The sequence below is a fragment of the Mytilus californianus genome, unplaced genomic scaffold (genome assembly GCF_021869535.1).
Source record: "Mytilus californianus isolate M0D057914Y unplaced genomic scaffold, xbMytCali1.0.p SCAF_1, whole genome shotgun sequence".
Classification (NCBI taxonomy): Eukaryota; Metazoa; Mollusca; class Bivalvia; order Mytilida; family Mytilidae; genus Mytilus; species Mytilus californianus.
Window position 1 is genome coordinate 61,923,483 of NW_026262581.1, and position 72,089 is coordinate 61,995,571.

At 33.6% G+C, this 72,089-nt stretch overlaps 2 protein-coding genes across 3 annotated transcripts; one reads left to right on the forward strand and one right to left on the reverse strand.

The window, feature by feature from the left end:
- The first annotated feature begins 11,806 nt into the window (after positions 1-11,806).
- Positions 11,807-16,438, forward strand: LOC127705864 (sterile alpha motif domain-containing protein 15-like). Its single transcript, XM_052210219.1, has 4 exons — positions 11,807-11,972; positions 13,709-13,807; positions 14,439-14,526; positions 15,270-16,438. The coding sequence occupies exons 1-4, from the start codon at positions 11,853-11,855 to the stop codon at positions 15,404-15,406; spliced, it is 444 nt and encodes a 147-aa protein (XP_052066179.1). The 5' UTR covers positions 11,807-11,852; the 3' UTR covers positions 15,407-16,438.
- A 2,409-nt stretch (positions 16,439-18,847) lies between these two features.
- On the reverse strand, positions 18,848-37,758 carry LOC127705698 (translation initiation factor eIF-2B subunit gamma-like). 2 transcript variants are annotated; one of them, XM_052210077.1, is made up of 12 exons: positions 37,559-37,758; positions 32,338-32,518; positions 30,749-30,903; positions 30,067-30,232; positions 29,257-29,362; positions 27,821-27,910; positions 26,139-26,257; positions 25,103-25,293; positions 23,748-23,831; positions 22,796-22,944; positions 20,261-20,364; positions 18,848-19,291 (listed from the first exon to the last, which is right to left on the reverse strand). In XM_052210077.1, exons 2-12 carry the CDS (start codon positions 32,483-32,485, stop codon positions 19,239-19,241), a joined length of 1,365 nt encoding a protein of 454 aa, XP_052066037.1. In that variant the 5' UTR covers positions 32,486-32,518; positions 37,559-37,758; the 3' UTR covers positions 18,848-19,238. The 2 variants fall into 2 exon arrangements, with proteins under 2 accessions (XP_052066037.1, XP_052066030.1); XM_052210070.1 differs by having other exon boundaries at positions 37,648-37,757.
- Positions 37,759-72,089: the final 34,331 nt, after the last annotated feature.

The following is a 72,089-nucleotide window of genomic DNA, read 5'->3' on the forward strand; positions in this document are numbered from 1 at the left end:
TCCACTCGATTAATGGGTTTGGACCAAGCCTTTGGGGTGCCATCGGGGAGTAGTCGCTTGCTAAGTTTAGTCCCTGGCCCGGTGAAGTTGTGTCCGGGGAGATGCATTTCCATGGGTAATCGGTTGATTAGTTTGTTCATGAACCGGTTGTAGCAACAAACTGAGACTTCTTGGCACCGCACACCTTGCAGTTGCCAAACTTCCTCCGTCGCCCGTTGATGGTATTTGTTTCACCAGGGTTAACTGTGTCCGTCTTCCTACGACATTTCACGCAGAAGATCATCGTTATTTTATTTAAATAAATGAACGTCGAAGACATTTCCTACAGTGCCAACGCTCCCAAGAGGAGCAATCACTACCTCCTACCGCAGCGGTCGATCAGAGGGTTGATCATTGGGAAGTCGGACTGTGGTAAAACAACGCTGTTGAACAACCTACTCCTGCGCGATGGATGGCTCGACTACGATCGATTGTACGTCTTCGGAAAATGGCTTCACCAGCCCATCTACCAGCTGTTGCAGCAAGCGCTGGGAAAAGGCTTCCCTAAGGAAGATATCCGAGACCTCCTACAGTGTAAGAGCAATTCACCCTACTCGTTGATCGATGTGGTCGACGCCTTACCACCACCACGACACCCGAGTGGTATCGACACTTTTTTCTTCGAGCAAGGGAGCGATGTACCAGACGCCCGGGAACTTGATCCCAGCCGAAAAAACCTCATGGTGTTCGACGACTTGATGCTGAGCAAACAGAACACGTGTGAAGACTACTACGTGCGCGGTCGCCACAACAACGTCGATTGTTTCTACCTATGTCAGAACTACTTCAAACTACCCCGACAATCGATCCGAGAAAATGCAAACTTCCTCTGCCCCTTCCAGCAGGACGCAAAGAATCTCGACCATATTCGGCGCGATTACTGCAACGATCTTACCAAGGAACAATTTGACGCTCTGTGTAAGCATTGCTGGTCCCAACCTTATGGATTTGTAACCATCGATCTTACAAGCCCCAAGTCAGCAGGGAAATACCGATGCAAATTAGAAGAGTTCTATGAGGTATAAAATAAAAAAAATGGATCACTTGCAGGAATTTTTCCTGAAGAATCAACGGGACTTGGATCGGGAGTTTGAGAATGCTCCCAAGCCCTCACGACCACCCCCTGAATGCAAGCACGAGTGGGACTCGGTCGATATGACAAGTATGTGTTGGAAATGCGGTCACACGATCATCCGCCCGATCGATAGCAGTAGAGGTGATTTCGACGCATGGAACTCTGGCCGTCTGTATGGTAAGGTGCAGCGTCCCCCACAACCCCAATGCCCTGCCAAGACGATTCGAGGCCACCAGTGCACAAACCCATGCCAACCGCGTAAAGACCTCTGCCTAAGACACTTGAATCTTTCGAAGAAAAGGGATCCGTATCAGCTGTGTAATACCTTCATGTGCAATTTATCGCGTAAAGACCTTTGCCTAAGACACTTGAATCTTTCGAAGAAAAGGGATCCGTATCAGCTGTGTAATACCTTCATGTGCAATTTATCGCGTATGGACGTTCGAACCAACGCTTCGGGGCGTTCACACCAACGCTTAAGGGCGTTCACACCAACGCTTCGGGGCGTTCACACCAACGCTTCGGGGCGTTCGAACCAACGCTTAGGGGCGTTCGATCCAACGCTATGGGGCGTTCGAACCAACGCTTAGGGGCGTTCGACAGCGTTCGATCTTATAAATAAATGACTTTTATCAAGATTACCGACCCTAAGCAGCGTGAGGCACTTGCTAGGGAGTTGCAAGACACCAAGCGGAAGATTCAAGCCAGTAATATGCAGCATCGTCTCGACAAGATTGGACTCAGCCGAGACCTTTCCAGGGTGTTCAAGCCTGTGGTTGAGGCTCAGCGGGAAGCAGCTTCAAAAATCACTAAAACAATCGAAGATTTACCTCCAGCAGTGCCAGCCCTCCCTCCTCCACCGCCCGAGTTTGCCGACCCACTACCCATCGCACCACCTACAGACACCGTCCTCGGACCTCGAGCACAGCAGTATTTGCAGCTCAGTATGACTCCTTCCGCCGACCACACCTTTGGATTGCGATCTGAAAACGATGGTATCTTCATCGGAAGCTCACCAGTTACTTTTGACGATGATGATATTTTCGTAGATGGTGTGAGGTACAAAGGAACCCTTGGCCTCTGGGAACTCATGGTGAATAAGAAACCAGAATCGTTTGAGCCCGACGACCTTCACGACTATGCAGAGATCCTGAAAAGTTCCGGTGCCATGTATCAAGGCAATTCCACCCTCTCGAGAACCCCGAAGGCGAATAAGAGTTACAAGTGGAAGGAAATCGTATCCCACATCTACAAAAAGGATAAGTTTGGCAGTGGGCTGCAAACCGTGTTTCTTCCTTCCAACTTCAAGCAGCTTCTCGATCGCTTGGAACTGTGTGCTGCAGCATACCGAACAGGAAACAATGGTGTGCGCAACGAAATTGTGTCGATTATCGATGCTATGAAAAGGGGTAGACATATCAGCATCGAGGAATATAAGGCACTGCATCGTAGCATCCTATAAATAAATGTTGCAAATCAAGAAAGGTTACGCTCGAAAGTACGCCTACGGTGGTAAAGGACTGTTTGACACAATCGCCAGTTTGGCTGGACGCATGTTTACTTCCTCTGCCGCCCAAACCCTAGGAAGTAAGGCCGTGAGTGCTGCCACCAATGCGGCCTTGAAAGGTGTTGAAAAAGGGGCTTCCAAAGCCGTCGACCATGTGGTTGATAAAGTGACCCGCCCCAGGAAACGTATTAAAACCCCTCAACAGCCTAGTGTTCAACGCAAAAAGCCAGAGCAAGTTCGGTTAAACAATCTAATCTCCGGCTCTGGTATCAAAACCATCCACGACTTCGTCCAACGCTATAAATAAATACATTATGTCTAACATTCTTACAATCACCGAAGGGTTGACCTTCGACGAAAGTCTCCAGGAATATCAGGTTCGAGAATACGAACCACAAGCCGGTGCCCAGCTGAACAATCCCGGTGCTGAAATCCGAATCAACATCGAAACCCAGGATTTGTTCCTACACCCCGCCGAAAGTTATCTCGTGGTGGAAGGTCGACTTCTCAAGAATGATGACACAGCATATGCCGATGGCGATCTTGTGTCGCTCACCCATAATGGTATCATGTATCTCTTCAAGAGCATCAGTTACAGGCTTTCCGGTCAGCAGATCGAACATATTAACGACCCCGGCATTGCCACCACTATGCTTGGAATGTTAACCTACCCCGACGACTTCTCCAAATCGCAGGGTCTCAACCAACTGTGGTATAAGGATTCTTCCACCGATGCTGAGGCTGAGAACACTGGATTTGCAGCCCGCCATGGATACATTATCACCAAGCCCACCAACAAAGGATCGTTTTCGTTTGCCATCCCCCTAAAACATATTTTTGGATTCGCAGATGATTGCAACAAAATAGTGTACGGGTTCAGGCACGAACTCTCACTCGTTCGCGATTCAAATGCTAATGCCATTCTGAGAGCAGCTGCCGTCAACGATCCGGCAAAGATCGTCCTGAGTAAACTATCGTGGTTCGTCCCTCACATCAACCCCTCAGACGAAAATAAGATGCAACTGTACAAAACCATCCAGAGTAAATCCAAAATCCACTGTGGATTTCGCATGAGACAGTGTGATTCCATAGCCGTTCCCCAAGCCTCACAGTTTAACTGGCGTCTAGCTGCCAAGAGTGGTCGCGAAAAGCCTAGATATATCATCGTTGCCTTCCAAACTAACAGAAGTGGTGATCAAACCCATAATGCTGCCGTGTTCGATCACTGTCGATTGCGAAATATCCATGTCACCCTCAACGCTGAACGTTATCCAGCAGTCGACTATAATGCAGCTTTCAACGAAAATAGGATCGCCAGAGTGTTCAAAGAGGCCTCCGACTTCAGAAAGAAATTCCATAACATGGACAGTCTCCTCAGTAATGGTGGGATTAATCCCTCCGATTTCATCGACTTGTACCCCTTGTTTGTGATTGATGTGAGTCATCAGTCTGAGCGTCTCAAAGAATCCACGGTGGATATTCAGATCAGAGCCGAATTCGCCCGTAATGTTCCAGCCAACACCGAGGCGTTTGCACTTGTCATTTCCGACAGAATCCTACAGTTTGAATCCGATGGTCAAAAGATGAACGTTGTGTACTAAAAGTAAATGGATAAAATTCACCTACAACTCCTCTTTGCCAGTCACCCCGCCGAAGTCTATGCGATCGTAGTGAAGGCTAGTAAACAACTCAAGGAGCAGTATGACGGTATCGAAGAGTGGAAGCAAAAATATGTGACAATGGTCTACCATAAATAAATGGATAACACATTGTTGCAGCAAATTGCTAATAACACCGACCCCAAGCATGGGTTTTCCTTCATCGTCTCTGGAAACGATAGCCAAATCCTTACCCGGTTCAACCCCCCACTACAACTCAAGGAATCTAAGACCTACGAAATGGCATTAGTAAACCTCGAAACCTATAACTCCATCCCCAACATTCATACAGGTAACAATTCCTTCCGCTACTCCCCCGACGATGGTGCCAACTGGTTTCCCATCGCACTGAGCACAGGTTCCTATGACATCGAAGACATCAACAATGAGATCCAGCGGCGGCTACGGCTCAACAAACACAAAACGAAGATCATCATCGATGCCAACCGGGCAACCCTAAGAGCAACGCTGACCCTCGCCAGACACTATCAAGTAGACTTCAACGTTGTCAATAGCATCAACACCGTCTTGGGATTCGAGCGGCAGATTTACACATTCGATATGATCACAAACGGCTATACGGAAGGGGAACATATTGTAAATATCATCAGCATCAACAGCATTCTGGTGAATAGTGATATCATCCATGGAAGTTATGTGAATGGTACACAGCAGTCTACCATCTACAGCTTCTTTCCCGCAGACGGTCCTGGTATGAAGATCATTCAAACCCCAAAGAATCTAGTATACTTGCCGGTGACCTTGCGAACCATCAATCGCATGCAAACGTATCTCACCGATCAAGATGGTAGGCCCATCGATTTCAGGGGTGAACATCTCACCATCCGCTTTCATCTTCGTGAGGTATAAATAAATGACTTATCACGAACAAGGTTTGAACTTGACAAAAGGTCAAGCTGATAAACTACAACGGGCTGCCAAAAAAGGTTGTCCGGTCTCCATTCGTTTGTCCCACGCAAACCTGCAAGGTGAACACAAGATGTTGCTCACCACCCGCCAGGTTTAAAAGATCGCCAAGCTCCTACAAAAGGGTACTGGTGGTATGGTCCTAGAGTTGAGTGCGACCCAATTGAAGGAAAACATGCAGAAGGTGGGTGGCTTCCTACCAATGTTGGCGGGGCTGGCAATGAGGGCACTCCCCATGTTAGCAAAAACCATTCTACCCGCCTTGGGTGTTGGAGCCTTGAGTGGTCTTGGTGGTGTAGCCGTCAACAAGGCCTTAGGGTCTGGATTGTACCTGAAACGTGGTGGATGCGTTTGCACCGTGAAACCTAGTGGCAACGGTCTCTACCTCAAACCTTCAAACGCCCGGATCACCTATGGTGATGGACTCTACTTGAAGCGTGGTCAGCAATTCCACGACGGAGCTGGTCTAATCTTTGGTGCTAACAGCCCCTTCAAAAATATTCCCCTCCTCGGTATGCTCCTATAAATAAATGGATGATTTAGATTCTGGATACCGACAGACCAGAGTCGAATGTATGGAAGATCAACTCAACGCGGATATTCATAAGTATCAACGTACCTTAAACAACTATAAACGACTCGACAAAGTAGTGTCTATATTACAGGGTGCGTGTTCCGTAGCCAGTTTGATGTTGACCAGCTGCACCATGGGTTCAGCTTTGACCGGTATAGGTGCTATAGCCTCCCTTCCCCTAGGATCCCTAGCTTGCTTGAGTGCCACTGCCGTGATGGTACTCACACTGATCTCAAGGCGTATAATAAAAAAGAAGAAGAAACACCGCGACACCTTGCGATTGGTACAGTCCACAAAATCCTTGGTCGAACAACGTATCAGTACTGCTTTGGCTGACGATGAACAGATCGATAATGCTGAGTTTGGGAAGATCGTTACCTGCCTCAAGAACTACTACAATGAGAAAGATCAGCTGCGACAACCCCTATCCAGTTTCAGTGAGGAGCTTTCGAAGTGTGCTTCCTCATCCCCAAAAAAGGCTTTCCAATGGGTAAAAGTCTCACGCCGTAATACTACTTTCACGCTATAAAACGTCTCACGCCGTAATACTACTTTCCCGCTATAAAAAGTCTCACGCTGTAATACTATTTTCCCGCCGTAAAAGTCTCACGCCGTTATACTCTTTTCCCGCTATAAAAAGTCTCACGCTGTAATACTATTTTCCCGCCGTAAAAGTCTCACGCCGTTATACTCTTTTCCCGCTATAAAAAGTCTCACGCCGTTATACTCTTTTCCCGCCGTAAAAGTCTCACGCCGTAATACTCTTTTCCCGCTATAAAAAGTCTCACGCCGTAATACTCTTTTGCCGCCATAAAAAGTCTCACGCCGTTATACTCTTTTCCCGCCGTAAAAGTCTCACGCCGTAATACTACTTTCCCGCCATAAAAAGTCTCACACCGTAATACTATTTTCACGCTGTAAAAAAAAAACCTGTGATACAAGATTTAGACTCTTTTTTAATAATGTGGGTGGTCCTTAAAAGGACCGAGATATTCATGTATTGATTTAATCAAAAGTCACCATTCAAGTTCAATACATATTTCATGTAACATGTCGAGATGTTTGAAAATGTCTCTTACTGGTAAGTTACATTTCAATATTTTCTGATGTAGATCAGCAATCTGGTAAAATTTGACCAGTTTATAAATATAACTAGCAGAATACACAAGTTCGTGCTTTGCGAAGTAGGGACACAACTCATCCTTATGTAGCTTCAATTTTTGTTTCAAAACAAAAATAGTTTCTCCTTGTCCGAACGTATAGAACAGTACATTTCGTCTTGTGTGATCGATTTTCTTCTGTAGATTTTTAATTCTAGTGATAAAGTCCTTTTCATTTCGCAAATCAGGCGGTAATTCTGTTAAATCATCATCTTCTTGTTCTTGGTAACTTTCCATCAATTTTCGTTTGAACATTTCCCTTTCTTCCTGCTTCGTTCGTTTCTGTGCATTTTTTTTCCTCTCTTTTTCACATTTCGATATTTTCGCTGATTGCTCAGCAAAGCGCTCAAGTTTTGTCCAGTACTCGTTCAATTCCTGATCGCTAGGATAAGCGTTGCATACGTAGTTTCTGAAATCATCCATGATTGTACAAAATACCTTCCAGTCTTCTTCGTTCATTTCTGTATAATCCAAACAAAACAACGTCACAAAGGCAGTTAGCAACACTGCAAAACGATAACGTCTTAAAGCCCGCGTAAAAAGGACTATTGACGTACTGGCTATACAATAAGGGCATTACTAAAATCTTGTGCGTATCAAATGCGCATGCGCCGTAAAAAACGTCACACATCATTCCGTTACACTTCACTCCACACATCGTTTCACGATGTGCTCCATTCCGCTTCACTTCATGATGTGCTCCGTTTCAAGCATAAAAAAAAAACTTTTCCAATCCGGCAGAAATGTCGGATCGGAAAATTTTTTTGTACCCCACCCGGCCCATTATTTTTTTTTTTGACTTAATTTCTCACAAGGTCGTAAGAGAAGTACTCCTGCTTGGTCTTTTTGCTGACTTTAAAGCCTGTACTTCTCACGAAGGCTCCTACCATGGGTCCCGTCTCTCTGTTCAGTCCACTGCAGGCCCACACCCTATTCGTTTCTCCTTCTCTGTTTTTCAAGGTGAGGATCTTACTCTTTCCAAACTTACCATCTACTTCCACCACTTCCAGGATTTTATAGATCACACCGGTTGAGAGTTCCTTCCATTTCAGGGTTTCCAGGCTCTGATCCTTTGCCTTTTCCTCGAAAACATTATCGTTCATAAAATCGTTGTCTACGATTTGTGGACTTCTGAGTTCCTCCATCTTTTGTACGAAAGCCATATTTTGTTTCTACCCTAGGATTACATCCTTCTAAGGTGTTTGGGTTTTGTGCTAAACTGAAAGACATTCTTGTATTTACCCTATGCTCAATAGGGATGCCGTCCGTTTGCATTTGGCCGTCGGGGCTGGGGGTCCTATGCAGGATTTCCCCTTGAAAATGCGATTGCGGCAGAATCGGCCTTTTCATACTACTTATCTTAATTGACCAGAATTGTCAGTTTTCCAAACGAAGGTTGGGTGGTCTCTCTGGGAACTTCGGCTTCCTCCACCAATATAAACTCACCGCCACGAAATAAGTTGAAAGTGGCGGTAAATATAAATCAATCAACAAATTAATCAATCAATCATCCATACCGGTATAATTATGGCCTCTAAATCTATATCTTTATTCTCATAAAGTCAATGTATGACATCAGTACAGAGATAACAATAATAACTTTACAATATATACAAAACAAGAGAGAGAGGTTTCAAAAGTCTTTAGTCAGGAGGTATAAAAAATTTAAGATATATTTCTAATTCTCTTTCCAGATCTTCTGGTATAGTTCTGTTAAGTCCTGTAATATTTTTACTCACTAAGAATTTTTTTAGTCAATCAAAAGTAAAGAAAATAGAAAAGGTGATAAGTTTACTCCTTGTCGAACACCATTGTCACAAGCAAGCAAAGTATTTCGAATTATAATTACTAGAAGATGCCAGCGAAAGCGCGGAACAATTGGGCAAGTGTTGAAACAAAGAGTGTGGACACAGTAATAAGGTGGACACAGTAAGGATTTGGACACGTTTAATGCATTTAATTCTTTTTCTTTAAAGAGACGAAAACGAGGAACATAATGCAAAAGACGGGCATCACCCCATTCATCTCTGTTGGAAAATAAAAATATCAAATACCCTAATTGAAAAAGTGTGGCAAAGTGTGATTTTCAGTGGGTTTTTTTTCCTTTTAACTAAATAACCGTATGAACTACGTAAAATCCTTTGACATTACCGAAAAGGATCAAAATGAGTACACAATGAAAAAATCCCATCTAATCGGATGAAAAATAAAATCCAAAACACTTCACCAGGAATCAACCCCTCTGTATCTCAGAAACCGTTGACGCCACTCCAAATCTGTTGTCATACTCAAGTTGCAGAATTTTATTAGCAATTAAAAAAAATCTCCATTAAAATAAGTTGAAAATAAACAATCTGTATATACAAATATGTGAACATTACCCAACCTGACCATTTCGCATTTCGCGGGCAGTACGTGGACTAAGCATGCGGTCTCCAAACTTGGATATTTTGGCTTTTTCTGTGGAAAAAAGATTGTTTCAAAGACAAATTAAGGAAGTACAAAACACTACATGTATACGTCAACTCATATCACAAATATTTCCGACTTTGTATGATTTTGTAGGAGTAACACTACATTATACATCTTACCATTTATATTATTCAATAACATTTTATAAAACAAACCATCTCGCCATATTATGCACGAGTAGATAATTTTATAGCTATTGTTGTGAAATATTTTTAAAACTGACTGTGAGTTCAATGGTGCATTTTGCAATGAATAGAAATAAGAAGATGTGGTATGAGAGCCAATGAGAAAACTCTCCATCCAAGTCATAATTTGTAAGAGTAAACAATCATAGGTCAAAGTACGACCTTCAATACGTAGCATTTGCTTAACCCAAATAGCAAGCTATAAAGAGCCTCAAAATTTGTTTTATCATATTTTCGCCACAGCCGCAAATTTCTCCAATTAGCTCCTGTATTAATTGATCTTAATCTCCCTCCGAAATGTTTGAAACGTTGATTTTGTTGAATTGCATTGTCTCATGTTTCCTATTAATTGCACTCTCGCTAGCGATAGACACATATTTGAGCTGGGTTTATAGTTTACAGAAGCAGATCGGAATCAGATATAACGTAGACAGTAAACATTCTAATCGTAATCATGTTCATTGACCATAACGACGATGAAAGCACATCATATAATGACGTTTCGACATCATATAATGAAGTAAACCAAACCACATCATATAAGATTACAAGCACATAATATAATGACACAACCACATCATATAAAGATATTTGCACATAATATAATGGTAACTGCACATCATATAATGATATGTACACATCATATAAGTATATCTGCACATCATATAAGTATATTTGCACATCATATACGGATCTTTGCACATAATATAAGTACATTTGCACATCATATAAGAATGTTTGTACATCATATAAGAATGTTTGCACATCATATAAGTACATTCGCACATCATATAAGTACATTTGCACATCATATAAGTATATTTGCACATCATATAAGTATATAAGCACATCATATAAGTATATATGCACATCATATAAGTATATATGCACATCATATAAGTATGTTTGCACATCATATAATGATGTTTGCACATCATATAATGATGTTTGCACATCATAAAAGGATGTTTGCACATCATATAAGGATGTTTGCACATCATATAAAGGTGTTTGCACATCATATAATGACAAGTGCACATCATATAAGGTAAATGCACATCATATAATGAAAATGGCCATAACAAGACAGTGTTGGCGTTCCATAGGCAACCTCTGATTTTCCCAAAGTCTGTTTGGTCATTTCTTAATATGTTGTCATTTGCTTCAACGATTTTGCCTAAGATGTTCCTGCAAAAGACTTTGAAAGGTACAGATTGGTTCTACCTCTTTGATGGTTCCCTTTTGGAATTATTGCTTTTTAAGGAACACCGATGGGGGTCTAAATTAATTTTGATTGCAAATAACTGCAAATGATCGGTCTATATTTTTACCAAACTTTTCATTTAAATCGGTTTGATAAAAATATGATTCTTTCTTATGGTAATATTTTTTTCGCTCGAAAACTGAAAATATTTTCATGGCTTCAGAATTGATAATCTGAAACAAATTGAGATCTACAAATCATTTCATTATTTGTCAATATTGTCATGTGTTTGCATTGTCAGTGAATGGTGCAGCGGGTTTTCATGAGCCTCTATTTTATATGCTCAATGCTGGTAACCTATAATTTTAAAATGTTTCGGTATTCTTCTAGAATAATTCGTGACAGTATTCTGATTTAACATTCTTGATTTGTATTTTATATTTACACAAGTATTTGTACTGTATAATAATCTCTATACAAACAGAGACATATAATACTATCCTTGTTTTCAGTAATCTCCATTGAATTTTTTAGTTTTATCCGATATAATTTTTATAGATTTTTGATTATACTATAATTGGTCCCAGGTTTTAATTTTTTTTATGTTAAAAATTAACATCGTATAAATACATATTTGTTTATGAAGATCGCTACAGACAGTAGCAATCGTACATTAATACCACAAAATAAAGTATTGGCCCTTTATTTTATTTGTAGATCTGCATGTGACCATAACGTTAGATGTCTATGCTGAGAGTCTATGCTGGGACTCACAAACCCCAATTCGGTCTGTTGCAAAACGTAACTATTTAATTTTGTCTTTCGGATACGTGTAAACTTATTTTGGAAAGAGACGTCTTCCGATGTAAATTGTTCAAAAACATGTAAAAATTATATTTATAATATATTTCCAGAGACATATAATACACAATGTACTATATGTCTCTGGTATTACTGAGTCTCAGTTTAAAAAAAAGAGTATCCTCATATGTGCTCTAAGAACGATAACCCCATATTGTCACGTGATTTATCCCATGGAGACGTTTACATCATGGCTGCCATGCAAAGTGCCGTTGAGGATTTGAAAGATGAAAAAGTACCTGCATGCTTATATTGGACTGTAGAACAAGTATCAGATTGGATAGAAGAATTGGGCTTCCCAAATTACAAAGTAAGCAAACTGATGTGACCATCAATGTCGTGTAACTCTTCATCAATGACAAATTATGATTGACAATGTAACCTAATAATAGTGCTTTTCTAGTTAACGTTAACGTTTGTGCTATGCTTTTATAGTCCTTATTTTACTTCAGGGGTCCCAACCCATATACAGCTATACTAAACTCTTACCCTACCCCATACCTGTATGTCAAATGTCATGTTTGTAATTGTGTATTTATTGTCATACACCTAATCGCTATTTATTCCATTCCGGAAAAGTTCTAAAATTACACAACTTTTTCATCCAGTTGACGCTATCTGGGACCCTGTTTAAACAATGCACCATGCATGATACTTTTTGATGAGACCTGTTTAAAACATCGTAAATACTTCAAACACAATATTTTTTTGACTATAATTTGAGTTTGGAAAAAGTGGATCATAATCTATCAAAGTTTCCTATTGATCGCTTTCTAAATTTTTCCCTCCCTCAGCTCGTTACTGATGACCTTTGTTTGCGGCCTGTTGACCCAAACAGGAAGTTGTCTAAATGACTGTTTTTTCCGGATTGGACTAAATAGCGATAAGGTGTATTGATACAGAGTAAAGACTTTATAATTAAAGACTTCCTTGACCAATACTTGGGATGGAGCTGTCTGATGTTTCTGAGCACCTACATGTACGCTTTAATAAATTCATAAAACAAAAAAAAAACTGATAATAATTTCATTTTTGTTTTCATGACATATTTTAGCTTTAGCCTTTAGGTTCATGAAATCTACTACATAAATACATGATCATATAAAATGCATTACATAAATTTTAAGATTTTTATATACTGATTTCCCAAATTTCTGGTTTTCTGTGTTTTAGCAGTTCTTTAAAATTAGACTAAAAATGCACCGCCTTTGTTTACCCTAACTACCGCAGTGCCAGACTACTTTTATTCCAGTGTTCTGGTTTTTTTTTTTATTGAAGCTTAAGTACATAAGTACAATTGTTTAATATATTTTCCCTGATTTGTTTGGTGTTTTCAGTTAAATTAATTAGTGTTCCAGTCTTGTTTATAGTGCACACTAGTATCCATTCTTACTTAAATACACAAGACGGCTACAAATAATATTTGGTATTGTTTTTCAAAAGGGGTTACATGTAACTCTGATTAAAAATATTATCTATAGATTTCTTACTTGGCCATAATAAAGAAAATTAACCAATGGTAAAGAAAGATAACTCCTGTTGATTTGATTCCAAGATGACTGATATACAAAAGACTTGTGATATATTTCAAGTTTCTGAGAAATAAAAAACCTAAAAGAAAGTCACTCTCTACTAAGTGTGTCTCATACATTGTACAAGAGAATTGTACTAGTGAAATATTTATACATACATGTAGGTGCATAGATTTCTTAGAAATGGACCTGTATACGCCAAAGGCTTACCGGTAACCAAAGTCACTGAAACATGTAGCATAGGGAATAAAGACCTAAATATTCATGAACAATGTTGTTCTTCACAAGAGTGGTGAAATATCATTGACATACATTGTATTACTATTTGTTTCAGAGAATTTTACCTGAACAAAAAGGTTAACTTAAAGTAAATGCCAAAACAAAATGTGCATGGCAGAGCATAAAAATTGAAAACAATTTGATGCTTATAAATTTTAGCTATCTTTTCTTTTATTATTGGATATGTCATGTTTGTATATTGCATATTTAATTATGCATCAATTATTATTTGCAGGAATGTTTTAAACAGAATATGATAAATGGACGGAAATTAATACTAATAGAAGCATCAGCCTTTCCTAATATCGGCATTACTGATTTTGAACATATAAAGGTAAACAGACTGGAAATATAGAATGCTGTGATAAACGATTATTGATCATCAATTTCAATAGTCAAATTTTGTGAACAAAAAATTTGTATATCTTAATATACATATACTGGTACTAAGTTTTTGTAATGTCATCTTTACTGGTACTTTGATTTTATAATGTCAAAACATAAATTGATGATATTTGAGATGAAATCCAGATTATCGATGGTTTTTCAAAAGAGAGGGTGTATCTCAGCTTCAATCTCATCATCCCATAATGAAATGTGGCCGAGAAATAGCCTCGAGTTTGAAAGACCATTGATAATCTGTTTATCGCTATTTTGCCTATGACGTCGTTGATGATTACATTGACAACAGCTCACGATCGTGTGCCCTTAATTTCTGACAATAATTTTCTATCTCAAGCGAGTAGCATGATATGAAAATTCATCACAATAAAAGATCAAAGGAAATATTATTAAGACTTTTATAAATATATAACTTCAGTTTTACATGAAAAAGATCAGCTGATTATTAGAACATCAGTATATACTTAAATAAATATACAATTTGGTACCTTTATGTGAAATATGTTTTCTTATATAAGTTAACTTGCATTATGGTAACAGTTTTCTAAAAATATCAATTTCAGATGATTGCCAAAAGTATAAGAGATTTATTAGAAATTGAAGAACCAGACTGGACACGTAGTATATCTCTACCTCCAAGAAGTGAATTAGGTAAGCCAACACAAACCAAGTGATTAGTATAGTTTTGTCTGCCATTAATGTCCCCAAGTATTGTAATATGTGTTACTTTTCTTGCCTTTGTAAACACCAAATCTTAAGTCCTCAGACTTGATCTATCTCAGAAAGAATATGTATGATTATGATGTACCATCGTTAATTTAATATAGTTTTAATAGCATCAATGCATGCAGTATATGTATAATGTTTAACACACATGCACCCCTTAGTCATGCTGCAGTTCAAATGTAAAGTTTCCAGAAAAGTAATAAAATTGAGAATGGAAATGGGGAATGTGTCAAAGAGACAACAACCCGACCATAGAGCAGACAAAAGGTTTGTTTACAAATCAAAAAGAGAATTTTTATTTATGATATGCTATTATATTCCAAAATTTATCTTGTGTGGGGATAGGAGGCACTCAGGGGTGTTTTCATTTTCCTTTTAATTTTGTAAGAATTATAATTAAAACGAATATTTTTATTTTATGAGTGGTCAGGGTCTTAAAAAAGTGCCTTCCATGTCCCACTGCATTTTATTCTGGAACTGCCCTTACTATATAGTATGCTGTTTTAGCAGCATCCATTCATTTCAGTTTTAGGTAGTCTGATTTCACCCTTAGTCCATGACATTGGATTTATACATTTTTAAAATGCTATACTTCCTGATTTGTATTGTTTAAACTATAAAGTCATTGATTTACTTAAAATAATTATAAAACTTTTCTATTTTTTTAGGAATGTACCTTGAGGTTAAAGGAAACAATGGAAAAAATAAAGACTCACTGACATTTAAGAATTTTTGCCTGAACAATAATGGTGCCAAATGGAGACCACCTTTAGCTAATCACTGCCTTATTCTTCCTAGTTATTAGAGCATGGAAATATTGACTGAGAAATTTATTTTAAAATTTATATGTTAAGCACATAAATGAATGCCCATTACACCGAAAATATACACAAGTGTTGGAATTTCCAATACACATGATACGAGTAGAAGGGTTTGACAAATTACTTGATATCAAATGGTCTTACCCATTGATTAAATATGCATTTTAGGGCTCTTTGAACCATCACAATGTTTTAGTGAACTCTTTCGAAAATTTGACCAAGAATACCTTAGATCCTGAAAGGAAAATAATGACGTTGACATCACTGGACTTGGTATGAGTATGAGAATTTTAAATTAATAAAGAGATGGTTGGTTCTCTATCACATTGTGTTACTATGGCAACACAATATGGTGTCACTTCTGCAATTGTTAAACCCCTTTTGTCACAACATATTGTGACAGTGGATTTTTCTGATTTCTGTAGAATAACAGTGTATCTGTTCATTTTTTTTATTTTCCTTCATTATTTTGATTGTTGAAAAGCTTATTGCCAACTGAAATATCACAAAAATGATACACTTTCATGTTGTAATGCTGATAGATAAGTGCCAAATATCATTTACTTTTAGGTGAGGGATAAATTATAGTTGTTTTCTTATACATATTAACTTTGGATGTTGGGTTCTCTTTTCATACATATGCGATTCTGATTATGTTTTTAGTATCTTATATTATATAAGATTTATTGTACAGTTTTAAGTTACAACTTTGATAATAATTTAAAGATTTTTGCATTTGAAAGTCCAATTTTTTATTTTTTTGTTTTCTTTCATATGCATAGAAATGTAAGCCTTTAATGTGGAAACTACTGAGTTGAGTTTAGAAATTTCTAATTGCCTTCTATGTAGCAATACAAGATGCATAAAAGTTGCTGCTTCAGTCTGATTTCGATACTTATATTTTTAGCTGCCAACTTGACCATACTCCTTTTATTTTTGTTACTTTGAATAATTGTTTGTACCTTTAAATTTTGAGATACTTTGTTTTATTTTCAATAAAAATATTTACAATTCTTTATTTGCACTTGTTTTTAAAAGATATTTCTCGCTGGTGTCCTGGACACTGTCACACAAAAGATATGTGAATTATATATGATTCTTGGATGCATGTATTTGAGAGAGCTATGTTCAATGTCAGATAACTTCACCTTTCTAAAATAAAATAAAACTTGCATAGATAACATTCACAGGACCTAAATTAATAATCATTTACCTTGATGAAAGGAAGTCTCTGGCAGTGCTCAACTAAAATATGCAATGAATATTTTGCTTTATCAAATGAAAATTTAGTGTTAAATTCCAGTTTTAATATTCAATAAGTTATATCCTCAGATGTACTTGATGACCTACAATTATGTAATTTGAAGCAAGGATCAATCTTCCAGGAGCATAACAGTTTAAATTAAGTTTTTTCTTCAATTATACTATAATAGCTACGATCAATTTATCACTCAGGTCATACAACAATCAAAGAAGTTTATTTGTGGTTTTCTGTGCCAACAATTTTCACCTGAATCTGCATATAACACTCAGATGCATAAACTGAATCAAAGTAAATGTTGTAAGTCTCTGTTAAATGTTTAATACTGAATACTGATGTAAAATTTAACCATAGACCAGTGAAAAGCTAAAGGCAAATCAAAAAGGCAGAAATTGTGTCATTTGAACTTCATAATGTGGCATATGGTAGGTTTCTCCTAGATGGATTCATCTGCATATCATGTTAGCGGCAACTTGCTACCTGAGAACCTACTTAAATGCTGAATATATTTAATAGGCAATAGAAACCATAGACACACTTTAACTTTCTTTTCACAGTTTAGCATATGAGTAAATTGGCAACTTTACTAAGCCCATGTGATAAGGTTAAATGTGCATGTATATGTTTACATATAGGAAAGTTTAATTTATTAAAACTTTTTAGACCAAAACTAGAAATGTGGGTGAACTCCAAAAAGGATACCCCATCTCTTTAAAATACTATTAATCAGTTTATTTATTATCTCCCCTTTAACATGTAAGACACGGATAATATTCTGTTATGCACATCCCCAAGATGCTAGCTTCACTTGTGAGTAACTATTACCACATATTGCGCTTGCAATATTGAAGTAAGTTAATTTGATTATCTCCCCTTAAACATGTGGGACTGGGATTATATTATATCAAGCACATCCTTAGGTAGTGTTCTACAACTGTGTAAAGTTTCATCGATATCTGTCCAGCCTTTTAGGAGAAGTTGCACTTATAACACATTGCAATATGGAAGGTAGTGAACTTTGATTATCTCCCCTTTAATTTGTAGGACCATGATTATATTCCTTTATGCACATTATCAGGTAGTGTTGTATAACTGTGTAAAGTGTCATCAATATCTGTCTAGCCGTTAAGGAGGAGTTGCTATTACAAGGCACATTGATAGACAGACAAACAGAAAGGACAGGTTTATTCCTTTACACCCCTTTTTGCAGGGGGTATAAAATAAAATAAGTAAAACTGTGAGCTACTGCTCACTGATGATACCCCTGCCGTAATATTTCGGTAGACAGGAAGTTGTTGAGTGATTAACCTGAAAACGCATCACACGGTAAAGCTGACTTATATAAACCCTGAAACCAAATTTCAGAAATCCTTGTCAAGTAGTTCCTGAGAAAAATGTGAGGAAAATTTTCAACTTGGCTATCATGTGTAAAATAATACAAGTGTTCGGTAAACAGGAAGTTGTTAAGTGATGAATCTGAAAACGCATCACATGGTGTAACTTACTTATATAAACCCTGAAACCAAATTTCAGAAATCCTTGTCAAGTAGTTCCTGAGAAAAAGGTGCAAAAATTTTCAACTTGGCTATCATGTGTAAAATAATACAAGTGTTCGGTAAACAGGAAGTTGTTGAGTGATGAATCTGAAAACGCATCACACAGTTTTACTTACTTATATAAACCCTGAAACCAAATTTCAGAAATCCTTGTCAAGTAGTTCTTGAGAAAAATGCGACGAAAATATTCATGGGACGGACGGATGGACTGATGAAAGGACAGACAGAGGTAAAACAGTATACCCCCCTTTTTTAAAGCGGGGGTATAATTAAGGTCAAATATCTAAAAAAACCAGCCTATCAATGCAAGTTACAGCTTAACTATTTGGGATTATACACAAAGTTCCTGGGAAAATTAAACAATGAGGCACAAGGACGACAAGATGAACAGAGGTCAACCAGTGTATAAAAAGACCCTCCTTTGGAGCAACAGTATAAAAAATAAAATCAGATTTGATATTTTGAAAAAGAATTCTTGTTCCTGTATGTTATTAAATTTTTGTTTTTATTAAAGTTGAAAAAAGATTGTTTGTCTAGAGAAAAGAACCCTTGTTAATACAGACTCTGGTTTCAGCCAAACAAACCATTTGGAAAATTGAAAATAAAAATCATCTTCATATAGTTTATTACATATGCTAGAGTTTAAACCGTCAAAGGTTTAACAAACAAGGTGATTTCCCATTTAACCTTCCTCATTTTATTTCACCATAATAAATTAATGGGTGAAATCTAATTTTTATATTTTGGAAAGTATAGTGCACTAGTCTTTTTCATTGAAAATAATTTCCACAGCACTGGACAATAATATTGCTTACTGTTGTTGAGATATTTCTCATAATTCTGAACATTTCAGGCATTGTTGTCTTACGCTGCTGTAAAACATTAATCACACAAGAAATGAACTTCCTTTTCATGAATATGTAGCTTTAAGACACTGCTTAGGTTAGGAAAGATTTCACTTTGCAATTTGATTTTATTATACTTATAAAGTGTATATCACTATATCTCCATCATTTTGTCTATATCTACTATTGCTTCATTTGTAAATTGTCCTGAAAAAAAACAAGAATTTAATATTAAAATGCAATTTAAAATTTTTCAATTCTTTAAAGAATCTACTGTAAAATATGTAAAGAGAAAAACTGCTTTTATAATTGTAAACTAAATATTACAAAATCATTGGTAGAACTGAATACAATGTTTTGCTTTTAAGTGGAAATATCTATACTCTGTAATCAATTAGTTAAAATTATCTGAATTTTCATACAGTACTTGCAGTTCAGTTTTCACTGTAAATAAACTGTTGACACAGAGATATGTCTTGCCTTTTTGTAGTTTTGGTAGTATAATGCAAATATTGAATCCAAGTGGCAATATTTAAACAGTAAACTATGAAAACATTCAAAGTCAATAGACCATGACTGAGGGGGCAGAGCCAAATAATCTCCATGCAAATGAGATGTGCAAATGCTAATGCATATACATACACCATTGAGCTACCACAAGTGGTCCCCCTTAAACTGACCTAATCACAAACTAATACATATAAACTAAACAAAAGTTTCAAAGTCAATAGACCATGACTGAGGGGGCAGGGCCGAATAATCTCCATAAAAAAAAGATGTGCCAATGCTAATACAACTGCATACCAAATATCATTGACCTACCACTATTGGTTCCCCATAAACTGACCTAATCACAAACTAATACATGGAAAGTATGCAAAAGTTTCAAAGTCAATAGACCATGACTGAGTGAAGGGGCGGGGCAAAATAATCTCCATGGAAATGAGATATGCCAATGCTTATACTAATGCATACCAAATATCATTGACTTACTACAAGTGGTTCCCCATAAACTGACTTAATCACAAACTGATACATTGTTGACTGCCGCCAATGCCGTTTGAAATAGCATACCTAAGTCTCGCTTTTCGAATCCGTCAAGGCGAGACAAAATCCGTCAAGGCGTGACAAAAATGGTGTTTACACCTAAACAAATAAGAAATATTAACCACTCACCCATGGCATTTAATGACTGTCCTGCTCCAACAATACAGTCTTTAATCTCACATTTCTCATGTATGTGTACATTAGATCCTACAATGCTTCCAGTCACTGAACATCTTGAAAATAAAAATGTAAACTGCAAAATTTAAGTGTAATTAAAGGTCCAAACAAAAAGGTCTATCCAACTAGCCATCAAAATTTACAAATCATTTGTACATAATTACATTTGATGTATGTTTCATTATAATACATTATTCTGATTGTCTACACTGCAATCTCGCATTATTCCTTAATCAACTTTATTACACAATAAAATTTATCATTCATGATGACACGAGGTCCCACAATAAAGTGCACAGGTAAATTAAACAAAAACTTGATAAAAATCATGTTTTTATGATCCTAGCTAAAAAATGTAATTATAAGTATTGAATGCTTCTTTTTGTAACTTCATAGGGTTGTAAAAGCGTTGACCGTGCACACATTTTTAGAATGAAGTGCTTCAAACAAAATGTACTTTGGTCAACGCTTTTACACCCCAATGAAGTTACAAAAAGAAGCATTCAATTCTTAATGATTGAAATAATAATATTTAATGACCTAGTGCATATTTCAACTACTTTAATAAAGAATTACACAAAGTATTGGCATTGCATTGAGTCCATCTAGCTACAACCAAATATATTTTGAAGTTGTTATATTTAATTTTTTGCTGCTCAACTAAAAATTTAAAAATTTAATCAACTACTCAGGAAACATGCAGTGAAATTGATGGAATCACATTGATATCATTGTCCTTAACACATGGCTGGATTTAACCAACTAAGACATTTGTAAAATCTAGAGGAAGCATGCAGTGCAAACTATGGATTCACATAAATGGCATTTTCCTTAAAACATATAGCTGGATTAAGCCAACCAAAACATTTCTTAACATCAGTCAAATAAACTTATGTTCTATTGGGTTGGAATTATCCAGGTAGCTGAAAAGATCTTTTCTTTTATTATCAATTATTAATTAATTTCTTTTTGAGGCGAAACAGTCAAGTCACATCAAAATTAAAAAAAATTATTCTTATTCTGTTTTATGCAGTTTTGTAAAATTAAATGTCTAAATGTATAATATAATAATTCATAACTGAAGGGTGCAAATAACTCACTATTTTATTTGATATATGTGTAATGTTATTATTTCAGCTCTTAGGAGTTTGAGTCTTGGATTCAGTATTTTTGTTATTTTTTTTGGCTCAAGTGAAGGCAATTTCTGACAAATTTAGCTACAAATGCTTTGTTTTCATCAATCCCCTAGAGTTTCAAATCAGTTTGCCTTATAGTTTAAGGAGACCTTTGAAAATGAGCTCGTCAGAATTAAAAAATTGTCTCTAGTGGCCATGTGATCATTTTCAAATAATGATTGTTTGTAGAGAACCTTCCATACAGCATTCCTAGAAAGTTTGGTTAAAATTGGCGAAGAAGTTACAGAGACAGATTAAAATGGATTTTTCCACAGCAGTTCAATGGAAACTATGTGCCACATATGCAGCCATGTTTGCCACCACATCAACATTAAATGTGGATCCTAAGTAGAGGATTTTATCATCATGTATGTCCAATGGTTCAATGGAGATAAGACATAGTCACTTTTTTTCTGACTTTAAAATAGCAAATATTGGGGAACAGCAAGAAAACTTGATGGAATAATAGAATTTTGACCAATGAAGAACCAAGAAAAGGCAAACCTTACATAATCATCTGGTTGGGGAAATTATAAATCAGCCAAGAATTAGAGAAACTATGTTATTAAACCAAAACAAAGATGGACAACTGTAAATATTAATGTTTTTGTTACCGCATGGTAGGGACAGACAAAAATAATCAACTTTTGGTTTTGAAATACTCAAACAAACCCTTTTTTACTTATAGAATAATATCTAAGAATTCAGATATAGAAAAATATTCAGTGACCACACAACACATTAAATCACGAGTGCATGAGTAAATTATCAATGATGTTCGGTCACAATTTATATTTAAATTCTAGGATTATTTATTCTTTTTATAACACTGACCATGGACTTTAAAATGGAAATAAAGAAGAAAATGCAAGGAACTATATCTTTTTGCTATGTATTCTCAATGCATTTTGATACAACATCATAAACAATGTCTGGACAACACCCATTTATTTTTGTTATATTCTTTTACTCCAGTGAAGATAATTTCTGACAAATTTAGCTACAAATGCTTTGTTTTCATCAATCCCCTAAAGTTTTAAATCAGTTTGCCTTGAAGTTTTAGGAGACCTTTGAAAATTAGCTCATCAGAATTAAAAAAATAGTCTCTATTGGCCATGTGATCATTCCTAGAAACTTCCAGAGGAGTGAAATTATTGCATCTATTTCACATATGAAATTATTGGTTTTATTTTACTGTGAAATCGAGGTTTCATCACAACCAATATAAAAATTTGTAGTAATTTGGTGCCACTAAAATATTGGTTCCAATTTAAAGATAAAAGACTATTTGATGCAAGTCATTATGCCTTACCCATCTAATATATTGACATAATCCATGATGACAGAGTTAGCTATTTTACATTTGTCTCCAATTTTACAATGTTTTCCCACAATGGCCCTCTTCACAGAAGACTTCTCTCCTAATGTTGTACCTTCAGCTACTAAACATTCAGTTCCAACCTATGTAATTACAAACATTATTTATTACTTGTAGCATAAAAATCAAAACGTGTCATATTGTGAGGTTTGTAACTAAATTTTAGTGTTTATGATTTATTGCAGCTATTCTGTATTGTCCTTTTTAAATTTTTCATACATTACACACCACAAAATGCAGGATTTTTTAAGATTGAAAATATCAGCAGTCATATTCTGAGTTCTTTCACTTTTGGGCAAAAGGAATAGTAATGAATTAAAAATGTTCAAGTCATAAAACTAACACCACTTAACAAAAAGTTTGAAAGTTTTATTACTAATAAGAAGAAATGACCACAAAATTCAATTTGAGTAATAATTAAATGAAAAATAATAATAATAATGTTTGTGTACCCCATCTGTTGTTTTATATTCTAATATACCTTAGATCTTAAATAGGAAGGTGTTGGGAATAACTCAAATTGACCAGAAGACTTTATTAAAAGTTATTTCCTATAATACTAATAAGTGTTTGCATATATACATATTAATCATAAGAATACTTGTTTTCTAGACTCAGCTTTGTCCAGATAAGTTGTCAATTTCACATCATACCAGTTCGGCTCATTAGACTGTTTTTACTGTGAAATTGCATTTATTTGTGTATAAGTGTGCTTGTTTTCGGGAATGTGAAAAATAAATACACAGCAAACAAAAATATGAATGTTATTTGTAACATCTTCTCATTCTAAATCTTCGTCTAATACTTTATTTTACTAGTATGGTTTATATTAATAATTTACCTGAGATTTCTTCCTTAACTAGTGCAGTTCATATTAATAATTTACCTGAGATTTATTTTTCACTGTTGCTGCCGGATGGATATTTGTAATTTCCAGTTTAGGTGCAATATTCTGTAATATTTTAGGAATCTGCAATTTAAAAAAATAAATTAACAAATTTTATTTGACTAAAAAAAAATTCAATACTTAAATGAATTTATATTGAAAGATCATACTGCAATAACAGCAATATTTGAAATTCCCATCCAAAGTGAAAAGGCTCCAAGAAACTAGAGGCTCTAGAGAACCTGTGTAGCTCACCTGCATCTTCAACAATGGCCACTTTTGGTAAAAATCCTCATTAAAGGCCAATACCTTTATAATGAGTTAACAGACAATTTCAGTCATGTTGTTTTTTTGCAGAAATTGTCCTGATCATTTTTGCTTTTTAAAAATTTCTTTCCATCTATCTATTATAGTTTTCAAGATAATTGGCTAAAACATGGTAAAAATCATAGTTTAAGGACCATAACACTTATAAGGACTTGACTGACCATTTAATTTGGGCCATATTAAATTATTAAAAAAATTTGTAGATCCTGTCTTGCTGATCAATTTTGCTATTTAGATTTCTATCTATTATAATTTTCAGGATAGTAGACAAAAACACATACAATTGGTAAAAAATTGTCATTAAAAGGCCATAACTCCAATAACGAATCAATTGAAGATTTAAGCCTTCTTAACTTAGGACTATTCAATTAGAATGTATGTGGGAGGGTAGGAAGGGAAGTTTAATTATTGAATGTGGGTCATGGGTCTTTTTTCAGTATGCCTCTATTACCTTTATGCAAAATTATCTAAAAAATGGTTCTTGGTTGTAGGGATATTTTGAAAGTCCCTTCCTACCCTCCAGCATACATTTTAATGGAATAGCCCTTATTTGTAGTTCTTGTCTTGCTGGCCATTTTTGCTTTTTAAAATTTCTATCTACTGTAAATTCAGAAATTATTGCGTGCATTTATTTATTGCGATTTTTGAAGAATGGACAAAAATGCGAGATAAACTATTGCGATTTCAGAAAAATCTGCATACAGATATGTGTTTCAGATATCAATGTGAGTTATCATTATTGCAATAATTACATATTAGTGCTATCTTTAGCAGTTTTCAAGATAATATGCAAAACTTTATTTAACCCCCTGGCGGGATCGTCGGACACAATTATTAAACAAGATACCCCAAAGAAGATTGTTGCCAAGATGATTAAATTTGGCTCAGTAGTATCAGAGGAGAAGATTTTTGTAAAAGTTAATGAACGAAGAATGACTACAGACGCCAATTGATGAGAATTGTTCACATGATTCTTCAGGTCAGGTAAGCTAAAAAGAAGCCTATAAAACATAATGTACTTTAAGTACCTGTTTATTTGATTCACTATAGGCTGACAGTGTGTTGGCTCGGACACAAAATCCTCCATCTTGTACATAAGCATAACAACGAATTTTGTTATCATGGTAACAATCTTCCATATCACCTTGGTGATCAATCCATGTTGACATTTCTTGAACCTCCTGTGCTAATGGGTCTTCTGATGAAAAACTAAATATATCTAAAATGACAAATACATTCAAAATAAACAAATTTCCAATGTCTTTAATTTCAGACATTACAGTTAGGGAAATTTCTTTTACCAAGGAACAAAAGTTTCAAAATTTTTTGTAATACTGTAAATTCAGATATTTTTGCATGCATTTATTATTGTGATTATTGAAGAATGGACAAAAATTGGTGATAAATTATTGCGATTTCAGGAAAATTTATATACATATATATGTATCAGATATAAGAATGTGAGTTCTTATTATTGTGAAACTCTCCCAGTTGCATAATTCGCATTAATAAAAACCTCCCAATAATTTCTGAATTTACAGTAGTAATAATTAATGAAATTGTGTGCCTGCAAACCCTCCTTAAATAAAAATAAATGAAGAATGTATCCATAGGATACTTGTAAATATATAGCAAATTCAGAAATTTTTCAATTTACAAAGGGACATAACTTAAGAACAGTGAAAGTGACGCAACCCAAATTCATACTTAATCCGTGTTTGGTGGTAATAAGCATTGTGTATAAGTTTCATAACATTTGGTTGAGAAAAACTAAAGTTTGAGTGGGGAAATGGCAAATTTAGCAATTTTTCAATTTATAAAGGGACATAACCTGAGAAGGGTGAATGTGATGCCACCCAAATTTGTACTTGATCTGTGTTTGGTGGTAATAAGCATTGTGTATAAGTTTCATAACATTTGTTTGAGACAAAATAAAGTTGAGGAACGGAGAGCCAAAACATCGTTACTAATTTATGACACCTTCCCATATATATTTGTCAATGATTGATTGATTGATTGTTGGTTGCTTAACGTCCATATTTGTCAATGACCATATCACTATACCTGGTTTTGTATCTTCTGATATCACAGACTGGTTGGTGTTAGGCATTTCCTGTTTTGGTTTACTAAACTGTTTCTTTACTAAATATGGTATAAGTTCACTTTTTATAGATGATAATGATCTGAAATTAAATCATAAATCATGACCTTGTTCCAAGTTGTGTTAAATTAAATAATTTTGAAATAAGCAAATTGTTTTCAGATATTTGAAGTCTTTGTCAAAGGAAAAATCATTCTGTAATTTTGTTTTGGAACCCTTTTGATTCTTATACATGTATTGCAGAAGAAATGATCAATTCTGAGGGTATGGCATCAAAAGGGTCCAAAATATAAATACAGAATCATAATGATGCATAATTTAGAAACAAGCAATTGTCAGTAACCTACACAGATTTACAATGGTGATAAAACTAGACAATGTGAGCAACATAATCACCCTGCTGATAAAAAGTCGCTCTGAGTATAAGGGTACTTTAAAAAAAACATCTGAATTCCTTCATCTGTTGTGTCTAGAAAATTTTACAATTTAAAATCAGCACTATGACCTATAATTGCTTACAATCCCCTTCATTTGGTCTGGTGGATAGTTTTCTCATTGGAAATCATACCACATCTTCTTATTCTTATTTGCTCGAGATTTCATTTCCCTTTTTGAAGCTTCATTACCACACAGTATATTCTTCATGCATCATCATCGTGCAGCTGTTCCCATCGTACACCAAAATATAGCATAATTGGAACTTATTCATGATAGAAAAGTAAACAGTTGAAATTTATCTTAATTTTATGTGAACAACAGAAGAATTTGCAGATTTAAATATACAGCATGATCATTTTTTCTTTGTGACTGTCTTCAAATTCATGTAAATGATTTGAAAATATTAGTGAATTTTTCACGAATTTCGGATGCTTATCAATAGCAACAATGATATAACAATACATTTACAGCCAAATGACTTGAGTGTGTAGGTAAGGGTAATATCTTTGGTTAGCTTGCTTGCTAGCTGAACCATGAAGTCATTATTAGGTTAGGTATACTACCCTCCTTTAAGAGTAGACTAGTCGGACAGATAACCAATCTATCTGTCTGTAGGACTAGACTACTCTGAAAGGAGGGTAGTATATCTAACCTAATTATGACTTCACGGTTCAGCTAGCAAGCAAGCTAGCAAAATATATTACCTTTACCTACACACTCAAGTCATTTTGCTGTAATTTGGATGCAATTTTATCTGCCTACTGTTTTGTATGCCATTAAAGCAGGTAAACCGTTACTTCCAGTTGTCACTTCTTCTTTCTTCATGTTATTTTATATTGTCCATTATATGACTATTTTAGGAAAAATTTATTTGACGAAGAAAATTATTCTAATAGTGATTTTATGTCTTATCATGATAAACAGAAATTAATGTTTCTATTCACAGATATTAATATGATTCATAGCTGTGCCAAAGCCTGTTATCTAATTTTAAATAGACTTAGAAATGTTTTATACTGTAAATAATGTACTTAATATGTTTTTTAATATACAAATTTTCTATAATGTTTTAATGGCTCTCTTTTTTATATCTATATTTTGCATTTAATGTAATGTTGTATTATATTTTACTGAGAAGTGAGACTTAAATAAAATATTGAATTGAATTGAATTGAATTCATAATAAAAATAATTAATGAATACTTACTGTGACGTAGACAGATAATCAATGACCCATTTCTTCATTAAATATAAATGACAATCTGTTAAGCCAGATTTTATATTTATAAATGGATGTCTGAAAAATAAATAAAAACATGATCTTATTTGTGGAAGCAAAGTATATGTTTTCATTGTCATAAATACTTCACACTTTATCACTGTCAGCTTGGTAATTTTCAATTCAAACAATTTTGTTTTTGCTGGTTATATTAAAAAATAGGATGCACATTTCCTCCGGATCCTGAATTAAGAAATTACAAAATATTATTATAAAACTATCATATAACATACTTCTTATGTTCATAAAACATTAGATGGATGGATGGCTGCTTAACGTCCAAATTGATATGTATATTCAAGACGAGAACATGTTAATGTAATATGAATATTAACTCTGCTTTGTACTAGACCGACAGGCTAAGCCGGATTTTTAACGTGCTAGTTCACAAGGTAACAGTCCGCAGAAAAACATGTCACCTTACCAAGACACACTATTCTGACTCCGAACTGACCAGTCTTTGCTCTTACTCTTTATAAATGCTGCATGCTTATCGGAGAAGCAGCAAATACCAATTTTAAAGTCTTTGGTTTGACCTGGCTGTGGTTCAAACCCACAACCTCCTGCACTCGGGGTGAACATGCTACCATAAGACCACCGAGGCGGTAACATAAGATGGTAAGGTAAAAGTAACAAATCATACTTGAATTTGTGATACATATTGAAGCCTTCTTTGCACTTACATAACATTGCTAAATACTGACAAATTTTCTTCAGTTTGAGATCTTTCCTTTAATAATGATTGATTGATTGATTGGTGTTTGCTTTATGTCCATTAGCAAAAATTTCATGCATGTTCATGTCCATTAGCACAAATTTCACGCATCTTCATGATGAGAACATATTAACAATAAATATAATAGGTACGGGTAGGTCATGTACAAGGGGTTGACAATGATAAAGGGTGGGGGAAATTGGGTACTATCAAAACTACTATAATTAGACTAAAACTTAACAGCTTTTTTGTGGACATTTATGGAAAATTTTGTCAATAGTTACTGTTCATTGGAATAAAGTTGCTATTTTATATTTTATATACATAGAGACAGTGTAATTGAAAGCCTATGCATTTTTCCTATTTTCTGTACGGACTGAACTAAATATTGAATAAAACAGAACATGACAAATTTACCTAAAATTTGTTACATCATTTTCCATTGTTTCAATATATCAACTCATCAAAGATACCAGGATTAAAATTCAAATTGTAATTCAAAAAGTCCTGTTCTAAGTTTACATTAAAAGTAAGCCAGAAAATTTCCCCTAAAAATCTTGATTTTTGTTTACCCTACTGCAAAACATTTTAACTTTAGAGAGAAATAATTTAACTTTTCTTTACAGCTGAAACTTAGGAAAACTCAAACCTTTTCAAAACAGATTTTCTGAAGGTGACTGTGTCTTCTAGATCAGCTTCTGATGCCATAAACAATACCCTGTCTCCTTTCTCGTCAAATCCTATAAAATCTTTCTCTGGAATTATATTTATCTTGTATTAATTAGACATTGTGCCATTTCTGCAATGAATTATAATTATTAAATAATCAATATGCAAATTAAAATACTTTGTTAGTAAGCATATTGAAGTGAAAAGGTAATTTCTAACAATGCAAATAGAAATTATATATAAAGAATGTATTTTGATCTATAAATTCAGAGTATAATTCATCAGCAATAAAAAAATATAGCCAACTTTTACAAATTGATGCTTCTACTAGGGGGTGTTTAACCGTCCTTGACTACCCATGAGGGTCTCGCACGATCGTTCTTTAAATTCATGCAAAATGATTTGAAAGAACATTTCTTTTCAATTATGATGGCAACACATTTAAGTATTCTAATATTTTGACATGCAGAAGTTGCAGCAATGAGAGAGTTAATTGTCTGTTGTGACTTTTTTATGTTTTCTTCATGAACTGCTGATGTGCAATTAAGTGTATTGTAATAATTTCACAAAAATAATGAAAGAACTGCATGTGAAATTCAATCATAAGTGAATTCTTTTCAGGTTACATAGCTCATGAATATCAAATTTAAACTCATCCTACATTCATAGCATTCTTACATATATCTTAACTTTCAAAAAGAACTTTTAATTATAAAAAAACATTAAAAGTAAAAAAAAACAAAAAAACAACAATAACACTATAAAGAATCAACAGTATGTAGTTAGTTACCTGAACGTTTCCGAGACTTAACACCAGGTGGAGCTATATCAAGATATTGTTGGGGCACTGTAGACAATAACATGGTTACTGATGCATTGTATGTTCTGTGTACATTAGCTATGTGATGTAAGGAAAGGTCAGTAATTAGGTCACAGCTGATGACTAGAACATCTGTCTACAAACCAAAAATATATTTTATCAGTAGAGCAAGTAAGCAAATTGTCAAAAGAGTCGGACTTCATTAACTTTAGGGAACCCTGTAGTTTATAGGTATAGGTCAGTTTATGGTTAGGATTTGTTTTAGGTTACGGTTCAGTTTTAGTACCAGGGCTAGTGTTAGAGTAAAGCATGAGTAAGTTAGCAGATGCAGATCCAGGATTTTGAAAAATGGGGGCCTGTGGACCCCCAAACTAAACAAAATTTGGAGTGGAACTGGTAAAAAGTCTGGATTAACCATAAATGTAGCTCCATAAAGGGGGGCCTGGCATCCTGCCCCCCCCCCCCCCCCCCCCCTAAATCCGCCTCTGGTTAGTTTTAGTGTTAGTGTTAATTCAGTATATCCCTATATGGATTGGACCCCCTACAGTAAATGAAGGCCATTAAATACATACAAGCTTTAGTGTATTTTCTAGTCACATCTAGTATGTCCAATCGAAATCATACTTGTAAAGGTTGAAAAAATGGAAATTACCTTAATTTTGCCTTTTAGATTTCTTAATGAGTCAGCAGTACCCAAATCATTATCTGGTATAGGTTCAAACAATAACTTCATCTTAACACCATGAATGTCCACTAACGTTTTCTGTATTTCATTTAAAGTTGACTGCAACACAATCACTATGGCTTCTACAACAAAGAGAATTTGATTAGTTTTTCATATATATTTCTTTGTGATATTTCATCTCTTTATGTTTCTAGATCTGTTGTATTTTTCTTTTCAAACTTTGGCATTTGATGAAGCATTTGGGTTAGAGAATTATTAATGTTTTCTGGTTAGACATGACTACTTATATGTGTTTTTGTGATACATTACTATCACTTATCAGATTTATATCAGAAGATTTTGCAAGAATTACATGTCAAATTTTTGTAATCTTCACTTTGCATGAACAGCCGACGGGTACCAATACAAAGCACCTGAATTCACCAAAGCTGCTAATGAATGGTCCTTGGTCTTTTCTGTAGAATGTTTCCAAGCTTACTTTTTGTATATTGTCTTTTTGGAGTTTTCTGTCTGACTTCGAAATACAATATTTTATTTCCACTTCGGTATTCTATATTTATTTCAATGAATTAAAGATATTCAGTGGAGTATAGTACAATTAGTCTGTGTTGAAAGGTTAGGCATACACTTAGTACATATAAAATGTAAAAACAATACACAATTTCTCTCATGGTAAGTATACTCCATAATGTTACATTCTATGATTGGTATGATTAAACCTTGTACATGTTTGTACTTTATTCTTCCACAGCACATTCTTGACACTGATGATTTAGTCAGTATGTCACAGTAAACAGAAAAAAGTCACAGGAAAAAAGTCACAAATCCGGTAGGAAACATTTTTACTATAAAGTAAAAATACATTGTGCTAGGTAAATTAAAATGTTTATCTTAAAATAAAGTTTTTTAATTATTATGTCATTTAGTAATAATACAAATTATTCTAAAATTATATAAATTATTCTAAAATAATATAGATTATTCTAAAAATATACAAATTATTCTAAAATTATATAGATTTTCTCTAAAATATAAATTATTATAAAATTATATAATTCTATCCAAAGTTAATGAAAGAAAACAATGAATACTGTCATACACTTTAAAACAATTTGATAAATTCCTAACAAAAATCTTTAAAAAGATAATGAAAACAATACAAGTTGAAATTTTAATTTAGCAAATTACTCATATATGATATCATTGTTTTCATTATTGTGACTGTTTTTCCTGTAACTTTTTTTCCTATATTCTATGTCACATGTAAATGTCCTGTGATTGTTTGTATTCATAAATTATAGTATTTGTGATTAACCTATATCTTTTATATGCTCAGAGGATAGGTGGTGTCCTTCACTAATGAAGTTCATACATGTACACTATGAGGGGTCTATATATATATATATATATATTCTACAAGCATCTGTTTGAAGTTGCATTTAAAACTGGAAAATTCTGGTATTATCATTAGTACCATTGTTTAAAGAGATTAATACTGTATATATCATGTATATATCATGTATATCAAGCTTAAAAATTATTAACAAATCTCAAACCTTCAAATCCAGCTCTCTCTAGCATATTAACAGGATACCATATCATCGGCATATTTCCTACAGGAAGTAAAGCTTTGGGGCATTTTGATGTCAGATCTGTCATCCTTGACCCCTCCCCAGCTGCCATAATTACTGGTGTAAACTCCATTTTATCTTTATTTTCGAGGAAAAATCCGGTAACCTGACAAAAGAGAAATGAAATGATGTATTTAGCTTACCTTACTCTGAAAAAAAGTATATATCTTTCTTTACATTTATATGGAAATTCAGAGTGAATAAAATTGAAATTTTCAGACATTTTTGCAGTTTTTACAAAAGTTTTTTACGAAATGAACTCAAATATATGACATGCACATACTGAAATGTCTCACATGGTTATTGATCATGATTGATTTTATGTTGAAAGTCTTTAAAAAGTAAAATCACAAAAATACTGAACTCCGAGGAAAATTCAAAAAGGAAAGTCCCCAATCAAATGGAAAAATCAAAAGTTCAAACACATCAAACGAATGGATAACAACTGTCATATTCCTGACTTGGTACAGGCATTTTTCGAAGAAAACGGTGGGTTAAACCTGGTTTTATAGCTAGCTAAACCTCCAATTTGTATAACAGTAGAAAATGGTGGATTGAACCTGGTTTTAAAGCTAGCTAAACCTCTCACTTGCATGACAGTCGCATCAAATTCCATTATATTGACAACGATTGGTGAACAAAACAAACAACAATATATATGTAAAAATGTCACAAATAGGGGTAAATAGTCTAATTCGGTAGGTCACATTCGTGAAAATGGAACGGGATTGTAGTTACGACATAAGGAACATATCCGATATTATCTGTGAAACGGATATTCCATAACGGTCAACCAACTCGTGATGCCGTCCGTAAAATTTACAAAGTGATGATTTCAACTTCACCATTTGGAACTCTTGCTTTAAAAATGAAAATTCACAATTGGGAAGCTGAAATCATCTCTTTTGTCGTAAAGTTGTGTTTTCAACCGACCCTTATAGTCAATTTCTAGATATAAGTCATAATCAAATGGCAAAATCAAAAGCTCAAACACATCAAACGAATGGATAACAACTGTCATATTCCTGACTTGGTACAGGCATTTTCTTATGTAGAAAATGGTGGATTGAACCTGGTTTTATAGCTAGCTAAACCTCTCACTTGTATGACAGTCGCATCAAATTCCATTATATTGACAACGATGCGTGAACAAAACAAACAGACACAAAAGGTAAAAATGTCAAAAATAGGGGTACAGGCAGTAAACATTGTGTTATCATCTTAATCACTATAAAAACAAACAAATGTAACAAAGAAGCACAAAAAGGCATATATCAAATTTAACATCCTCATTTTGCTTATATTATACGATTTTATTTATCCATGTAAAATCCACCCATAAAGGATAGAAGGTTTTAGGTACTGGCGTTAAATCGCGCATTTGAAATTCGCACAGGTAGACATAAAATAATTTTGTCATTCAAAGTATCATATGACAGGATACATAAATACAGAGTCATGTAAAATGGATATCATAAAAAACAGACTTAACAGTAAAAGTACTGTAATATTAATAAATAAAATAATTGTGTGGTTCAAAGTATAACGGGATACACAAGTACAGAGTCACGTCAAATGTATATCACAAAAAACAGACTTAACAGTAAAAGTAATATTAATAAATAAAATAATTTTGTCGTTCAAAGTATGACGGGATACATAAGCACAGAGTCACGTCAAATGGATATCTAAAAAAACAGACTTAACAGTAAAAGTAATATTAATAAAGACAAATAAAGGAATACTATAACACGTTATTAAGATGATAAACAACGTCAGTACGCAAAATCTATACTTCAAGACCAATGTGTATTATTTGTGAAGTTGATACAGAATATTTATCAACAAGTTCTTGGTACCTTCCGATGAACTTTTTTAGAAAAAGGACAAGACGTTCTTTGACATACCCCTGGTTCATGAACTTTCTGCTCAGACACTGGTGACATTTTACAAAGTCTGAGTAGGAGCTGCAAGCTCTTGAATACCGAATAAGTTGGGAAATGTATATCCCATATACATGCAGGTGAAGTTGGTATATTGCTACTAAGGTGGGGGAAATTGATAATTTCAAAATTAAAAGATAAAGGTTTTACTACAAGTATCACATACACTTAACATAATCAATAATCCGTGTAAATGGGGCAAAGACAATATGAACACTGCAAGACAGACAGTTACAACTTACAATCATTCCATACAACAAGTACAGTTGACTGATTGCCTATAGTATCTCAGTCAAGGACTATACTAGGGAAACTTAAAATTGAACAATTAACTATGAAAATGAGGCCAAGGTCAGATAATACATGCCAGACAGACATGTACATGCACACCTTACAATTATTACATGAATCAAATACATTTTACATATTGCTTATAGTATCTAACATGTCTAAGGAACAGACAACCAGGAAAACTTACATTGACTAATGAACCATGAAATTAGGTCAAGGTCATATGAAATTTTCCAGACTGACATGCACACCTTAAATTCATTCCATACACCAAATATAGTTGACCTACTGCTTATAGTATATTGGTAACATCATGAACATAAAGCATCTACATGTATATACAGTGTTTTCCCTAGACTCTTCAAGCATTGCGGTACCGCTACACATAAATTTCGACCGCCATGCTTTCATCATTGCCGCAAAGCATCCCGCTACGTGTGAAAATTATAACTGTAAAATATTTATTATCGATATTTTGAAAGTGAAGTGACAAGTGACAACACTCCAGGGGTGTTATAAACTCATCCGACTGATAATTGGATGCATCATGTCGCGCGTGGCAGGATTTTACAACCTTCTTGATTAGTTGGTTATACATCAAAACCTCAGTTACATAATAGAAGTAGCCAGTAAGCTGATAAATAAATAGTCAGATTAATCTCCAATGCATATCTTTCAGTGCTAAATAAAAAGATTAACCTTTTCCAGTATAAATTTCACATTTAAAATGGGCGTTTGACCCCGTTATTTTACTGTGATCTTTAAAAAGTAGAAATTTAAAATTTGGTATAGTCTCTGGTATTATAATATAAAACTAACGTAATTTCACCGGGAATGGACAAAACATTTCTTTTTAATAAAGTTTCACAGTTATTTCCTCAGCTATATTCACATCGATGAATTATTTTTTGATTGGCCACAACAATCAGTTATTTTTAGATTAGTCGCAGTTGATTGATTATATCAAAGAATACACATCACCGCCACCGCCGGCACCGGGCCGAAAAAAAGACGTGTTTTATGAAATATTTAAAAGATTTCATAGAAAAACATTCAAAACATACGTAGTTATTTACGGAAATATTGTTTTTAACAAGCATTGAAGAACAAGTTGTGTTTACAAGTTTTTGTCAAAAACGGACTTGTAATGACTCCCTGAACAACTGGGATGTATCTCTCAAGTAATTCAGATTCAACAGCGTAACGAAAACACTTAAAAATAATGAATTAATCGTAGAAGCTTTAAAAAAGAAATTAGAAAAAGTGTTTAGAGAAGGGGTATACATTTGTACATGTGTCAAATCGTGACTTTGCATCGAAAACTTAGAAGCTTTATACCGGTATATGCCATGTATATTAGTTGTCTGACTGGGTTTTGGTTATTAAAATGACCTTACTGGTTTTTGGAAATCCTCCGTTCCATTTTCCCGCTTTAATTAGACAATCGGGTTTCCGTTTGGGAACAGTTTTTGTTTATATTGAGGGGGAAAGGATAGACATGGGATTCAATGCAAAATATTTTCGCTCGCCAGCTGGGCAATCAGGATAATAAATATATTTGCCGAGCCGAAAATCTGGTCGCATTGGGCGAATGGGCGACCGTTAAGTTTAATCCCTGAAACATATAAATTATGTAGTGTAACTAATTCTGAAAAAGAAGCGTCACACACCGCGTTGCAAATTCACCATGGACCCACCATGCATCAAAAAATTTCTAGGGAAGACACTGTATATACATCTTCTACCTTCTGAAATATAAAGCTTTATATAAATAGTTTATGCCACCGGTGGATTAGCATACATGAACTTATGTCTTTTCGGTCTGTTGATGGGTGGGAATTTATGACAGCTTTATTTCTGTTGTTATCTAAAGAAAATGAATGTTCAAGAGAATAGCTAGTAAGGGCAATAATAAAACAACTTTTCATGAAAGATAATTAGTCAGGTTAACTGATAATTATGTTAGTAACAAATTCCAACACAGCTTAAATCAAACAGAAAATAAAAACCACTGAATTAACTGAATTAACCCTCTTGCTGCCGGAGGGACACAAGTGTCTACATCAAATGTGCCGGAAGGACACATATGTCCATGTTTTAAATCATGCAAGCTTCTTATCATTATTGTATCTCTTTGGAATAAAATACTGAAGATTAAACAGTGTAACATTTTTCTTCAATGGGTCCCCAATATAATGTCATGATGGTCATAAGGGTGTGACGTCATATATCGAATAACATCATTGTTGGGCATGTGAAGTCACAGATGTCCTAGACTCGTGAAAATCAGTCTGGACATATCATTTTCAAAACTTGTGAGTCAAAGGATGCATCAAGATTGTTAATTGTTGTATCAACTAAGCACATATATCATCATTTTACAGCAAAAGTTTAAAAATAATCTAAATTTGATGTCATTTCCTTGCTATATTTTGTCATGTGGACTGAAATAATAAAACATAGCATTAAAATTTCATCTTCTCACTGTTGGACCCACTAAAAACGAGGAGTCCCTGGACTTGCCTTCAAAAATCCTTAGTGAGAATCATAGGCCTCAAAAATTTTGCGAAGTAATGAGCCAAGGTAAAAGTAGCTTTGATTGTTATGCAAAAGATCCAAAGGGAATTTTGTACTAAGTTTTTGGTGCAGCTAAAAAGCAATGCATATGTTAATTGCCATACAAGTCTTGACACTTTCACAACAAACCCTCAGACACCCTGGGATTCAATATTAAATTTTATAACTAAATAAAATGAGGTGGTTGCACTATCAAAGTCAAGAAGGATAAAAATGATACAAGAACTATTTAATATACAGAGTGCTCGGCATCTCTCTTCACAAGGCATTGGATTTAACAGTCAAATCCCCATAAAAATTGTGGACATCAGCTGACTGGACATATGGTCTATTACCTTGTTCAACTGATTCCACTCTCGTCGATGACTGCAGTCAGTTCTAAGAACTATTTACTATTAAGAAAAGAGGTTCATAGATAACTTACAAGCTTTCTTTCAAACCATTGAATTTAACAGTAAACTGGACTTAAAGTTAAATGATGAAATAACAGCAAGCATTGGTCATTTTTTTAAGCTCAATGTCAAAACATTTGTTTTTTTCAAAATTAAAATGTTTCGCTTTTATAAACAGTTAACTAACCAAGAAGAGTATATTATTACCATAGACGGACACGATCAGATTATTTTACGGGTTTGTGTCATTGGTAATGAATAAATGATAGATTTTGATCGGAAACTTCGTAACTAGGCCAATATTTTACCTAAAAAAATTTCTCTGTTTTAATTAAACTTTTGAGTGTATTTTAGATTAAATATGTGTACACACAAGAAACTGAATAGTTGGTTATATGATATGATGTGAAATTCCTGGCCCTTCAGTGAGTTCAATAAATCTCGATCAGTCAAAAATAAATATTTTTTTTTTATTATTTTATTTTTATGCAGTTTGTATTCATCTTTGTAGTTTTCGAACTCTGATATTTAATCTCTGAACTCTGACATTTAATATCCGAATTTTTTATTAAGTTATGTTAGAAATTCATTACACACTGTATATCAAATGTAAGGTAGTGAATGGACTGACCACATGACAGCAACTTATCAGGTTTTCTATTTATAATTCATTCTACACAACATTATTTAAATGCGAAAGGTGATCATGTTGAAAAGGGTCTTTCATTTATACTTGACTCAATGATACTGCTACACCGACAGCGTCAATCTAATAACTGGCTGTTGTCATAATTAAACTGTATAGGTTGGATTGTGATCTTTAGGGGACGACCATTTGATATGATAGGGGGGTTACGGATTGACATCTGTTTCTACACATGCTTTTCGCAGCATTGTCTTTTGTACAGACATACACAAGAATCAGGGACAGCTCAGCGGGGGTAACGTTATCAGTGACCAACAACGGAGCACTTTTGGACTGATAAAATTTAACATTGTTGTATATGGAAAAAACATGACAGTTGCTTTAAAATGATTTGTCAACATTTTATTTGTACAATCATAAACTATTGCCATGGCAGGTGAAAAAGCTATTAGATTTATCTTTTTATTTTGATGTAAAAAAAATTATTTTATGTTATTTCAAAGTGGTGTCCCTAATAATTTGAAAACTTCCCATGAAAAGATACGTTTTTCCTACATAACTTAACCAAATTCAATGATGACGAGTGGTAGTAAAAAATTCCTATAAAATTCATTATTGCAGTGACATTATTTCGCCATGTCCCATGTTATTTTTGTATAATTCTTCTTTCTGAAGGTGCAAAAAAAAATATTTTAAGTTTACATTTGATGGTGTCCCTGGAAGTTTGAATATGTTGATTATTTCGTTATCAAACGTCAGTTCATGTATACGTATATCTATACGTACCTTATTGGGAAAGACAGAAAATGTTTGATATAAGATATCGTCGAAACTTAAAAAAAAAAAAAAAATAATAATATTAATCATTTTTTAATTATTGTTTAAAATAAATTCATGATGACGAAAATGTTAAATTGAATTTTAGTCCTGATTAAAAATTGTTGAAATTTTAAACATTATCCGGATAATTTAAATATATAGATAGAACTTAAACACATTTTGTATGATTAGAAAATTGCTAATGAAATACAAAGAGCTTATTTGCAGTACACACCTAATGACAAAGGAAACAATGTGAATTTGAAATTCTGTACTAAAAGTTGGATGATGAATTAATTAAAAATGCAAAGCATTTGTGTATTGCTATTAAAGTTTTGTAGGGTTCGGGAAAAGTAACAACTTATTGTTTTTCTTTCTCGTAAACACTTATTATGTATAATACATATTTATTTATTAAAAGGAAAAAGGTGTGTAAAAGTATCGTTTATTGTGTTCTTATCTTAACCATATTAAGGTGTGAATTTAAACAATAACCACCCGCTGTTTTATCATCTGCCAGCTATTTAATTAATGAAAGATGTAGACCGACATTCATGCTGATTTTGAATATCATTTGACAGTACTAAAAGTTTAATGTACACTTAACGTATAACTCCGTCAACTTCTGTACTCAGGGATGTTTATACATGAACATATATATAGCCCCGTCTAGCATGTCTAGTGTGCATGAGAGATTTAACTAAAATTTTGAATGTTGAAATATTGGAATAATTCGTTCATTGTTGAAGAATTGGTAAATGAGATAGCAACCCAACTATGCACATTAATAACTTAGACATCTAGAGAGCAAACTATAGCCTTCTCGAAAAGTCAGGCTCTTACAGGGCAACTTAAATACCCAACAATAGACATGCCTTTATAAAAATGTCAAGATCTAAATCGCCCAGAGTCTATACGTTCCGTGAATGTATATTTAAAAAAAATTATGTTGTGTTTGCTTACATCCTCTTTTTTCAGTCTCTGATGGATTGTTTTCTAATATTGACAATAATACCACATCTTCTTATTTTTCTTAAGGTCTCTTATAAACACAAACATTCTCCAAATAACGAAAAACAAATAAGATATGACATACGACAACTACTTACGAGCGGTCCCCAAATTTGGACAGGTACTAGTACATGTATATGGAAATGTGTTCGAGTTAAACTTACTTTTGTAGGTCTCAATCTCCCCCTTTTGAATCTCAGTATAGATTAACAGAACGTGCATAAAAGAAAATACAAAACAGACAAGTTCTAGAAAAGAACTTAACTCTGGTTTGTCAGTATAAAGCTATGCCACACATCTTATTTTGGTACCGAAAATTTGCTATTCTATGCCTTTTTTCACTGTTAATCGTCTAAGTTCAAATTCGCCTCCTATTGGTGTCTATATAAAAATGACCGTTCCACATGAGTGCATATTAAATATTTTTGAAAATCTACTTTGCCTTCTGCTTACCGGCGGGCTATGTGATTACAAATTTTTTTTGGATAGACATGTCCTGATAATGTCTAAAATTCAAAGAACCCTCGTACAATGGCTGTATAAAAAGTTGTATCTAGCAGACCTATAATGCTTTTTCATGAACTTATTTAGCGATTTTGCAGGTAACATATATGAAAACTTTTTTTTAAAACTTGCTTGAGGAAGACGGAAAACGATCCCGGATACACATGTGAAGATGAAGTTCTATAGTTTATTGATAAATTTAGATTCACACCGCATATGTTTTCGAAATTCATGAGTTTCATATGAAATTGAATGGTGTCTTGTTTTTGCATATTACTCCCATCTTTTCTTTTCAATATGGGTTTATGTTAAGAATAAACATCATTATCTAATGGTTAAACAGATACAGCGAAAATTGACACGAAGAAGGCAAATATTTCGAAAAATAGGAATTATACCAACCTGTATGTTTTTCACACTAGTAAAAAAGAAGAAAAAAACGTGAGATTGCCTTTTTAATGTACCCCTTTAAAACTATTGTAGCCTTAAAATCGTCAAAACTTATCAAATCGACTTTCTAAAATTCACAGGTTTAGTCTTTTTTACCCAGATCTTCTTTAAAGCGTCTCAAAATCGAAAAATGGATTTTTTAAGATTAGAAAAAAACCCACCGCTATTTTAACTAGTTCAGATTTTATTCTTTTTTTAACTATATTAGAACATAAATCAGGCCATTTTTTTTTCTCTTTTAAATGGTTTCTCATTTTTTCATACCGGGGCATTTTATAACATGTATAACTGGGTTTTACTCATGATTGTTGAATGACGTACAGTGTCCTATAGTTGTTAACATCCTCGTATTTTGTTCTTTCAATTGACGGAAAGTTTTCATCATTCCACATCTTTTTATTTACAAGCCAATATATCCATTTGTTGAATTAAGATAGTACATTTCAAATGTAGGACATAAAAGCCCCGAACACGAAGATGGTACCAGAAAAAAGTCAGGTTAGAGATAGTTTGTCTCTGATTTACAATGTGAAAAACTTATTTCATAGTAATATTTTGTGTTTTCTTGAACATTAATAATTATAAGTATAAACAACTATGTAAACAAAATCAATTCACGGTAAAAGAATTCATAATGATCTAGTGATTATTTAGAAAATAGGCTGCGAAAATTTGTTATTATTTGACTGGCTTTATGGTACCAAGAAATATATCCTTTGCATGAATAAAATTTGATAAGTCTTCATTTATCAATTCTAACGAACAATATCCCAAGCTGTATAATGAATTTATGTGATAAAAAGAAAGTACTTCAATAATTTAAGTTTCTCTAATATATTCAAACGATAGTAAACAGTTTTACTATTTAAATGTGAATTTTGTCCTATCAATTGTGTGACGGTCAGGCGTGGGACTTTGTGCCATTTACTTGCAACTCAGGACTGTGAAAAATTACTTTTACTTATGACCTCATAACATTGTAAAGTCAATCGTTTATGGTTTCAGAGGCGTATAAAACAGATAGTAAATACCTTTTTCAGATTTTTTTTACTATAATCAAGAAGGACAAAGAAGATTCTCTTGAAAGAAAGTTTTGTCATTATGCCAAATGAAAATTAAACTATGAACTTTTTTTGACGTGATTTCTTTCTACTACAGCCCAAGTAATTGCATATTTGAATATAATTTTTCTTTCCCTTTAAAACCAAGTGTCTTGCTGATAGCAAGGATTTAAAACTATACAAATCCTTGCTGATAGTTAACATGTTAAAGGATTCCCACTGATTAATCAATTAACACATATATGATCATATATAATAGACCATCGCGACACATATCGAGAGTTGTCTTATCTTGCGAACTGGACACCAGATGAGTCAAGGAGATTAGAAACCCAGTTCAAAAGAATTATTTCTTAATTTGAGTTATCTCCCTCAAAAGTGTCCACAATTCTTGTACATGATTGTTTCTTGCATTTTGTGTTCCAGAATACTCATTTTCATCCTGTCTAATGACAGATTATTCATTTTCATTTGTATTTATTGACACTAAAAAATAGTGTAACAGTCAGTATAACATTAAGAAAAAGATGGGATACAATTTCAGCCATCATGAAATGATTTTAATCACTTATCTCAATTGAAGATTTACAGAACTCGCGGCTATATGAGAGTTGTTTCTTGTCTGCGTATAGTGTTTTAGCAATGGAACTGTGGATAGAAAATTGCATAAAATCAGCATCTTTTCCGCTTTTGTGAATCATGCGCGTATTATGAAGGAGTTATGGCGTCATAGCAATGATATCTTGTCTGATTCATGTTTACATTTTCCTTTTATGTGAAAATTTGAGTTAGTTCTCAAATACTTCATTTCAAGTTGGGCCCAAAGAAGATTGATTGGTTTCAGAGAAGAAATTGATCAGAGTCACAACCTGACAATACACAGTGATTTGTACAGTTGTTTTGTTGAGTTGCTGTCTCATTGATATTAACACAGTTTTGTCATCGGCGACCGTGCGATAATCTTGGGTAGTCCAGGTCGTTTAACACCTCTGTAGCAGATTAGAATCTTGCATATTCAGTTTTCGCATCTTTAGTATAAGTAGTTGTCCAAGACAATATTAATTCTTGAAACGTTTACTCATTTGTAAGACTAGCTCTTAATGCCTCGTGTTTGTCTATTAAAGGCATCATAGGAACGTGTTCTGTTCTTTAGACTGTGATATGCATAAAGATTGTTACAGGACAAACCCAATACAATATAAAGTCAGTACATGTTTTATAAAAATGCACAATGTATAAATTTTTTCATCTCCAGGACCTGAAAATTACTTTATTTATAAGAAAATTTCAATGTTTGCTTTTAATAATCTTGTCATACTTATCTAAAACTTGAGCGATGTATTCAACAAAATTCATTGGTTGGCTATAACCGGTACAAATGGAGAAAAAAAACACAAGCGACATTTATATAATCTACAATACTTATCATGTGACGTAAAAGAGAGGTGCATTGACGATACCAAAGGGATATTCAAACTCATAATTCGATGACAAACTGACAACGCAATGACGAAAAGCGATCAAAAGATAAACAACGGTATACAAAACACAATATAGAAAACTATAGACTGAGCAAAATGAACCCATTTCAAAAAAACGGGTGTGATCTCATGTGCTTCGGAAGGTTAAGCATATCCTGCTCTACATGTGACACCGTCGTGTTACTCCTATAAACACAATGATATGCTATATCAAGTAATGCAATAGCGGATTTGTAATTGATTCTTAACTTATCCTAAGACATACTGTGACCAAATTCGTAAACTATCGGTCATGTAAATTTTCCAACCCTGCAACCTGACCAGAAGTGAAGTTTTGAAATAGAAACACGTTTTTCTTGACAAGGATAGACAAGATTGTTACCGGTATAAACAAAACAGAAATTAAAAAATTAAAAGGCATAAAAGGGAAACACTTAAAACTTAAGCTAGAACAACACGAACCCATTTTAAACAAAACTAAGGGTGATCTCAGGAGCCCGGTAAGAGTAAGCAATCCACACGTGACACCCGTCGTGTTGTTCATTCAAGTACAAACTCGGTGAGGAGTCTAATTTGGTGATGTTACATTCGAGGAAAAGAGGACGGGATTGTGATTTACAAAATATGATTTACGTTACGACAATTGGTACATATCCGTCGTCATCTGTGAAACTGATCGATATTCCATATCAAACAACTCGTGCTGGCGTCCGTAAAATTTACCAAGATAGATATGTACCATTAACGTTAGCAATCCCATCTTACTGCACCAGATGAACATTTCGCACAATTGATGTCTCTTCAGACTGGATTGAATAAAACATAAAAGCAGTCAATCGTATTCATACTCTTTTAAAGAATAAACAAGATTTCTGGGTGAACAAAGTCCTCAAAGATACCATTTGATAATGGTAGTAGTGATAAATTATTATTTAATCACATGACCAACTACCTGCATGAATATATCAAGTAAATTCTATGTATTGATGCTGGCCATGGACGAGTACATAATTTTATTGTTTTGATCCCAAGGGTTGACTGGGGTATACAAATATGGTCACCCCTTAGGCTTGAGAGAGAGAGAGAGAGAGAGAGAGAGAGAGAGAGAGAGAGAGAGTCACGCTCTCTGCACAGTAAAGGACATATTCTGCTATTTTTATTTTTATATTCAGTATTTTAGTAAACATTTGGCTTCTACAGAAGTCAGCTGAATTTCTCAGTACTGCAAAACCGTTGATGCGATTTGGAATTAGAATAACCGTTTTCTGTAGAGTTTCAGGACTGTTTTCTTGAATTTTCTTGGAAATAGTATATATCAGTTTGTTTGGTCTGAACTTGTTCATTGCCTTGCAAAAATGTCAGTACTCTAAACCGATATCATTAAGTGTATCGAATAACTTGACTGTATTTTGAACTTTGTACTGGTATGATTTGCTGTTTTATTGGATGGTTTCACGATTGTAACGAAGCCTTAAACAACAACCAAATGGCGTGAGCTCGTTCTATTTCTAGGGTCATTTGATAAATAAAAAAATTATAAGGTTTCACTTAAAATTAGTACAGAAAGAGGAACAAACATGGAAATAATAAAAAGATAAAAATTTCTAAATGGAAAGTTGTAAAAAAAAATCAGTTCGATAAAACGGATCACGAGATAAAGGCATCCATTTTACTGGTAAAAGGAATTGCTAGGTGATTGATCTACATGCATGTTAATAAATATATGGAAAGTGAAAAACTCTCTCACATATCCACGGCTGTCATTCGGTATATCGAGAAAAATGATCGTGAAAGAATATCTAACGGTGGTCAAGCATTGCGATCGGATCGTGAATGTAATTAATTATAATTCTACTTCAAAATCAGCGAAAAATCTGCTGTATTTTCAAACGTGGAACGAATCCGAACAAAAAATTATGTCTGTCAAAATGATTAACCTTTCTCAATAATACTGTGCAATAGAATAAAGAAAATATGCAGTACTTTATGAGAAAACACAAAAGGCGCAACACAAGTCATTAAAAACACGTTTTGTACCTGTGATAGTCACATTCCAATATATAATGAGATATCAGAATCTGAATCTTTGGTGTGTCAGAAAGTACAGTATAATAAAAGTTTGTATTCCCCTTGAAGCCGTTCATTTTGTTGATTTTTCATCAAAATTGATCGTGAAAGATCGGGCAACGCATTATCTTGATCGTGAAAGACAAGGCGTGACCAGACGGACGCAGGACGTTTTTGCTTTTTTTTTACATGTAACACTTAAGGACATTTGTGCTTTAAACTTTGATACACCTGAACAAAATTGACAAGACATTTTTTGCGCTTTTTACCTATAATAGTTTATCTGTAATCTTTAGAACATTTACCAAAGTCATGGAAAGATGTTCACATATTCTTTGAAAGTTCTTCCGAACAAACGCCAAAATCAGAAAAAAATATTCGGGTAAACCAGACATATTATAAAAGATATAGTTTACGTTTCTGGGTAAACGATAGGGAAAAGAAACTTTTATGGATGGAACATTTAAATTTTGACCGAAATTCTTCAATTAGCTTTCTTATTAGCGGATTAAAATTGGAAACTATATTCCTCTTGTGGATATTCTATTGCATGAATAGTCCGAGGAACTGTACCATCATAGTTTATCTAAGCTTTTTTCAATTTTTGAAGACCGAAATTTTAGTTTAAAACCACCTGCTATACCTGTTGAATTTTACAAAGACTCGTGGTTGTTATAAGAAATTTATTCCCACCCACCCTCGTGGAGTGTTGTCGTTTTCATCTGACACAAGCATGATGGGAAAAGGTTGATGCTTATAGCTGTATATGCATATATGAATGTTTTGTGTTTTTTTATATATTAAATGATTTCTTATGTTACGTTGATAAAGCGCAAATGTCCTATTGAAAAAAACTCAAATGTCCTTTTTTTAAAAGCGAAAATGTCCTAATAATCTAAGCGCAAATGTCCTACCAAAAAGTGCAAACGTCCCGCGCCGAACCAGACTTAATAATCAGAAAACATTTTTTTCTTTTACCAATTGATATACTTGCAACTAGTTGAAGCGTGTAATTATTTTAATACGAACGAACATTAATGCTTTCATTTTTGTTTTCTCACTTTTTTTTATTTCAACAATTTTCCTTAAAAGTTATTAAAATAACTAAAAAGTGTCCAAATAATTAGATTTCCAAGAAAAAGGATATTTAGGAGCGTACATTTTCGAAAAGTAAAGTATATATGTATCTGTAATGCTCAATACATCCGCCCTGGAAATATATGGGGTATGAGTGCCAATGAGACAACTCTCCATCCAAGTCACAATTTGTAAAAAGTAAACCATTTTATGCATGTATCCGCATTTTTTTGTTATTTATTTTTTTTGTGTAAGGGTTGTAACCTTCAGTTAGGAGTGTCGGTCGTGCGTACATCGTATGACAATATTGGCTAATTCATTGTTTATTTCGTGGCTGCGCTGACATAAACTAAAAAGGTACCAAGATAACGTTATTTTTACTTGATTGGCTGATCAGTTTGTTCACAATAGCTATTCGTTATTGTACCAACTTTAGTGGGGAAAATTACCAATTAACGTACCTTGCGATCGATTGTACATGATGCCAAGCTGAACTGTAATTTAGCCGATTTGGTTCTATTCTCAATCTTTGTTTGTATAAGAAATTAAAACTTATGAAGGACGGACAAAAAGACTGATATTGCTATAAATTGGTGTTATAAGATAATCAGACCCAATTGCACTGAACGATTATATCCCTATTCATCAACAAAAGAGAACCGGAATAAGTCATGCAAATCCAATATTTGCTAAACCAATTAAAAATATAAATTATCTTACAATTGAATAATGATTTAAATTTGAAAGTTTTCGTAGCATCAGATCTGTCACGATCCTTTTCGAGATCTTCAAAAAGCGGTACGCAATCTTTCACGATCCAAAAAAAATCATTTTTTTTGTAAATATTTCATTTTTTGCAAAATTCTGATTATGCTTGCACAAAATAACTTTAAGAACCATTTGCATAATTAAAATGGAATGAATTGTTTCATAGAAAAGTTGTTTATTTATTCGAATTATGAAAAAATCTTGTTTGTTTACATATTTAATGTCATTAAAATGTCGAGGAGCAATCTGCCTTCTGTAGTATTGTAAAACCAGTTTACTTTTAAACCTTGATTTTCTCAGATACTGATCATAATGTTGAACCATTTTGACAGACAGTTTTATTTTTTTGTAAATTTGTCCGTATAATTCAGCAAAATAGATTAGTAATTGACCTTGCATATGTCTTCTCGATAAGATTTCCTTCACGATCCTATACCAGAGCTTTCACGATCCAATCGCAATACTTGACCACCGTTAGGTATTCTTTCGCGATCTTTTTTCTCGATATACCGAATGACACCCGTGATATCCGTTTGATCTAGGAAAACTGAGCCTACTGTGCTTAAGCAAAAAGATTTATGTAAATTATAAATCTTCGGTTTTATCTTATATATATAGCTGTTATGTCTTTCATGGAAGTTAATTTAAAGGATAACAATTTCTAAATCTGACATTGTCGTATGTGTATTTACTTGATTGTACATTACTCATTGTATTTGAAGGCCGTACTTTGACCTATAATTGTTTGCTTTTTACACATTGTGACTTGGATGGATAGTTGTCTTATTGGCACTCATACCACATCTTCTTATTCATATCAGACGCCGGGGGTTCTGGGCGGCCTACAAGTGCCCTCTTAGTAAAGGGATAGTTTCTTATGAATCAACTTGATAAATATTAACATTAGAAAGAACATTAAGGCGAGCCAAGGATTCTTTAAAAAAAAAAGAGGATATGAAAACTCCACTCAGTTTTGGAACATCCGAATAAGAATTCCCAACATACCATAGATCTATCAATTAAAATCCTTCATCGGACCACAGAACATTAGTCTGACAATCAGACATCAATGATAATATACTTTAACTACTTCTTGCAAATTTCATTTTCAGCTTCAAACCTGGAGTATGTACAGCAAAACTATTGAAAGTTTCAAATAAACTCACCAAAGTTACCAGGCTTATAATTTTGCACCCAAGACGCGCGTTTCGTCAAAATCATTTCTTGTTAGTATTTCTATAGATGTCAGTCTTACTATTGGAAGTTGATGCACACGGGCGAAATGCGACAACGATAAACTCCATGTTGTGCGAACATCACTAGTCACGTGATTCAAAAGTCATTACCAGTTGCAAATCGTGATAAAAACCGATGATCAATGTCAATGACAGCATCATTAGCTGAACTTCTTTTGGATAGATATATTTAGCATGTTTAATAAACTCGGGATTATTGACAGCTAATATAACATTTATGTATCTTCTATTATTGTTAAAAATATTGATTTATTTGAAAATATCTGCAATTCTAGGTGCGCAGTTAGTACCCATATGAATGCCAATAATTTGACGATAAAGATCTTGCTTCTGTGGTGAAGTTGCATTGAATTTTAATATATGCATTACATCTAACTAGCTTAAACACACACACACATATATATATATATATATATATATATATATATATATATATATATATATATATATATATATATAAATATATATATAGTCAAACCGCTGCTTAACATAGACGTGATAAGAAACATCAAAATACAAATAAAATGTGAGGCAATGATATTATTTAAAATCTCATTTGATAGTAATAGCTCGAACTGTTACCAAGCATGGTCGTAAACTTACTTGTTCGTTAGTAAGTTTTATCTTTTAAAACTTCTTTAATTGAAATAGCGATGACAATTTCAACATGGTTTACATCTTTTTAATCATCCCTATATCAATTTTTCCGTTTTGATTATTTTTGCAATTAATTTGCTGTTACTTGGGTATCAAAATCATGTCAAACTAACTTCCAAAAGATTTAAAACCGGGTCAGCAAAAAACAAACTGAATATAAAAATAAAATTTTATTCTTCTTCTCCAAAATCTACTTAATCCTAAAACAATAAAACATTGACATGAATATGTGTAAAATTATCAGCGAATAGAAACAATGTCGGATAAACTTTATGTGTCTTGTTGGTTTAATGTTTTGGAAAAATATTAAACTAATCCTAACGAGAGGTCTTTCCTATGTGTACTACAGCATAATGCAACAATACTCGCGAACAAATCCAAAGGGATCGCTAAAATTCCACTAAAACTTGTAAGTAGCTTACTTTAGCTTGAATTAAGCGTGATTTGAAAGCGATCAATTTCACAATGATCCATCCTAGTCTTCTGGGAAGCAATACTCGACGTATCGTTTCAATATTGCTGTCAACTGAAGAAAGGAATATAATGAGGGTTTATCTGTTTTATTGGAAGATTTTCATGAAAAATTTAATTTGTACTATTTGGTCCATATTATCAAGGTTGATATGCATTATCAATTTTATTAATTCAGTTTTGTAACACTCATTGGTATTACTTGAAACCATATCTGTCATGGCTGCCCACCATACAAAGCAAAATGAATAAGCACGCATTTGAAAACGAATGTGTAGATAAGGATTTGTACACACCAGTGGATAATCATTCATAGTAATGTCCAGGTTTACTGTTTAAAGGTAGTCATCAATATACAGTAAACATGTACACGAATAAGACTTTGATTCATTTTGGAACATTCAGTAACGAAATAAAAGATGAATTTTTTTTTTGTAGGGTTCTTATAACAACTCAATTTTCAAACAGTAGGGTTCTTATACCGACTCAATTTTCAAACAGTTACAGACGTTCCGTGAATATTTTTTCAACCCGAAAAAGGTTAATAGATGTATTGGTATTCCATTGCATAAAGTCGATTTCTATCCGACGCAGCTCAAAGCCATTTGCCCCGCCCCCTAAATTCGAAATTAAAAAGTATCAATAATCTACCAAATAATATCCCCTAGATATTCATAAAACTTCAGACTGTAAGACATCAGACATTTATATTTTTTTTACTTTCGCATTAGAGCTATTGCATTTAGTAAAAAACTGCTAAAACAGCAATAAATAGCCACATTTTGAGAACTTGTTTTATTTGTTACAATATGACCAAAAATGAAATAATATCGGCTGTTCGACTTTAAAACTAACGTGATAGACATTATATCAGACTGTGTTAAACTGATTATATAATTTGAATGTAGCATATTAAAACAGAGTCCAATCCTCAGTTTGTAAATGGAAGTCACAGTTGCTCTTATCTCATTACTTTCAAACAATTTTTTCATGGAGCGTTTCCAATAAACCAGAATAGCATTTCATAAAAAAAAGTTAGCTTGGTTTAAGTATGATTAACCAAAAGACATCTAGATGATGTCTTCACTATTACAATAGGTCTCAATACAATCTGTCAATTTATGTACATTTCCTTTCCATAACGTCTTTATAATTTGACTTGTGGTGAGAAAAAAACCTTTGGTTCAATGATAAAAAATGTTGTTCAGTTACGATATTCATTATTTTAGAAGAAAATGTTCAGTGGAGTCAATTGACATCAAATTAAGAAATAGTGCAAACGAAAATAGCTGACTATGCGGTATGGGTTTTACTCATTGTTGAAGGTCGTACTTTTACCTATAATTGTTAATTTCTGTGTCAATTTGTCTCTTGTGGAGAGTTGTCTCATTGGCAATCTTACCACATCTTCTTATTTTTATAATCATGTCTTAGGATTTATGGAATATTGAATAATAAAAAAGCTAATACAATAATTGTCTATTATTTTCTGATGATATAGTCCTTATCGGGAAGTCCGAGTAGGAACTGCTTCGACTGCTAGATATTACTGCTTAATTTGCATCACAGTGGAACTAAGAATTAACCCAAACAAGTCCAAGGTAATGATAATAGGAAAGTGTTTTGATAACTTCTTGACGAATCCAATATTATTATTTACTAACAGTATTGATGACTTGCTCATTTAATAGGTCACTAGTCTAAATTTCACACGTTAAGATAGTCGGTAAGATAAATTCGTTACATTCGCTCTCACCCCATATGGAATTTACTGACCCCATATATACCGTATTAGGTCACTAGCACACTATGTAACTAATAATATCTCGATTTTTATTTTACCCTTTTGTTGACTTTTTGCTTAACATATGAACTGTCAGCTCAATAAATAACTAAATTACTAAATGAGCACGGGTCTTTCAATCGTATACTTTAAGGATGTCCTTTTGGAATTCGGTAATAAAACCAAATATCGCACATGGTTGTGCTGTTTTGCTGCCATCATCAGCTTCAAGCCAACTATTCTTTAAACAGGTAAAATTGAATTGTAGCACTTACATGAGTATCCCTTTCCCTTGATTTACGATGGGAACCAGTAAATGATTACCTTGATAGAAAACCTTTGTTTTATTTCGTTAGGATTTATTATTTAGACTAAAGTAGATTATGAGCCAAAGGGCTTAATTCTGCATAAAAAATGGGGTATACACAGTATATGAAAAATGTATGGAATACAGCTTGTATGGATCACTCTTACAATTAGGAAGTTAACTTAAATATATTCAAACATTTTTTTTTAAAGTTTGTTCATTAAAGGAAATATCAAGTTTGTATCGATCTGATGAGTTAAGCCCTTTTCAACTGATTTTTATAGTTTGTTCTTATGTGGTGCTGTAACACTACCGTCCCAGGTTAGGGGGGGTTGACAAACATGTTTAACCCTGCCACATTATTTACGTACCTGTCCCAAGTCAGGAGCATGTAGTTCAGTGGTTGTTGTTGGTTCATGTCTGTCAATTGTTATGTTATAAATTAGACCGTTAGTTTTCTCAATTGAACTGTTTCATATTTTTCATGGTGGGGCCTTTTATAGCCGACTATTCGGTATGGGTTTTTCTCATTGTTGAAGGCCGTACGGTTGCCTATAATTGCTTACAGTCCCTTCATTTGAACTTTGGTGGATAGTTGTCTCATTGGCAATCATACCACATCTCCTTATAAGTTATATTATAAGAAACGAAAGCTGTCTAGCTTCATTCTCTAATTTTAACCTTGCGCCCGGCAGTGATCCTTATATGTCAAACTTGCTGGATTTCAGTCTACAAGGGTAATATTGCTAACACGAACCTCAAATTGTTTTCCTGTGAATCAAGTTTATATATAGAACGAATCTGAGCGAGACTCTAATTTGTCAAATGTGTTCATTTTAATCTGAAGAATCCGTGGAAAACTTCGTAATCTGATGTTCTGAATATCGAATATAACTCAAAACGAAACGAGAATTTTGTTGATATCAATGAGTACCTAAGTTTGAACTTCCACTGCCTCTGCTTGAAAGAGTTACCGTCTTACGAAATTTAAAAAAAATAAATACATGTATATTTCTAGTTGATTATTTTTATGATGTTGATGTCCATATGTTAGCAAGCATGATAAGCATACAGAATAAATGACCTTTTTATTGCTATTGTTAAAGAAGACCTTCAACTTATCGTCCTCAAATTGTCACATTCTCTCAAAATAGGAAAAAATATTTTGAAATGTGTCACCCTGACACTGTACACACACAAATTACACAAAAAAATCGGACTTAAATATATTTTAATCTTACCAAAACAGATCTAAATTGATGTTCTGACTCATAAATCCTACAGACTTTCGATTAAACACTTACACTGCATTTCAACTGCATTTTCCGTTAAAAATTTAAAAAAATAGCAAAGGTGTACTGAAAATTCGACAATTTTTGAAAATGACCCATATAATTCTAATAAAAAACGAAAATTTCTTAGTTGAAAACAGTGAATAGATTTATATAACAGTTTTAAATATCAACAGTAACGCGTATCTCCTAAACTCAGTATTGGTTATCATTGAGAAATCATTTTCAAGTATGCGCATCGTAACCTTTTGGTGAATTTGGTTTTGTCGCTATGTCTAAAATTCTACATTGTAAATATTGAAATCATGGACATAGGCAACCAATTAAATTATCTTAAAGTCATTTGTAACAGATAACTCGAGGAAATTTATACTCGTCTATTCCCGTGTCGATAGTAGCTCTAGCTACGCGTAGCCTCTTTGCCCAATGATTGATTCTCTTTCAATGAAATTATTGTTTAAAAAAGGTTATATTCACATTGTTAAAAGCCCGAGACCTGAACTTCATGGTGCCGTTGTTCAGTATGATTTACTCTATACGGACTATTCCTGGATGAAAGTTTGCATACATACAAAGCCGTTTTAATTCTTCTAAACAACAACAACAATAAAAACAGCAGCAATCAATGAAGACATTTGAAGTGAAGTTACCCGACTACTTTATCTCTGTTTGCAAAGACTACAATTTTTTCCTTATTCCGATTAAATCGACTATTTTGCCTCCGCATGTACATATTTAGAAATGTTGTCCTGTCGGTCCGTCTGTTTGTCTTTCTGTTTATTAAAAAGATTTATCAATGCAAAATATCTTACACTTTGCAATTATCCAATTGTCGAATCTGGAAACTCGTCAGCGATTGCCATTGGAAAACAAAAGTTTAAAGATCTGTAGTACAACAGGTGACATTTGATCATTTTAAAGAGTTGGTTCACCGGTTCATTTAAGTGCTGAGACATTCTCTCAATAAGTTTAATTAAATTGACGTTTAATATAGATCTCACGTGATTGCATGCTTTTGTTGATGTTCTTCATCTTGAAATCTGATTTTATTCAGCTATACATTACACTGTAGGGAACAAATAATCCGATTGCCATAGTTTTATTTACTTTCATTTGATTAATGCTGTACTGCTGGTAGACTGTTACTTTTAAGGATTATATCATCCGTTTTGAGGTCAACGCTTATATTCTGAAAAAGAACTGATTTCTACAAGGGCTGTTTTGGTCTAATATTTTTCAAGATATTTCAATTTGATCATATCAGTCAAATTGTGTTATCATTGGCAGATAGATAAATCAACGCTGATTTGAATAAAAAACTGTGTCAGAAAATGTCCGACAGCAACAAGACGAGAGAAAAAATTAAGGGGTATGTGGGGTATACGTTAATGAGACAGCACCTCAATGACAGAAAATAAGCCTTACTTATTTGGCAAAACCTTTTGGAATGTTGGATCATCAATGCTCTTCAACTTCGTACGTTATTTGGCCTTATTAACTTTTTTTATTCGAGCGTTACTGATGAGTCTTTCACAGACGAAACGCGCGTTTTGCGTACAAAATTTGAATCCTGGTATCTATGATGAGTGTATTTATATCTATATTAAAAGAGAAAATAAATTGTCTGAAGTGTATTTGTTTTGAACCATGATATATGGCTAAATTAAAGCACAAACTGTATTAATTTATCCACATGTCATCTGAATGTTTGTACACCTCAAAAAGAGTTCTTTATGAAACCAATATCTATAATTACCTTAGCTACAATTATACATCTGAAAGAATATAGCTGGCGTATTTTTTGTGAATAAAAACTGCACCATTGTCATTATAATTGTGGATAAGATTACAGATTTTTTATATATCAAAACATTACAAAAGATGTTAGTCCATTAGAAATTAATTTGTTTTGAAAGGTTTTTACTAATACTACTGACCATATACAACGAAGTGTCATCAAGTATGGCACATCTCAAGTTTAAGTACCTAGAAGACAACAATTATTTGTCATTGAAAACTAATAAAAACACTAATGCAGAATGTAAATCGATAGTCTGCACACCTCTGGGACTTAAAAAAACCAAACTTCGCATTTGATTTTTAGAAATTCTTTCAGCAATTTAAAAACATGAAAATTGTTATTTCAAGGGATTATCATTCACGCATTCGATGATATTCAGATATGTTCGACCTGACAGGTGACACTACGTCGAAATATGTGATGGAAAATCTTTAGCGAAATCAATGACAACCATTATGATTTCTAGGATGCAAGAATACAATTTCATAAATGATTACAGATAACTTCATCATGCTAATCTTTGTAATACGATAAGACAATAAAACTGATGATCAGCTAGGTAGTTATTATATATGTTATACCGTATCCGTTTCTCAAAACACTAATTGGAGTTATAATGTGAATACGTCTAAATCTCTTGCAAGGTGAACTGATCCAGCAATATACAAAAATACAAATAATTAGTCTCCAGGTTTTATTACGGTCAAATAACTGTATGACAGGTGTATTGTTAATTTCACAGGGTCTGGAAATGATTGTGACTGGAAGAAATATAGTTATGTTTCCAGCACATAAATATTCATTTGGTAAAATTTTAAATGATATGAAAAATATTTTTGTAGTAACTTTGTAGTCTCGGAAAAGGTTCAATAAGCCTGCGAAACTAACACGACCAAGATTTAGAATTTTCTAAATTACATTCAGTTTATGCATTTTGATTAAACAAAGTTAGAAAAAAAAATTGAGGCATTCCATCTTTCTATCATTTTTGACAACTTTGTCCGTATGACAGCGCGGAGTGTGTAAATATTGTCACGTCCGTCTGATTGGGAACGTTAAATAAAATAGATGTGCTGGTTTATACCATGCTCCCTAGACGTTAACGATCTCTTGAAACAACTCTGACTGGGGGGTGTGCTTTTGACTTTACAAAATGTGCACATACAGTCACATCCAGTCTTGTATGGGATGTTAAATAAAATACTTATGTTATATGCAAGTATTCCATGCGGTTATCTAGAATAATTTACTTCCTGTTCCAAGTCAGGAATATGAGAGTTTTTTCCCATTCGCTCCGTTGGTTAATATAGTCTAAAGTTTGATTTAGTCAGGTTTTATTGACTTTCACCTTTTCGAATCTAACTTGGGGTTCGGTACATTTGTTTATACTTAAAACCAGTTTTGCTGAGTAAGTGGCGTCTGCGTGGCTACGAGAAGGGTTTATAAATACATATACATACAGCCAAAACCGGGTTTGATAAGGGACATTAACTCCAAGTGCATTGTTAAATATAAGTGGAAAGGACTACCATATAATTATGACAGTAATCACCAATTGTTAGAATGACAATTGTTAAAAAAAAGTATAACAAAATTATGGAAATCCAAGGTAAATTCGATAAGGGGAAGTCCATAAAAACTGACAAAATCAAACTTTATCAACCAACGGAACGAGTGGAAAACAACTGTCATATTCCTGACTTGGTACAGGCATTTTCCGAAGAAAACGGTGGGTTAAACCTGGTTTTATAGCTAGCTAAACCTCCAATTTGCATAACAGTTGTTTATAGTTCCGTTACATTGACAAATTGGATGAGCAACCCAAACAGACATAATAGAATACACTAAAGATATTTTTCCTGTTACTCGTATTATAAGATTATTGTACTAACATTGAGGTACAAGACTCCTCTATATTAGTGCATCAACACTTTTATGATATAATATCAAATATTCCAATAACATTGATGATATTTCGTCCAATTCCTGCAGCTCTGATGTCTGCTGTAAGGACGTAATGTACATTTCCGTCATCTTTCTTTATCTGTCGTTTACCTGCAAGCAAATATCGTTTGTACTTGGAACCTCTTTAGTGCGAACCAAACTTAATAAAGAGAAAGTATAGAATGCAATATTGATAAAGATGTGATATTTTTAACTCATCAAAAATGCTTTACTTATTAGGTGTATTTATAGCGGAAAACAAGATAAGAAAAAATATCGGCATAAATCGCATTCTTAATTTTCATAGAAATCTACATGAAATATTTGACACTATATTATAAATATGGACATTGTTTTGATCTATATTAAAGTTAAGTATATTTGTTAAACCCCATTTTCATTCCTTAGTTATTCCAAAAAGCAGGCAAACACCATAATGAATAAACTCAACATAGTTACCAAAACTCATCATAGATACCAGAATTAAATTTTTTGTACGTCAGACGCGCGTTTTGTCTACAAAAGACTCACGAATCCGTAACGCTCGAATCACAAAATTAATAAATGGCCATATAAAGTTAGAAGTTGAAGAGCATTGAGGACTCAAAATTCCGAAAGGTTTTGCCAAATACATAATGGTAATCTATTACTGGGTTAGAAAACCCTTAGTATAACGAAAAATTCAAATTTTTGTTTACAGTTTATTATAATTATGACTAAATCACTGATTGTTCTTGCCAACACATAAGTGCTGACTACTGAGCTTGTGATATTCACTCGGAACTATGAAGAGGTTTTTTTTTCAAATATCAACTGAGTGTACAAAAGTCAATTCTGTTCATGCAGGGCAATATGAAAAAAAAACCCCAAGAAATTACTTTAAAATTGTGAAATATTTAGCTATTTCAAGAATTTTTATGTGAAAGACCACACACACCATTGGTTAACAATATTCAACAAATCATAATCGAACAAAAGACAACAGATTATAAATCATTTTGAAATAGCTATTTCTGAGTTATAGAATATCGTTATTGGTTTCAATTTCAAACTATGAATGTAGGGCAATATCATTACTAAAAGAAACATTTCCAAATGTATAATATACCTTTTCCATTTGACTCTCCAACGAATCATCGATATAATGTTAACATGACATTGCTGTATGAAATTAAATCAAAGTAAAGTCTGAGAATGCAGGATTTCGGTATCATCTAATAAAGTAGGTTGAACTGTCTATCTGAAACTGCGAGCATTTCTTGGTACGGTGTTGAACAGTCTACCAGAAATTGCGAGCATTTTTTGGTACGGGGTGTTGAATTATCTATCTGAAACTGCGAGCATTTCTTGGTACGGTATTGAACTGTCCACTAGAAACTGCGAGCATTTCTTGGTACGGTGTTGAACTGTCTACCAGAAACAGAGAGTTATCTGATTATTTTTTATTTCTCTTTGAACCTTTTTGTTTGAAATCATTTGATTAAGAGATAATAGGGGGAAGGGGTTTACATACTGTATTCAAAGATGTATGAATTTTGTTTATCGATTGATTATGTTGAAATTCAGGTTCGGTAAACTTGAAGTATGCATATTTGTCTATCATTGAAAATTGTACTTCAACCTCTATGGGTTTTCTTGTTCTGTTAAATTGATATCTGGCTGCATATTAATTAAAGTTCATACAACATTCCCGTATGATGGACTACTTAACAAACGAAATTGTAGAAATTTGTATGCATAGTAAAAATCTCACAATTTTTGTTTTAGCTAAATGCAAAGTTGTTACAAGTTACGTTTATTAAATTTGTTGAGCGGTTACCCGTAGGCTCAAATGTAGAACCAATTCCCCGCTGACAGCCATATTGGTTGACTGATCGGCGTAAAAGTAACAACTCTGACTAAATACCATTAAAGGTAATTTCGTCATATTTCATTCAGCTGGTTAGATATAAACGAAGGATACCTATTTCAACGTGCAAGACATAGCTTTGAAGTTGATAAGCCATGGCGGCCATGTTAGTTATTAGATCAGAACCATAGTAACAATAGTACTGACTGTGCAACTTTCGTATAGCTATACTTATGATAATAAGTGGTAAGTTTTGTCTGTTTTGCCACACACACAAACTCACAACAATTTTTTCTACATGTGATTTGAAATATTCAATAATTCCATTGTTCAAATTTCATATGGATACAGGAAAAAAGTGAAAATACCATTTGTTTTATATCGATGTTATTGATAAGTTTATAAAATATTGTTAAATGGTTGCCATGTAAACCTACGCAAATTTCATTGTCATCAGGTATAAAGATAACCTTCCCAATACAAATCATAGATCACAACAGACATATAAAAACGGAATCAAAATAATAACGCAACGGGTATATGTTCATTTGTATTTAATGAAAATAATCCAGCATGAAGTTCGCATAAAAACTACGAGCCTACCTAATTATTTCTCAAAATACTGCATTTATTGCACCTTAAGAAACAAATAAAACAAATGAATTATTGATTTTTAGATTAGTAAAAACTAATCTTCTAAAGAAACAGATGTTTCCATGTATAATCACGTACCATTCATAGGATTTAAATTTCAACGTATATTGTTTGTAACATAATTCAGATAGTCTAGCACCTCGAGGGAGTCTTATATTATAGAACATACCACAAGGGAATACACTGTCATATATCGTTTTGATTTGTATATCTGCTATATGGTAGCATGCTTTTTTACTTTCTGGTGTTTTATACATAACATTCATGCCAGTTACTAGTAAACCAAAACCCTGGAAGAATAAAGTGTGGAATAGTGCATGTATTCTATACACTTTAATCGATCTTTAAAAAAACTAACTTATTACGTTTTGCTTAAGAATGGCCTTATCGAACTGTTTGTACTTTGTTTCAGCAATTACATTCTCGGCGAACGCCCATTTTATTAAATGAATATGATCACTAAAATTCCATATATTTGCTTCTCATCAATAACCTATATTTTTATTGTTCATTAATTGCATAACATTAACGTAAAAGCTGCTTTTCCAAAAAGTATTTCTGCATCGCAATGGAAAAATATTTTCTATCATGTAATGCTTGAACCGTTAGAAGTGATTTGAATATACAAAGGCATTCAGCGGAATGAACACTATATTTAATTCAATCTCAATATCATAACCTCGGAATCTTAGTTCAAAAAGAAGAAGGTATGATATGACCCATTAAATTTGAAAACCTAATTTCTTTTAACTATAACCCATGAAATAATATCCGTCAGATGCCAACAAGACATTAGTCTGTTTGACATCAGTATTCCTTTTTTTAAATTTTGTCTGAAATATTTGCTATCGGATTTCAACTTCTAGCTTTCAAGCAAATAAAACTAAAAAAAAATCCAATTTGAGATATTTCCATTATTATTTAGATTTGAGCACATATTTGATATTTTGCTAAAAGATATCTTAAACAAGGTTGTTCGTGGTAGGAAGATGTCCTCTTTGGTAAGGCGGTTTCTTATATTTAATATTACCCGATATTGTTCTGTTAAATGGCCATTTTTGGTCAAATATAGATGATGTGCCTGCCCCAAGTCAGGAGCCTGTATTTACTATGACTCTTACTGTACCATGTTGAATGTGTAAAGGTTATCATAAACTTAACTTGAGAGAGAAAAACATATTCATTTTATTTTTAATTTCTTTTTGCACCACGGTCTGAGAATGATATTATGACAAAAAGAATAACACATTTCATCCCTTAAAATCCATTGATTTATGTAAGCCATTGAATTATTTGTCAATCCCTAGCCGGCTAGTTAAACAGAAGCTTTTGATAGAAGTTGTTATGTCTTCTTGTTTCAACATTTTGCATGATTTATTGCAAGAAAATATAATAAAACTAAAAGGAAGGTCTTTCTGTTTGCACATTGTATCCATTTACACGTGACACGTGAATTAAAACGGAGACCTGTTTTCAAACGATGTAAAATAGCTACCATTAACTCATTTGCATGATTCAATAAATGGAAACACGAATAACACAGAGCCAGATATAGCATTTATTTACAAATACATCTGCGAACAATAATATTTTCAAATTGTAACGCTTTTATATTTTATTATTATTATTTAATTACAAAATAAAAACAAAAAAATCTTGCTACAAGATGTCTCATACAGAGATGTTACTTTGGGTAAAATATCTTGTAGGGTAAAAACTTGGCTCATACTGAATAATTGACATTTACGCAACGTTGTGATTATATTATCGTATTCATTTATCGATATTAAAAAAAACCCCGATTTTTAAATTTAAGGGACCAGATAACTACTCTTGTGATGAATTCTCCTTTGATTCGTTCAGGTATAATACTTTGGATATCTTTGTTCTGTCCACTCCTTTATTACAGTTAGTTAATAGATCGGTATCTTCTATATGTAATGTTCAAGGGTTGTCAGTGCTAAGACAAGATGTTGATAAACTTACTTATAAAAGAGTTCATCCTTCTAATATATGTCAAGTACGGTTCCATTCAGGAACTGGAAGAAAAATGCCTATGTTATCACAGTAAGAATCAATTGTTCATGGACGTTATTCAAGCCGATTGACCTCTGGCCAACCGGCGTAACTCATTCACAAAACAACTCGAGATTAGTCTATGTTGTCTGATATCAATGATTGTTATCTGAACTGATTTGATAGCTCATTCTTCTATTAATTTACTGTTAGTCTACTGATTAATAAACTCACCATAGATTCCAGGATTAAAATTTTGTTAATAAGAAAAGATTGAGTGCCAAAATAAAAAATTAGCTGAACCCTGAATAATCAGTAACCTCGCAAGTCTTAATGTTTTTGTCCATAAGAAATTTGATGCAGATGGCATATTTTGGAAAGTTTCTGTTAGCTTTTATAAATTTTGTAGACTCGAGTGACTAAGAGCTTACCATAGTGAAAACCTTCATAGATTGTCATCATAAGAACGCACTTGCTGTGAAGCTATTCTACCAAGGGTTCTTAATTGGTCCTATTGAAATCATCTGTTCATCAGATTTAACGGCATCCATCATGTTTTGGTTTACTGTTATGGAATATCTGTTTAGGTTTAGCCGTATTTGGCACAACTTTTCGGAATATTTTGTTCGTAATGCTCTTTAACTTGGTTTGATTTGGCCTTTCAGCTGATTTGATTCAAGCGCCACAAGTGAGTCTTGTGTAAACGAAACGTTCGTCTGGCGTACCAAATTATAACCCTGGTATCTTTGGTGAGTTTTCACAGCTGACCACGTATATGTTCCATGACATTGTCAGTTTGTTTTGGATTTTGACTATCCATGTGGAATCTTTCGCCTTTCCTTTTCCACCTGTTGATATGGCCATATATTCATCCATATTACCTGATCTTTTCTTGCAGGAGAAACAGGACAGGTGGCATCAGTCGATCAGGAACTACTTACTTTTCGGGGGCCAGTGTTTGGTTATAATATTTTTCATTGTGATATGCCGTTTTGTGGACGTCATGAACATATCATTTTTGACAGATTTTACTAATGGTTTTTGCTTGAATCAGATACGAGCAACATCCTGATCAAAAATATATTTCGTTTACACCAACATCTGTATTTGAGATACCCTGTGGCAATATATATTCCGGTGTTATATATTTTTTTGCAAATATTAGTGAAAAGATCTCAGAATTCATTAATTATTTGTAATTTGCCCTGCAATCGGAGAATTTTGACCGCTTAAAGATAATATGCAAGGCAAAATTCAAATATTTTTTTATACTGATATCTGACATCAAACTTTTGTTTTTCGAACTATGTCTGGTTGAATGCTCGCATTATAATGCTTATAACTGTAGAAATCATTGAATTTTCAGGCTTGTTAACGAAATTAAAAAGAAGCAAACCAATTCCTTTATCAAAGAAGGACATTCGAACAAATTATATGCCCAATAAAATAACCCAATCACGTGAAAACTTGTTCAAAATTACGTAGCCAGAAATGGAGAGTTGAAGGTAATAAAGCTTTCGTTTAAGCTACATGGAGGTTGTTAATGTATTTGTGGATAGAAATGGATAAAAAAACGAATGGTGAATGATTTACCTGTTTGAAAATGGATCTATTACTATTTTGAGACAGAAACTTGCAGCCCCAAATATGATTCGTCAATATCCATGTTTTCCATATAGACTACGCTCTGACGTCCCATAGTCCCAGAATAACGATTTCCAGAGATCTTAGAAAGCAGAAAAAATTACTAGACCATGAAGTCCATCACACACACAAGTCCTAATAAAAATTATTAAATATAAAAATGTGGTAAACAAAACTACTTAATTCAGATGAGAAGAAGCATAAATTGATAGAAAATTCCAATAAAAAATAAAAAAATACCGGAATTTGATTTCATAATACAGCTTTTTGACGTTGATCAGGTAAAACATTTGCTTCTTGAACTTGTAAACCGAGATTCTAGATTCAGTAACCAGTATAGCCATTCAGAAGATAGCTTTTTGAAATTGTTACAGCTAACGAAATAACAACCTTACCAAATTTTAATTTTGGTTATAAAAATATTTTTATTTCAAATACATCTAAGAATCGACGAAAATAAAACTTCCGAGCAGTGAGGACTCCAATCTTAACTGACTAGGATTGTCTGTTTTCCTGCAGAAGAATGGTGGTTATCTCGGGTCACTCCGGCTTCCACCAACAATAAAAACTGACAGCCACACATATCAATCAATCAATCAATCCGAGCAGTGATCCAAGGTCCAAGGCTGGTACGTCCATCAAATACGTGTAAATCAAATTTATTATCATAAAAGCGAACATTTTCTTTTTGATAAAGAAATGTTTGTGACATTGATTTGAGACATTCACATTACAACTTTTCACAAAAATGAGACAATCTTTTTTCATGAGACAGTCAGTATTTCTAAGGATCATTATCTTTATTAGGTCTCGAAAAGAGAAACACAATTATATACACCACAAAATAGAATCAGGATCTCTACAATATGGTCAGAATTATAAATTAACTGTTTACAAAACTTTGAATTTTTCGAAATACTAAGGATTGTCGACTATAGAAATAGATTACCTCAGCTGAATTTGGCACTGTCTTTCGGAATTTGGACCCCCAATGCTCTTTAACTTCGTACATTATTTGGCCTATTTAATTTTTTTATGCTTCGCGCGTCAATGCTAGTCTTTTGTAGAGGAAACACGCATCTGACATACAATATTTTATGTCTGGTATCTTTGATGAGTTTATTGAAATGATTTATTTTACTTTAATCACGCTGCAAATCTTATCAATCCAACATTTTTCGAGTAATTCTTTTAATTAGATCTGAAGCATTTTTGCAATTTTTTTCTTTAAAATTTTTCTTTGTTAGAATTTACAAAAGTAGTATTTTTCATAAAAAAACGTTTCATCAACATCAATGACTTCTTTTGTCATTTTTTTTTGGGGGGGGGGGGGGGCATATATTGAAATATCAGAAAATTTGAAAGTGACTCATTTCTCCGAATATCCAGTTTTGGTAGTGGAAATTCGTCCCTTTTTTCTGGAGATTTTTTTAAGGTAGAGAGAGGGACATCTCTGAAAGTTATCACTGTAATTTGAATTTATTTTCTTGAACCAAACTGCCTTAAAAGAGAACATTAACACACCAGGTTAAACTTTGGGGGCAACTATGTAAATTTTAAACACTTGTATTTTTCTTTAAAAGCAAACCTATTTATAGTAATATTTCCTAAACATTTCCAGAGAGTTTAAGTGTATCCATATAAATAGCAGATACAAATATTTCCAGCTGTGATGTTTAAGAGTTTGATTTGAAGAGACATTTGTGGTTGGAAATCTTCAATACCATTGCAATGGCAATTTTTCTTGGTGATCCTTAATTTTTTGTCCAGTTTAATTTGTAAACAATATCACTTATAATACAATTAGGCAGCTCATTTCATTTCTGTAAACAGAAGTTAATCATCGCACTTTTAAAGAAGCTGGACGATCATGGAATAAAGATGCCCAACATTTAGATTATGTAAATATTTAAAAAAAAAACAAAAAATCATGCAAATCCTATAATTGAAAATGTCTGTGTTTTCAGTCCAAGAAATCACATGATATAGCGTTTTTACGTGGGTTGCTTAACTGCGAAAAATTTGCTCGTACATGGTACCCAAAAAGTACGGATCACTTTGTAAAAGTGCCCCAGCTTAGAAGAGAGGTGAAAGATTTGACTGCGTTATTTTTCAAATAAGTTTCTATCAAAATGTGTGGCCTGACATTTCAATTAAACTGTAAATATATTATGATATTCTGTGCAATGAAAAGCAAAAAGGGACCAGAAATTTCTTGTTTTCGGAGTACATGTCTATATTATTTATTTTCAATAGTTTTCTCCTGAACAGGGCTTTAAGAAAAAGAGAGTCGAAAAATATCAAAGGGACATTCAAACTCATAGTCGAAAATAAACTGACAATGCCATGGCATTAAAAGAATAAAAAAACCCAAAACACTGTATACAAAACACAACAAAAATTTGTTTTGACAACCACAAAAAAGGGTGCTACTCGTGACCTTCTTTAAAATGCCAAGACATTACTCTGAATGGTTAACACTTGCTTTCAAGACTTAGTTGCTTTTACTGATTATCTAATGACAGAAAACATAACATAGGTTTCCTTTCTCAATCTGACCCTTCTTTTTCTCCTCTTTCATGGCTATGTTTTAAAAAGTTAGTAAATGTTAAGTATTTTTTTTAATCACACCCTTTTTATTAAGATTTAATATATAATTCATTGCCTGATATTAAGAACTTTTGACAAACATTTATTTTTCACTGTACATGAAATCTTTAAGAAAACCATTACTTTATTGTTAACACGTTTCTTGATACTGTACACACAACGATGTTTTAGGAAAAAATAAAACGTTACATAATCCTAAATTCATATTTGTATAATCGTTGTAAAACAGAAAAGTACAAATTTTAGTATGATGTAGGAGATTTCACCTTTGAAATTAAAGGCGGAAATATTGAAAAAGCCAATGAATATTAAATACTAAGTTGTATGTAGACATTATATGTTTTTTTTATAGAAACATGAAAGATGCTTGCTGGTGTATAAGAGAAGCATAATATACCGAAGGGACATTCAAACTCAAAAGTCTAAAATAAACTGACTAAGCCATGGCAAAAAAAAACCAAAAGACAAATAACAGTATACAAAACACAACATAGAAAACTAAAGACTGTTGCTGATGTAAGTACAAATCCGGGGACAAGTGTAATTCAGAAGGTCACATTCGGAGAAAGTAGGACGGGATTGTAGCTAGGACGATTTTAACATATACGTCGTCATTTGTGAAACAGATATTCAATAGCGTTCGGTCAACTAACTCGTGATGGCGTCCATAAAATTTTTGAAGGGACGATTTCAACTTTACTATTGTAGGATTTGGAGACATCACATGGTGACCTTAATGGTGCTCTTCTAATTATGTTATTATATTGTTACTGTCTCAATTTACGAAACCAAATGTATCACAATTCCTAGAAATTTCTGATTCAACATTGCGTCGGTGACAAAGTTCAGATCGAATTATATCACGCTAAGCCAGGTTTCTGACATTGATCCTTATTAAGAACTCGTAAAATTTAAACACAACTTATATTACAGAAACCGCTGTCTATTTGTATAGATATGGAAAAATCAATTCAAAATCAAAATAATGCTCAATACTATTAAAAGAGAGGCGAAAGATACCAAAAGGACATTCAAACTCATAAACCGAAAATAAACTGACAACGCCATGGCTTAAAAAGAAAAAGACCAACAGACAAACAATAGTACACAAAACACAACATAGAAATATAAAGACTGAGCAACGCGAACCCCCCCCCCCCCCCCCCCAAAAAAAAAAAAACAAAAAAAAACTGGGGGTGATCTCAGGTGCTCCGGAAGGGTAAGCATATCCTGTTCCACATGTGGCACCCGTCGTGTTACTCATGTTAGTACAAACCCGGTAATAAGTCTAAATCGGTATGTCACATTCGGTATCAACACTTGGTTTAATAGCTTTCTTGTGAGCAGCAACCCTCTATCAAGGAAATCATGATAGGAAATACAAGCCCTAGAATATCGTATCAACTGGGAGATATATACTCCGTATTCAGGCGCAGCTGGAATGTTGCTACATAGAAATGGAAAATTCACAATTGGGAAGCTGAAATCATCTCTTTTGTCGTAAAGTTTTGTTTTCAACCGACTCTCATTGTCAATTTCTAGATGTAAGTCAAAATATGAGGCAGACTTAACTGTATCCTCTCAAGTTCGATGGGATAGATGCGTTCAACAAAGTCAGCAACTTTTTAACTACTGTAAATTCAGAAATTATTGCGAGGTTTTTATTAATGCGTATAATGCGACTCGTTTAGTATCGCAATAATAAGAACTCGCATTTAGATAGCTAAACCATTGATCTATACGTAGATTTTTCTATAATCGCAATAATTGAACTTGCATTCTTGTCAATTTTTTAAAAATCGCAATAATAAATGCACGCAATAATATCTGAATTTACAGTATTTAGTGAGAGAACATTATCTATATAGCGGAAAGTAAAGTTAAAGGATACTGCTAACTTCTTTTCTTTTTTCCTAAGAAGTTTCTGTATTAAGTCAGCCTCATATGAACAAAGGAACAAGTCGGCAAGAAGAGGGGTACAGTTGGTTCCCATGGAAATGCCGATTGTTTGTTGAAAAACACGTCCTTCAATTGTAACAGATATGTTGTCAATCAAGAAATCAAGCAACATGATAATGTCAGTTTCAGAGAATTTTTTGTTTGAATCAGAGTGATATTTTACAAGCAGAATTGATCCCTCCCTAAGATAAGAGACTTGTATCTACGTTGGCCATTCTTTTTTATGAAACAAAGCAGAACCAACTCTTTCAATTTGTCTTTTTGTTTGAAAGGGGGAATACTTGTGTAAAGTGTAGAAAAGTAAATATGAAAGAGTCTCAGATTGTGTGTACTCTAAAAGATCTTTGAAATTTTTCAGTATCCACATCTGATTCACGCAACCTCTAGAATAGGTAGTTTCACAATAACTTTGAGGCTCCTCTTTGATTGCTGATAAAATTGATGTTGATAATTTAGAAAGAGATTTCGTGGAGCACTTGGAAGACCCAATAATATACTGTTGTTTGTAAGGACACTTATGTAGTTTAGGTGTCCAATAAAGTGATGGAAGATCCAGTTCTTCATCTTTGGTTGAAATTCCAAAGGTACATAGAACAGATCTATGATTATCAAGGATTTCCTCTTTGGTAAGTGTCGTGGGTGTATATGTTGAGTTTCCAAGTGAATTGTCAATACCTAATTCATTTATCAAGCAGTTTATGTAATGTGATTTACACACAAAAACGATGTTGTTTGGGGCTTTATCTGCGGGGACAACAACATATTTGTCATGGAGGTAGGACAAGTGTTTTGCAACATTTGTGTCTTTAAAGATTGATGTAGCAGGTCCGAGTACACAGTTATTTCGTAGTGCATTTCTTTTAGACAATAAATGAAAATAAAAAAAATCCCACCTGCGCTTTCTCAATAATGTTTTTACAGTGTGTTGTACTACTTTTGGGACAAATTATATCAAAATTATAGAAAACTTCATCGGCTCTAACTCAAAATATGGACAATTCTATGTTAAGGGGGTCTTGAAATCTTTTGACAGCTTCCGAAGTGCTAATTTTTAACCTTTTTCAGCTGGACCAAATCACTACTTTACTTTAAAATTCATGACCCAAATTTTTTTACAGTGTTATTTCATCCCCCTACTTGCTATTTGAGGCATAAAACATGAAGAAATACATTTGGAAGGGGTACTAAAAAAATTGGCAAGCAACACACTGTCCACACTAGGGACTATATTCGTGGACAACGAAAATCAAAGGACGATAACTGTGTACTCGGACCAGCATGGGTATTTATACACCCATTCAGTTCTTAATTCTGATTTGTATCAACGACCTATTAAGTATTGAAGATTCTATGAAATGAAAAAAAAGGTTTTCATTTTGTAAATTTCGTGCGTCAAAAGCGACTTTCATGAGAAACACTCAAATCCAGAAAAAACTAGATGCGTTGGAATGACACGAATGGCACCGCTCGCAAAAAACGCTTATAGCCATTTTAGGAGTAGAAATTTTCAAAGTCCAAAGCCCTTTATTTCGGCAAAATCAGCGGAGCGGAACCATACGTACACTTAATCTGTAACTCATCATAGTAGACTCACATACTAAAAATCAGCTCAATATGTGAAGGCGTTTAGAAAAAAAGTCCGTATAACTGTTAATCTCACAAAAATTTGAAAGCTCGTTATTTTGGCAAAAATCAGCGGAGCGGAACCAAACATTATATCAGTCTGTAACTCATCATAATAGACTCACATACTACAAATCAGCTCGATATGTGAATTTGTTTAGAAAAAAAAGTCCGTATAACTGTTCGTTGCTCAATGAAGAAATGACGGAATGACGGATAAGGGTAAAACTATATGGCCCCGACCTCAGTCGGCGGGGCCATAAAAAATGAAAGCCAGGATTTCAACGACAGATTAATGGTGTAGGTATTTTTCTTGTCCAGGCCAGTGTAATGATATAAACAATTCACAATTATCCAATACTTCTGTTCGGCGCATTACGAGTCATGGTCATCGAAAATATATACCATCTGCATTCACATATGATTTGTTATCATCTGTTCATTAACCTTTGAGAATTCACTATATTTGAAGTAAACTCTTTTCTATACTAATATCAAAGCTCAACTCACTATTATAAGAAGCCAAAAAAACTTTCGTTATTGATACGAATTTTGCTAAGTATAAATTGGTTGCAACAATTATTAACATTGCTACTATAACTTCCAAAAATGATAGAAAACATAGTTTTTCAAGTTGAATTCGTTAATAAGGGTTTGGATGTCACCAATAATTGTAATTTTTTCCACCAAAAATCTGTGCAGAAAACAAGTCGTAATAACTTCAAAGATAATATTATACATGTCATTGCATATACCAGCACCAAACCCATCGTTTTTCTATATTTTGCCTTCATCCAATATTGACACAGATGGACGACTTCAAACAAGAATCTGGCAAACGTAGAAAGTTATGAGGAAGAACGACTGAAATTGACAGGACATACGTTATAACGTCACCATTACGAATTGGTTGACCGAAATGATGTGTCCATGTCTCAACACACAAGTGACATTTTTCCTGGTCTTATATTTATAGATAACAGTATAGTCGTCTGATCGGCAATTTAACCGATTGTGAATTTTTACTGAGTGTGAATTCGCATGGCGGGTGATGCACGCACAGTAGGAGACGCTTGCATCTGTCGGAGTAGATGCAATTCCTTCAGATTTGAACATCGGTAAACTATTGTCGCCTTAATGTACACATTTTTGAGCTATATGAATAAACGAGACCTAAAAATTATAACCAAAAACGTCTGAGGTCAACAAGGGAATTTAAGTTTCTTATAATTTCTCAACATTTCTCTCGTGGACTAACAGTTCAACAGCAAAAGTATCGACCCAGTTCCATAAAATGAAAGATGGAGCTGAGAGTATATGGTGCCTACTCTCTTTTACATATATAACAAAGTATACCGTTCGGGAATTTGGGTCCTCAATGCTCTTCAGATTCGTACTTTATTTGGCCTTTTTATCTTTTTTGGATTCGAGCATCACTGATGAGTCTTTTGAAGATGAAACGCGCGTCTGGCGTACAGAACTTAAAACAAGATAAGCCTGGTATCTATGATGAGTTTATTTGCTACAGAAACGCCAAAGTCATTTGGATACAAAGATAAAATAAAACTTGAACAATTGCTTTATGTAGGAAAGAGTCTATGAAAGTTCTCTGAAACCAAGAAAGATTTGCGCATATAAGATGTTTATCACTTTGCTTGATATTCTAAGTTCATGTTTTGCTATGACAAAAACACCAAATGATTTAAATAAAACAATACATTTCAAAGTGCACACTATAAGTAGGTACTTAAGATTTTTATTGAAATCTAGATACTGTTTGAAGGAGTTGGAAAACTTCACGATGTTTGGTGCAACACTTCAGAAAATAAACTGTCTTTTATTTTCAAGATTCTAGTTGAAAATGGTAGGAGTTGATTACACTAAACAGTTATATCTTTTTAAAGTTCCAAAGCCAGGAAATGTTGGAAAAAATACTGAAACCATTTCTTAAAAGCAGGAACACAACTTCAGGTATCTACGTTAAACACAACCTGTTATTATCAAGGCTTTTCTGACAAAATGGTCTGTCTTCAATTTTGTAATTGATCTGTCCTTCCAACTGTTTCGATATGAGCGTTACTAATGCGTCTTATAAAGACAAAATGCACCGCCAGCTTGTCGTATTAAAGTATGAGAATATTCAGGATTAATTTACTACTAGATATGTCAACATTCTACAAATTTTAGTAGTTTGTAATCTTTAAATACATTATGATTTAACGGTTGACAGATATGTGACAATTGTTAGTCTCTGAGGTGTTCCCCTCTTTTACGCATATATATTATTTTAAAACAAATAACTCAATTAGACTTGCCTATATCTGAACGCCATATCTAATCAAAAAGTTTGGATTTAAAAATACTTTAAATAAAGGCAACAGTAGTATACCGCTGTTCGAAACTCATAAATCGATAAAGATAAAAACAAATCCGGGTTACAAACTAAAACTGAGGGAAACGCATCAAATATAAGAGGAGAACAACGACACAACAAAACACAACATTAAAATGTAACACACACAGAAACGAACTATAATATAACAATGGCCATTTTCCTCACTTGGTACAGGACATAGTCAGCATAATGAAGATAGCTCTTAAAAAGCAAGTATGTCAGTCATACACAAGTATCAAGATTGCAATCCATTTAGATCTTGCTTTAGAATTCCTGCATGCCAGATATTTGGTTAACTAAACGTTTATTATAGATAACATATCCAGTTA

What these genes read in the sequence shown, in the direction of transcription:
- LOC127705864 (XM_052210219.1), top strand. Translation starts at nt 11,853, where the DNA reads ATGGCTGCCATGCAAAGTGCCGTTGAGGATTTGAAAGATGAAAAAGTA. An exon ending in CTGATTTTGAACATATAAAG is followed by an intron (nt 13,808 to 14,438) that starts GTAAACAGACTG and finishes TATCAATTTCAG; the next exon opens with ATGATTGCCAAAAGTATAAG. An exon ending in ACCTCCAAGAAGTGAATTAG is followed by an intron (nt 14,527 to 15,269) that starts GTAAGCCAACAC and finishes CTATTTTTTTAG; the next exon opens with GAATGTACCTTGAGGTTAAA.
- LOC127705698 (XM_052210077.1), bottom strand. Translation starts at nt 32,485, where the DNA reads ATGGAGTTTACACCAGTAATTATGGCAGCTGGGGAGGGGTCAAGGATG. An exon ending in AGAAAATCTGTTTTGAAAAG is followed by an intron (nt 27,911 to 29,256) that starts GTTTGAGTTTTC and finishes TTTATTTTTCAG; the next exon opens with ACATCCATTTATAAATATAA. An exon ending in ACAGTCATTAAATGCCATGG is followed by an intron (nt 19,292 to 20,260) that starts GTGAGTGGTTAA and finishes GTTTTTTTTCAG; the next exon opens with GACAATTTACAAATGAAGCA.